Genomic DNA, 71298 nt, shown 5'->3' with positions numbered 1-71298 from the left:
AGAGAATGTTTGTTTGTATGTGCATTGTATTTGAAAGACTGCCTAGCTGCTGATACTAGTTTGTAGCAATTCCTGACATACTGTGGTACTTGCCAAGCTAAACTGACCTTTTTTTGGGAGAGGGAGGCATTTTCTCTGGTTTTTGGTTTGGTTTTTTTTACAGTGTCTTTTATCTTTTTGTTATACCTCTTTCATCTAAAAAATCAAGGAATTTCATAAAGTTTCTATTACTCTAATAGAGGCACATATTTAGAAGGACTCCTACAGGTATGCTCTACAATTACTAAACAAACAAACAAAAAAATTTTTTACTACAGAAAACTCCATAAAAAATCAGGTGTTGAAGTTTTACAAATTGTGTTTGTCAAGTACACTGTTTTAAGAGATTGGTTTGTGTTTTTCATGAGGTTGGAGAACTGTTGACATTGAAGGTGTACCAAACTTGTGGTTGTAAAAACACTGCAAAGCTCATCTTTGCATAGTCTGAGAATCTTCTGAACAGTCATTGCATTTGAACCAGGCTCTTAATGTTTGGCAAAATCACATTCCCAGTCTTTTAGATATTAGTGTCCAATATTCTGAAATAGTTAAATGATGCAATCTCTTGAGAATACAGCAACTTTTTTCCATTCTTCCAGGTGCCATTTCCTCTGAAGAAATAATTAAATATGCCCATAGGATCAGTGCTAGCAATGCTGTTTGTGCCCCTCTGACTTGGGTACCAGGTAACTATCGTGTTTATGACAATAGATTTCTTTTTTGTAATAAATCATGGTTAATAGCTATTCTTATAATGTTTTTATATGGTGAAAACCACTGGGGTTTATTAGAGTAATATTGTTTTCAGCAGTTATATCTAATATTTTCAACAAAAATGGATATCCACTTCACATGTATTCAAAAGGCTATGGAACTATGTATTTCCATTAACTGACTGGCATCCTCTGCTCTCCTTTGCCTTTTTCCCCTGAATGTTGGCCCGGATTGTAAGTTAAAACCAAGTATTCTGAAGGCTTTTAAGCATGCCTGGTTGTGTTCCCTTTTGCCCCTTACAGGATTCTTTTCAGAGGATGTTGGTAATCCATGGAGTCAGAAGCAGGACTTTCATTCAGGACTATTTCAGTTTTGGGTACTACTCCCTTGTTGTCCAAAATGAAAATGAGTTTGATCCAGTTCCTGTCCTTGCCATTTAGGTATACAGTACCAGGGAGAGCAAAGATATCTTCTAAACGTGGTAGGGTTTTTTGGTTATAGTTGGTTTGGGTTGTTTGTTTTCTTTTTAAATGTGCATTTTCTGCCAAGTTTGAATGAACAAAGAAAGTCTAAGTGAAAGCCAGGCTTGGATTTTAATAAAACAGGTGTGATGCTTGTTGCTTACTAAGCAGAGTATGGGGGTTTTTGGTCATTAAACTTGGCACTGAAGAGAAAACTAATGTCTGCAAGACAATTGTTAAATATTTCAAAACATTTATTTTAAGGGGATCCACGTAGGCCATATCCTACAGATCTGGAAATGAGGAGTGGTCTCTTGGGTCAGATGAACAACCCATCCACCAATGGAGTTAATGGACACTTACCAGGGGATGCACTTGCAGCGGGCAGACTGCCAGGTAAGAGAAACTCAGTTTTGTTTTGCTTTTCTTTATTCCTTGTACAGTCACAGCAATTACACATTTCCCTTAGCAAAGGCAAATCAGAGTTCATTTATTTTAAATGGCTTTAAACTAAGTGATATTAAATCATATTAGAAAGAAGCATTTTCAGAGCAACATTTTCTTAGTAGTGATGACAAAGTATGGAATTGTGAAAGCTGTATTTGGAAGAAAAGAGGTTTATTTTTATCCCCTGCCTTTCTTTAAGTTTATGCTTAAAAGTTCTGGATTGAAAAGACATGGCAAGGGACAACTGACTGTAGGAATTGAGCTTGAATCCCTTAATTACTTAGTGAAATAGGCACTTCCATTGACTTCAGTGGGATTCATTCATTCATGCTAAAATAGAATTTAGCAGTAAATTACAGTAATTGAATCAAGAGTTCAGTTGGTCTGTACATGTTCAGTATTAATCTACAATGATTGCACTAAATTGTGGAAAATTTTTTAGTTTGGATTCATAGGAGATCAGAAACAGTTCCTACCTGTCTTTTAAGCCACTTTTTCAGGCATTATGGAAAGCTCGCTTTCAAAAATTATGCTGAATTTGTTAAAAAAACCCAAACTATTTCTCTAAACTTGGCTTTTGCGTTTCTGATCATCTGTGTAATCCTACTGTCACCTCTTAGGAAGTGACTTGAAATTCTGTATCCGCTTGATCTGTAAACCTCTGACCTTGGATAAAATGGGTTGGTGAGCTGAATAGGAGTAGTACCCTGACATCTGTCCATAGCAACCCACCAGGGAAATGCTGAGGATGGGTCCACGTGTCTTTTCTGTTCTTTTGAGCTCTGTATGAATATTTACTGTTTTGAAGTGGGGTGATGAGAGATCAAGAGCCATCTACATAAATTGGCCTCTCTGGCAGAGTAGACTTTTACAGTCAGAGAATGATTCCATCATTAAATGTTTTCCAGCTGTTACTGGAGGATTTCATCTGTCCAAAATTCAGAAAGGATTTTAAGATTTGTTTTGATTTCAAATTGAAGTTCTGGTTGAGCTGTCATGTTGAATTTTTTTGATATACAAAACTGATAGTTTGATTGGTTATGCCCGTTTTTTTCCAGATGTGCTTGCTCCTCAGTATCCTTGGCAGTCAAGTGATATGTCAATGAACATGCTACCTCCTAATCATAGTAATGACTTCATGTTGGAGCCTCCAGGACACAATAAAGAGAATGAAGATGATGTAGAAGTTATGTCAACAGACTCCTCAAGCAGCAGCAGTGACTCAGACTAGGTACAAGAGGGACAGTATCCCTAGTAGACCTTTCCTGTGGTGAAGGTAGGTTGGATGCTGTTTGTCACAAACTGCAATATCCTTTTGTTACGCCGGCAGCCTTTTGTAGGGACAAGATAACAGCTGGCTCAGAAATAGGGTGACTAATTTAAAACCACGGACTGTAGATTTTGTTTTTCCGTTACATATTCAAGTAAAATGACTGGGAGCTTTCTGCTGGGGAGAGATGTAAAATTTTCAGTGATTGTATGAATGTGTATGTTTGCAAGAGACACATGTGTATATATATATGTATTCACTATACATTAGATGACAAAAGTTCCTGGGAAAAAAGGTGTAAGGGGAATCCCCTTGTATGTTTGTTAGTAACTTTGATCTTTTGATGATAACCTTTTCTATGCCACAGAAATGAGACATGAAGTTTGTAATTTTAGTATCTGTTTTTTTGTTACTGCCTAAATCCATGTTCTTGATCATCTGTTTACCAAGAACAAAAATACGGCAATAAGGTGTAAAAAAAGTTTGTAATTATTGTATTATATAATGAATGATTTGTTATAAATAAACTCAGCTTTGATCTAACTTTAATTTTCCAAACTTGAATCTGAGTTACCTTGTAACATCAACATTTTATCCCAGCACGTGGTTGAATTCTGATTGAGTTTCAGAAGTTTGTACTCCATTTTTGCCTTTGCAAAATGCCCACTCAGTGTTAGAAGCAGCTGAGGAGGAGTCAGAAACAGAAAGCCTGTCCTTTTCAGGTGAACCCTATCAGGTACACATGCAGCTGGGCAGACCCTGAGGCAGCAGAGGGCCCATTCACAAGGCTGCACCAACACTTGGTTAAGCGTCCTGGGACCCTGGAGGCACACCACAGGTTCAGCTCTTTTCCGTTCAGAGTGCTCACAGATTTTTTTATTCTTGTCATCTGTAATTTTCTTTAGTTCTTTGAACCTGCTAATTTGTTTACTTGGTCAGTTGCATGTCCTGCCTCAACTACAGTGTTATTTTGTCTTTCCAAAGGCACTTCCTTTGGCTTTCCTTTCCTTGCTCTATTTTGCATTAGGAGTCATTTTGTCACAGCTGCTTTTCTCTTGGTAACCTTCTGATCAAATCAGAAAACTAATGGGAACTGTTACCCCTGGCAGTTACAGGTTTCTGACTGCAGCACAGATCACAGTTCTCTTCGCTTTTCCATTTTGTAGATTCCTTACAGGAAGTATCTGATGAATCAGGTACTTCCTCCTTTGCTCAGTCAGTCTTTGTAATGCTGCCACATATGACCAAAATATGTACAAATCCCATAGGAATGCAGAAAGGAGAAGGACTTCAGTCAGGTTCAATCACATAATATGGGGCAGTGTATTTTGTTTCGAGAGAAATGGGCAATTTGTTTTTGTCTCAGCTGTTCCTTTTGGGAGTATCTTCAGAGTTATTAAACTGTCACTTCTTTCACAATCTAAGACTATTCATATGCATCTATATTTTAACCTTTATTCAGTATCATATTTTCCTCTTAGATGTTTACCTTCAACGTCTTTCCTCTTTAATTCACATTAATCCCAATACACATGCCCTGTCTCAGTCATCCTAGTTAACCTTGCCTACACCGTTCATGGTTTTTTTTTCTTAAAACATGTGATCAGAATCATACACAATATTGCAAAATGGAGTTTCTTAATGCTTTGTATCATTGAATTAGCATTTTCTTTCTAAATGCCTCTCTCAACACATGACACACGCAGTTCACTAGTCTCTTTTATCTTTTAACTTACAAGGACATTCTTTTCTTGGAGTGAAATACAAAAATAGATACTTAAGTCATGCAAAGTGTAATGTTGCAACCTACCCAATACTCTTATATGGCTGTATCACGTAGTTCACTAACTGAAATACCGTGGAGAGGGTGATTGTTTCCAGACAGGAAAGGAAGGAACTGAAGCAAAGACCACTTCTGTTTCTGGGTTGTGTGTTACTCTATTAAAGGATTAAATGGGACCAATGTGTTACATCTAAGAAATAGGTAAGACAACAGCTCTGCCCACTGTTCACTTAGCATAAAAACAGACTCTGGATATAAGATGCATTCTAATCACTTTTTTTGCATCAGTGCTCCAAACTGTGTACAGTTCATGAGTATGTTTCTCAACTCTGGCTAAGAATAATGCCGTTTTAGGTGAATTTTGTCTGTTACAAGCAGTTTAGTGAACCACAAAGTTATAACTGAGTGTTGTTATTCAGTGGTTTAGATATGTACATAATATATTTTTCTGTTTAGCAAAAGTACCAAAAAGCAAAGTGAAGACTTAGTTGAAAGAACTGGGTCTTAGCAGCGAAAATCTACTAAACCAGATTTTGGGGGGTGGGGTGGAGATGGGAAATACAAATGCATGATACATACAGACGGTTATTTAAGTTGGGGATTGCTGACAGCTGGTTGCAGTAATGCATTGTAGTCACTTAATCAGTCCACTTAAAAAGGATACAGAAAGGCTGACATATGGAGATACTGTTTGTGTCCTCATTTCAGTAACTATTTGTGTATTTAAAAGAGATAGAATAAATATAACCATTAACAAAATAGGGTAAGAAAGTATTTATTGCATGACAAGGCATTTTACAGTGGCCACTGTTTTCTCATTAGGAGCTAGAGGCTTTCTAAAATTTAAAATTGTACTAAATAATTTAATTTTTTTTTTCCTCATTATTTTTTGTGACAGATGGGTAGGACATCTGTCAACTATTTGTACAGCTTCTTTGTTGACTGCTGGGTAGAATAATTTTCAGTGTACTTAAGGTTGCTTTCAGGAAGCAAATCTCTACTTCTGAATAGAAAAAATAAGCTTTTTACAAAGGTACAGTAGCAAAGGAATTTTCGGTGATATGTCCAGTTCCAAAACTGCTGTATAACATTATCTTCTTTCTTCACTTCAGAGAAAGGGTTTCTGTCGTAAGGAAAATTGCACATAGGTAATACTTCAAACTCTAGGCAGGAGGCTTTCCATCGGCAGTAGTGTCCTTATGCCTCGTATCACTGTGCCTGCTTCTCAGCAAAAAAGAGTCATCTCCATTTAAGAAAATGTACGTGCAAAGTAAGGAAGAGCTTTAAACCCTTCAAGCTTATTTAAGAACTGAAGATTCAACTCATAATTTCAGACAATTTTAATTTTCAATATTGTGCTTGTGTTTTATTAAAAAGAAATTAAAGATATCTCACAACATTTTTGTACAATGAGTATATCTAAAAGAAACAGACAAGAACTGTGTTAAAGAACCCTGACAAGAAAAAAAATGAGCCAATTAGCGATTTCTTGAAAAGGCGTATCCTAAAATTAATTGCTGATGTCCTAGTGACTACAGCTGGAAAATAACCAAATTTGGTTACAGATTCTAGAAAAATTAAAAATATAAATGCATTGGGTTTGTATGTATCTTTTGTATTTATCTTCACTACCAATTCAGTCATTTAATCACGTCAAACTGAAAATTCACAATTTTATCGAGTCCCAGTAGCCATACAGAATTACACCATCTGAGCTGTTTAATACTGACAACTCCCTTTAGCAAAAAAGTATCACTTTTGCCATTGAGCTACACCTATAAATGAGAGAATTTTGTTATTTATGTCAGCCTAGTAGGCACCATTATAAGAGTTTAGTAACATTAAGTCAGATCAACTGCAGAGATCTGTGACGTTTTTACAGATAAATTCAATGTATCTGAGGCCGCAAACAGAACTCTGTTACAAAAGCAAGTGACAAGAAGGATCAGGGAATGTCATTCCCTGCAATAAGCCATCATAACCTTCGTATTTATAATACCCTTGATTTTCAAGTATACACTGCTGTCTGCAGGAGAATGAGGCATTGTCTGTGAATTGTAACTTTTTTTCATGACAGTAACTTCATAACTAAAGCTAAGAGACAAGGCTGAGTTTTAAAAGTGGTCCAATAATTATAGGAAAGCAGCATGACATGCAAAGTAAGTTTACATATAAAGCAGGGCAGTGGTTTAAACAAGTAAAGTTTTCTTGGACCTGATGCTGCAACTGTTTCTAAGTGAGTAAGCTTCTCTGGCTAGTTCTAACTTCCAAAGGGCTGTTCATCTGTATAAAGATTAACCAGACAAAACACTCTGAGTTTGCTATAAAAGCAAATATTAATTGTTAACCACTACAGCTAGAAACAGCTCTGGAATGAGAGACCACTGTTGTGTGAAATATGGTAAAAGCACTGAAACATTTGGCATCTTTCTGGCTTTGGGAAGGGTAATATTTTCACATGGGCAGCGTGAGCACAATAAACCCTTTTTTTCTTTCACATCGAAAAAAGCAGCTCTGTCCTTTGGTGTGTTACATATGTACAATTTGGTTTTACCCTAGTTGGTGACTTCCTGTGTACCCCTTTAGATGATCAAGCTCTTCCGTAAAGGGATTGTAACCTTGCTCTCTTAAGCAGCGTAAGCCCCAGAATAGTTGATCTGCTGGAGGAAATTCATCCCATTTAACCCATTCCCAGCCTGCAGGGGGAAAAAAAAGAAGGAGAAAAAAAATCAGAGTATAGAATTAAGACAGGGGAGGTTTAGGCTGAATTTTGGGAAAAGGTTCTTCACCCAGAGAGTGGTCAGGCACTGGAACAGGCTCCCCAAGGAAGTGGTCACGGCACCAAGCCTGACAGAGTTCAAGGAGTGTTTGGACAAGGCTCTCAGGTACATGGTGGGACTGTTGGGGTTGTCCTGTGCGGGGCTAGGAGTTGGATTTTGATGATCGTTGTGGGTCGCTTCCAACTCAGGGTATTCTGTGATTCTGTGTTATAAAAATTCTTCCTCTGCAAGTCAGGATGGATCGTGCAGAAACTACCAACATAAAGCCAAGTTCTCAGTCGCATGCAGAGTCATTCTGCCCGAGCAACTTCTCTGTTGCCCAGAAAAGCTGTGGATGCCCCATCCCTGGAAGAGTTCAAGGCCAGGCTGGATGGAGCTGACCTAGATCTTCCACTAGCCACCTGATCTAATGGAAGGTGGCCCTGCCCGTGGCAGGGGGGTTGGAACTAGATGATCTTTAAGGTCCCTTCCCACCCAGTCCCTTCTGTTCCGTCCCATTCATTACTGACCCTCGTTCTTGTCGGGCTCCTGGTTGCGCGGCTCCGCGCCGGGCTCGGCCTCGCCCTTCATGAGCACGGTGACGTAGTGGTACCGCGCGGACGCGCACACCGAGTTCACGGCCGACGCGAACCGCACGTGGCGCAGCCGCAACGCCGCCTCCTCCAGCGTCTCCCGCGCCGCGCACTCCGCCAGGCTCTCCCTGTGGGACGGGACGGGACGGGAAGGGAAAGGAAGGCACGGCACGGCACGGCACACGAGGGCGGGGAGGGGAGGGCGCAGGGCTCCTACCCGAACTCCAGGTGGCCTCCGGGGAGTTGGTAGGTGCCGGCCCCCACGGCGCCTTTCCTCTTGCCCAGCAGGACGCAGTTGGGGTGCGCGGCGCTGGTGACCACCACCCCCACGCCGACCCCAGGCCGCCGGGGCTGCGCCACCTCCTCACCCATGGCAGCCCTGGGCGCCTGGGGACGCTCCTTCTCCCCGTGGGCGGGCGAGGGCGACTCCGCCAATCAGGCTTTGGGATCCCCGGTTTTGGGAGGCCCTTGCCCGGAGGGTGTGACGGGAGCGCGCAAGGTGCACGTGGTGGTGACGTCGCTGAGCTTCCCAGGCAGGCTGGGGAGGGAGCGATGCTTCTGTTTGTTGTATGGGGTTCTTTGGCCGCTGAACGCAGAGGGACTGGGGAGGCGCCGAGAACTGAAGGCGCGTTTGTGCAAATGAGGGGCAGCTGAAAACGAGGAAGATCCAACTCGGGTTCTTGGAGGTCGTGGAGCCAGTTGGTCTCTGACTACAGATTTGTTTAGATCTTAAAAAGCGGCCCTTCTTTGGTTAGGCCACAGTTTCCGCTGAAGTTATTTAAAAAGGAAGCTACAAACTTAGCTAAGCGGAGCTCCAGAGGCAGAATAACAGTTCCTGGCTGATAAAGAAGAAATAAGAGTTTCTGCTAGCAAATATTTACCTGATTTTTACATTTTTTAAAATTACAGAGATATGTACAAACTTTCATTTTCCTACACACAACTGTAAAATTTGTCAGATTTTCCCATTCCTCAGCCTATTGATCCCAATGGATACAAAGTTTCTTATTTGCAGACCTTTCAAATAGTACTGTTTTTTTTTCTTGTGTTTTGTAAGGTTTTAAAATACCTTTGTACAGATGTTTTTATTTACATGTGAAGGTCACAGGGCCAAATGGCTGAAGCTTAATCACTACTTTTTGTAGGATTAGTTTTCTGAGGTTTAATTGCCTGAACTGGCTCAGTACAGCATCAGATGAGTCCCAATGTGGGCATGAAGGAAATTGCAGAAGTGATTGGCTGGGCATGCTAGCTACCCTTTGGCAGTGGCTGGCTCTGCTGTTTAGCTGTGATGTCAGTCCACACTCCAAATTACTGACATTATTTACAAATTATGATGATAATAATAATAAGCAAATTGCTAAGCTAACAAACCTGACTTTTTGTAAGCCAAGCTCATTCACTTGTATCTGTCCCCCAGTACAGCTGGACTATCTTACTCTCCAGATGAAACATCAGTCAGTTATGTCACTTCTGTATTTACATTACATTTACATTTTTGTATTTACATCTTACAAAAGCCCTATTCCTCAGCCACGAAGCTCATTCTGGTCCAATACATTAAAACACCACAAGGGTGTTTATCTGAACAATAAAAACATTCTACTTTCTGCGTACACCATTTTCCCATACCTTTTACCAAACAGGATTTAGTAACAAGACTGAGGGTGACCCACTGTCATTCTACTGATACATTTTTAAATACAAAAAAATACAGTCATTATGCTTGTTTAGAATGTTAGCAGGATATAATTCAATGAAAATATTACAGAAAGATGATGATGAAGAATATAAAAAGTATATTTTTATAAACAACTAATTTTTGTCAGTAGGCTAAGATTTTTTCTTTCTTTTTAGTATCCTATTGATCACAAGAAGGATGTGATATATTACTCCTTTACAGGACTTTAAAATAGCTATTTTTTTGTTAAGGTTTTGAAATCTGCTTGTATACAGATGTTTAGATATAATTGTTTCAATTTTTCACCTTACATTTGTAAACATTATCATAAAGAATATTGTATGAAAATAAGCATTTTGTTGACTGAATCTGTTTTAACTGGTTTAACTCTAGGATTTATTTATGACATTGCTGCGCAGTCAGCTTTTGCAGATTATGAAGTAAATGTAGGCTGATGTTTCTATGTTTGACAGTGAACAGACATCCACTGAAGAAAGACATAAGAATAAGCAAGAATGAGAAAGTGGTAAGGTGCATCTTCTGCCATAAGAGTATGATGAAAAGCTTGCAAGGTTATGATTTATATGTTCTTGTAACTTGTTTATTAATATTTCATCTGACAAAATACTTCTGTGAGACAAACAGCTCAGTGTATTTAAACCCGCATATGTCCAGGTGGCTATTGAAAGGGAGGCACCTACTTTTCAGGCCCAATCCCTTGTTCCTTTTGCTAACACTGTTATTAGTTGCAGTTGCTGTGCAATGAACAGGATGAGTAAAACCAATCTGGATCTAGAAAACCTATTTTTTTTAATTAATTTGTTTTGTAGCATTCTGTGCGGGCACAGAGAGGGGACGGGACAGAGTTTGATCACATTAAACGTAGCACAAAGCCAAACCTGACTCAGCACTCTGGGAGACAGATTATTTTTTCAGCGGGATGTGTTCCCTGATGCGATTTACAGATCAGGTACATAAATGAGGGAGGCAGCAAGTAGGAGCAGCTGAGAAAAAGAATGGTGGGACTAAGCATGTCAGTGACAGGCCAGATTTATGTCAGATTAAAATGACTACACAGCCTAAGAGGCATTAAAATGACTACACAGCCTAGAATGACTACACAGCCATTCCCTAAGAAGAACACACATAGAGAAAGCAGGTCACTAAAGCACACAGTGTACAACAGCTTCTTATAAAGCAGCCACACAACCACAAAACATCCATCTTACTGAGAATTTCATGCACATGATTCCCTGGCTGTGGAACTTACTATATATTCACATTTGCTTAGCTGAAGTATAAACTGGAAGATGCAAGGATTATATTTAAATATTTTACATTGGAAAGCTGTCATTCAGAATCTGAGTGGAATGTGACAGCAATGCATGGCACCAAAGTCCTGCCAGCAACCTTGCTGAAACTTGAGCTCAGAGGATTTTCCTTCATTTGCATTCAAGCAGCTGGTTGTTATGCTAAACCTTGATACTGAAAATTTAACATTGTTAACTGTTTCCTCACTTGTATTTTAGCAGAAGTATTTCCACGACACCTCATCCTTCCACTAAATTGTTGTCTTTGGCAATAATTCATTCCTTGCTGTAATGTTACAGCTTTATAGACATTAGTGGAAATCAGGCAATGTATGATGCGTTGTTTTTATGCTAAAATGTAAATAAGTTCTGATCACAGGACCAATAGGACAAATTAGAGCTGTGCTATAGGTGTACTGTCTTCAATTGCTCATTAATGATTTCTTTCCTCTCCTTTGCTCATTTGTACAGAAATGACTGAGTCATCAGAATTAGTGTAGGTGGTGAAATAAATGTTTTATTTGTAGCTCTGCCACTAACATATTAAGCGACCTTAAGAAGGTCTGGAATATAATAGGCAGGAAACCATGATGGAGCTTTTGACTAGTATTCTACAGTGGCTCAGTGACTTCTCAAGGCAGAGATGGCTTCTGTGTATTTACTAACTCTCTTCTTGTTTCTCTTCTTTAAACCCATCAAGACGCCTCTTGATGTAAACTTCCATCATTTTCAGCATCCATGGCAAGGTGCTCCACAGCTTAACCACGTGGAGAATCACTTTTGCAAACAAAATCCTTTTGCTTTCATTGAACCTTTCACCTACCAGCCTCCCCTGGTGTTTCACAGTTCTTCTATTGGGAGAGATGGTGGGCTGGTTCTTAATGTTCATACTGTCCCCTGTAGAAAACTGCACCCATTCAGACCTGAGACTGCATACATTAAATGCCTGTTTGTTAGGAGAGGTGTCAGAGTCATTGGCAGAGGCTTTGGCTTTCTCTGATGTTCTTTTGCAAGACTCTCTGCCCTAATGTTTTTCAACTTAAATATCAACCAGTGGAGCTTACAAGGTCTGGGAAACAAATCAAATTGTACCATTGTCACTACGTAGATGTGGTAAATCCATAATAAAGCGAATTAATATCTATTTCTTAATGCCTGAGCCTTCTGGGATGCTTTATTTGGCCTCAAGCAGCTGTTTGTCTGTTAAAACATCTTGGCTCCTTCTATCTCATTTGCAATGTACCTTTTCCTTGCTTCTTTATAGTTTTAAATACAGCTTCAGAGAGGGCTTCTATCCTGTGTTAAAAAGCTTACTCTGACTTCAGCAAGAAATCTCACAATTTTAAACTTTGAATAGGAAGGAATCTACTTCTGGAGATTTAGCAAAACATCTGGATGTCTACCAGAATACTACTTTCCCTTTCCTTGCACAATCTCTGTGTTTGCAGTATAGGTATTGAATTAGACTGAGCCTGTACAAACCCGAGTTAGAAGAACTGGACTCGCTAGGAATTTGTCTGGTTGTAGTCAAGATTGTTATCTTTTCTTGTTTCTCTAAGAAGGTGAAGAAAAGGTCAATGTGTCATTTCTAAGAACTGTTGGTTTTAAGGTTTGAGTTGTACCAGTTCCCGATCACCTTGTGCTGACAGTCTGAACCATATGGTCGCACTGCTGATCAGACAGAAATCCATGCTTTCTTCAGTGCATCCATTAAAACCAGTTCTCACAGCTGGAAAGAAATTGGACAATACATCTCTCCATACAGCTGTGTATCAGACTAAAGACAATGGCATCAATCTTTCTAGAAGTCCTTAAGTGTTGTCAACCATGTAACATTTCTTTTTTTGATGTATAAGGTAAAAACCATCTTCATCTTAAAACTGGAAAGGTAAGTCACCCGTACGGAGAAGAAGATACAGTAGTAGTTGTACTCTGAATGTCTTACAGTCTTTGCTAAGGCAAGAATTAATTATAAGCCTAGAGATAGTTGACCAATTTTCTTGCAGTGGCAAGCAACTGAGTCAGGATATAAGTCTGGTTTCCTGACCTGCAGCCAGTATTTCTCTGAACAGTAGCTTTGAGCTTTTAAGCTTAAGGTCTAAAGTTTTGCTAAGCTTCGTTACATGGTCTTGTAAACTTTGTTGCGTACTCTTTCCAGGGTAGAGGTCATTTTGGGGACTCTCCTGGAATTATGAGTTTTCTTGAAGTTTATATGGGGAAATGGCATATGGGTACTGTCCTGTGATGGAACTGCAGGCAGGCCCAGTGACTAGAGAAGAGCCACTGTATGTACAGAGGAGAGAAAGAGCACCAAGTTTAAGTGCTTTGTTTTGCCTTGCCCTTGGCAGAAGGAAGTATTTTATCAGCTGTGGTGGAAAATTTTGGATGGTCTGTTAAAATTTTGCAGCTGCCTACAGGTTCAGTGACATATCCTCCTACCTTGCATGTTTGAACACAGTGGTGCAGAGCTAACCATTCTGCTGAGCTCACTGCAGTGCTAAGGGGTGACAACACTAGGACAGCAGAGGATCAGGAGCGAAATAACTGAACCATGCTAACTCCATCTTTTGCAATACTCACCCAAGGAGAAGTTATGATGGTGCATTTTCAGTTTCAGAACAAAAAGAGGCAACTTGTCCAGTTAATGGATAATTCCAGCTACAAAACTCAGGAGAATCATAGCTCCAGCATGGCTTTCCTTTAAATCAGATCTAGCTTTGATGTTCATAACATACAGAAATAACCGCGGTTTTCCTTATTATTGGTAGAGGACATTCTTGTTCCAATATCCTAGGCCACTACTTTTTTCCCAATTACCATTTTGTTTTAAAGGAAAAAGCTTCACCTCCTTGTGAATCACGGGTCTGGTCACTAGTTTCTGCAGAGATGCCTGCCCTCTGCTTCAATTCCTCAGTGACCAACTTAAGGCCACGAAGGTACAGACCATGAATCGCAGGAGGGAGTCGCAGCTTGGAGCTGTGTGAGGCATAAATGGGGTTTGTGGTGTAGGGTGGGGGAGAGGCCTGATATGGGGTGGGGGGAAATATCTAGGCTGCAAAATACCTAGAAATACTGGGACTGCAGTCATAGAAACATGGAGTGGTTTGGGTTGGAAGGGACCTTAAAAATCATCTAGTTCCAACCCTTCTACGATGGGCAGGGAAACCTTCCACTAGACCAGTTTGCTCAGAGCCCCATCCAACCTGGCCTTGAACACTTCCAGGGATGGGGCATCCACAGCTTCTCTGGACAGCCTGTGACAGTGCCTCACAATCCTCAGTAAAGAATTTCTTCCTAATGTCTAATCTAAACCTGCCCTCTATCAATTTAAAGCCATTTCCTCTTGTCCTATCAAATAATGGGTGCGTTTGAGTTGTTGCATGAAAATACCCTGAAACAGAAAAAAAAAATTCCTCAGAGTAAAAATATAGAAAAATGTTCCATTCTGAAGCTGAACCGGTAGGGTGGGGTGGCAGAAGGGGGCTGTGCCCCTCTCCTCCCCTTTGACACAGGCGGTGCCAGCAGAGGCCGACGCGGTAAAAACGTTGTTGGTGGATTACAACCCTTTTTAGGAACCTTGTCAGAAAAAAAGTAACCTTTATTAAAACCAGAACAGCTGAAAAACAAGTGGGCGAGGAGGACGCCACAGAGCCGCTCCTCCCCTCGCGGCGTCACCGCGGGAGAGGCGCCGCGCCAGGCGCTTCCTGCCCCGCCCCCGCCGGGAGCGGCGCGTGCGCGCTGCCAGGGGCACCTGAGGGCGAAGGGGCTCGGCCATGGCGGCCTCCATGATTTGCAGCCGGGCGTCGGCCGGGCTGAGGGGCAGCGGTCTTCGCGCCGCGCTGGGCTCCGCCGCGGGGAAGGTACAGCCGCCGCTCGGGAGATGGGGCAGGCAGGCAGGCGGGCGGAGCCGGGGCCGAGGCAGAGCCGGGTCGGGACGGCGGTCGCTCCCTGTGTAGCGCCGGCGGGAGGAGCGGCCGTCTCGTCCCACTCGCGCCGCCGTTCTGCCCTGCGGTGCTGGCAGGGCTGGCAGCCCTGTGCTTACCTTCGCCCCCCCGCAGGCGCTGTTCTTGCGTGTGGCAGCTCTTCCCGGCGTGCTTCCATTTCCGTTCCTTTTCAGTGTCCCCTTCCCCTGACTTGCTTTGGAAACCCAGTGTTTCCATCTCCGCCGTCACCTTGCCCGTAGGATAGGTCGGGCTGTGCCAGTTAAATTCTTGCAGCTCGCATCTCCGCCAGCCTCTGCTCTTGGTTCCTGTGAATGCCATTGCGGGGCGCGGGCTTGGTTTTGGCTGCGGCACCCCTGGCAGGCGGTGCAAACGAAAGAGCTCCGCGGGCTGCCGTGTGTGACACAGTGGGTGACACTCGGTGCCACCTTTTCCTCCTGCCACCCCGGGGGAGGGTCGCTGTGAGCGCCCCTCTCGTGTTACGCGCGGCCTCCCGGGGCCGGCGGTCAGTCGGCGACTGTCCCTTGGGTTCTGTGCCAAGGAAAGGGCCTCCTGCTTACAGGAGGAATCCTCTGGAGATTAAATAGGCCTTGCCGGTTCGCTAACTTGGAACGTCGTAGTAAAACTCTTGTGTGGTCTACTTGCAAAACAAAAAAAAAAACCTTAAAAATCCGGTCTGTTAGAAACTTTCTAATACAAGCTGATTTTTGCTTCGGTGCTTGTGCCAATGGTGCATGCTAAAAAAAAAATTTAAAATTAATGGAAAAGTTTGTAGTCTTTTTGCCGTGAATCTTTTGGTGCTGATCTCTGTTCATGGGTTAGCTGAATTCAGTGGGCTTGCTGTTTTGTGTGTGTAAAAAATGAAGGTCTTGTTCCTGTATAGTGAAATACGGAAAAAGCAGCAAACATTTTTCACTTTTGTTGCTACTAATTTACATGTTACAATATGCTTCTGAAATTCCTCAAGGTTCTTTTTCTTACTGGTGTTTTCCTTAAAGTACTTAAATGTTAACTGAACACTCAAGGGTGTTTTAACACTACCAGTCCTTGTCAGTGCTAGCAGCTTCACCAGCTCTTTCCCACTGCCCAATAAAACCTCCAAAACCAAATAGCTGACTAGACATGAATGACTAATGTGGAATGGTAGGATTAAATGTGCAGGTGTTTGCATTAGGACACTGAACTGTACTTGTTTAATATGTAGACTTTTTTTAACCTAAACAAAGAGGGCAGTTTTTCACAACAGTCATGTTCTTTGTTGTTTTTGTTTTCTTTTTTTAATTCTTTTCCTTCAGGCACTCGCTGGAGGTCCAGGAATACTCAACAATCATGGATTTCAGGTGCAACAGCAGCAACAGAGGAGGCTATCGCTCCATGAGTACCTGAGCATGGGACTGTTGAAGGAGGCTGGCATTTCTGTTCCACATGGAGTAGTTGCCAAGACACCAGACGAAGCTTACAAAATAGCAAAAGAAATAGGTATATTATTAAAGAGAACTTTTAAAAAATAGGCATGGGATTGATACAAGGTGTAACTACTTTTTCTCTTTCATGGTAAGGCATTCGTTGGAGTTCTGAATATACCTTCTCTTTAAGAGAACCCTTCCTGTGAAGCAACCTTCCTCTTAAGAAGGAATAGGTCAGGTATAAATTGTATTAGCCTAGACTAATATAATTACCTAACCTTCTTTGAGATGAGTAATAGACTCTGCAAATCCTGGATTTCTTTCTGCTTTCAAGCAAGCTTAAAGGAAATCTTGTGTGAAGAGCTTCAGTGGTGGTGACAAGATGTCATAGAGAGCAGAAGATGCAAAACATACCTACCTTTAGGCTGCAGAAGAAGAGTAAAAACCTATCCTTTGAGAGCGTGCTTTTTTGGCAGAATGCACCTACTTCATATGGGGGGGAGCACTTCGATGGCTTGTAGTTATACACTTATGTCCTGGATTTTTGGTGGAAAAAGTATCCAGTCTCATTTACCTGGTGCTTAAATACCTTATTTAGGCTGAGCTTTAATTTGGACTTGACTCTGCCTATTAATTTGCCACTTTACCTATTATGTGTACTAGTAACATTTTTTTGTTTAATTTGAATGTAATATAGAATCTATTGTGTGAGGCATTAATAGAGGGGGGGGGTTTTTTGGTTAGTTGATTTGCTTGTTTGGGTTATTTTTTAGTTTAAAATTTGGGGTTTTTTTCCCTCAGAAAGGTATAGTAGACTTCTCACATAGTTTTAATGAAGAATGTTGCTTGTTGTATTTTACTCCCCTATGTACATGCCCAACTCTCTTTTCACCTTCAGATAGATATATTTGTAGTGATTCCTGAGGTTGTAGGTTTTGTTAGATTCATTTCAGTTTCATGTGTAGATTTAATTTAAGAAATGAAATCTGAAAAAGAAGATAATTTTTCTTCTAGAGCAAGTTATGCTGCTTTGTAATATAGAAAGGAATTGAAAAGCTGATTTTCCTTCAGATCTGATGTCCCAGAAATTCAAGTATGGTCTGCCTGCTTTCTTTATCTTGTTTCTGTTAGAGTAAATGATACAAAATTATAATCATTTTATTACTATGAAAGGAAGATGCTAAAGTAGTTTTGAGAATGGTATAAAATTCAGATTCTTGCCTTCTGTCAAGAGTGAGCTTGTAACATGATCAGAACTTCACAGATCAGGCATACCCCTTTGCTCTGCTTTAATATTTGCACAGATCTTGCTGGTGGCAAATGAGACAGACCACCTTTGTCTATGACTCTTTAATCAACAGCCCAGAAACTCATAGGTCAGGTTTCCTTTGTTTTGTTCCTTGTTTGGAGTGGGATCCTGTAGCAAAGTAGGTACGTCCAGCTGCTGGTTTATAGCTCTGTGTCATCCATGTGATGTCATAGGTATTCCTCTTATCTGGAGTATGTGACTCTGTGCAATTTCTTGCGGATCAGAAAAATGAAGTTGTGCAGTGTGTGAGTTAGCATCCTTCAGTAAAGGAATTCGGGGCTTCTGGTTGACAGCCAAATACTTCGTTGAAGTTAGTGTGTGTTCAACACTGTGGCTGAGAGGAGGAAAGGAAGACTTCCCAAAAGGGAGAACACACTGAAGGATCTTGAATTTTTGAGGCATTGCTCAAACATAAACTTATTCTGAATGGTGACAGATTATCTTTTGCTCCAGTGTTTTGGTTTTCTTTGTTATTGTTGCCATTTACCCACCAGTTTTCATTTAGTATGTACTTAAAAAAACCCAACAAAATCCAAACCAAACAAACCAAATCTCTATCAGAATGAAAAAAATTCACTTTTTTTGTCCACCTGCTCATTGTTTATTTTTGTTGTGTAAGAGTAGTTACCAGTAGATATGAAATTATTTTTTGTTTCTTTTTGTGTTAAAACTGTTTTTTCTAATGCGTGCCTAGACTGTTACAAAGGTAGTTGGTGATACTCTTTGCTCTGTTTCCCTAGTGCTGAACCACATGCTCCTGATAAATTTACATAGAGCAGATTTCTGACTAAAGGTTGAGTTTGGGATTGGATTTCTTTTGCAAATACTTCACTTAGAAATGGGTAACTTTTTACCCAATGTATGACAAATACAAACTTCCCATTGACAGTGATTATCATCGTTAGCTGTGGCTGTAGCTAAATCAGTGTTACGTGAACATCTCGCTTAAATTTTGAAAAAATGAGCTGAGTTCTGTTCCTGAGTGCTAATAAGAGGCTGCAGCACGTCTTGATAATTGCCTCCAAGCTTATGGTTTGCTCTCAGCCATGTGTGCATTCCAGCTAGCACTGTGAGCAGTTCCGATTTAGAAGCTGATATGTGTTTGTTATCAAGAACATGACTAATGAACCTAAAGACTATTTTTTGAAGAACGTATGCTTTATCAGTGTGATAGCAGATAACAAACAGCAGTGTTATACATTTCAAATAGTGTGTTCTGCTGAGCTAAGACAGCACCTATGAAAGTGTATTTATTGCTGTAACTGAGATTTTGGTGCTTCCTGACACCTTCCTCCGGTAACAGGTGTGTGGAAGGGAAGTGACATATTGTATGCCTGTAGCAAAGCCTGCTTTTCTTTTATTTCTGTTCATGATGATTTGAGAAGTAAGACTTTTTAAGTCATTAATATCTTGAAGAAGCTTTTGTGTTCCAGTAGTTTTGTCGAATTTTCAGATAGTGAATCCCACAGCTTTATGTTAATGGCAGTGTCAAATTTTAGAAAAAGAAAAATGTGTACAGAATAAGGAGGTGTTAAAAACTGAGTGCATAACATTTCACTTTTCTACTTCAAAGTTTTTGAAAGGAGACTGAAAGCAATGGAGTCTGCTGCTTTTGCTATTGCAGTTTAAGAGATCTAGTGCAGCTCCATATCTGTGTGGTTTATAAAGAATGTTCTATTTTTGGTATGCTTTCTACAGAACGACTCAAATAATTGGCTTGGCTGTATTCCTGCTGAAAGTTCCATGATTAATAGATGGTTTTTTTCAGATCTCTTAAGGTCTTTTCAGTGTTATTGAAACCTCTTAAGGTCTTTTAGATATTATTTATTTTTCTGTCTATGGCTTAATTATACAACCTGTATCTGTTTAAAAAAAACCCAACAAAATAGCGATGTGTAAACCTGGGTAAATTTATAAATAGAAATTTTTCTCTCAGGCTTGATTTAGTCAGAAATCAAACTGTAGTACAATGTGTGAAATAATTTTTTTAGGTAAAGTGCTTTTTCTTTATTAGCTCTTCAAAAGAAAGATATTCCAGGCACCGTGGCACAAAAGCTAGAGTGTTTTCTTCCCTAGTGTGTGCCACACCTTCCTTTGTAGTCTGTGGTTAAGTTGTTGGGTTTCTTATATGTTCTATGTCATACTGAAAGCTCGTGTCTAGATTTTGTTCCTGGTATTTTTTTGGTTGTTTTGCCATTATCAGTTTTCCCCATTGGTCAGTTACCTGCTTGACTCTACAGACAACCTAAAAGACATTAGATAGTAGAGTCTGAAACTCCAGAGTGTTTATTCAGATGCTGTAGGACATGGGTGATGATCTAAGGTGGCAAATTTGTGCAGAAATCCCCCAGGTGTTAAAAAAATCGTGCAGTTATGTTTCTACTTACCTGGTCAAAATCTCTAGATAACCAGCAGTAGCAGGCAGTAGTCTAGAAACCAAACATATACCTAAATTCTGGCAAATGTTACCTTTTTGGCATCTGAAACTTACATTTTGCTTTAGCTTTTGCTTTCTTCTGTAGTGCTTTACTCCTTTGAAGTTAAAATACCAAAACATGTTGTTGATGATAATTCACTAATTAAAATAAACTTGTCTAACCAGCAGATTAAGATTTTGACCTCTGTATTTTAATTGCTTGACTTAGACTGTTGCCAAAACCAAACCTGTCTTGTGAGCTGATGACAAACTTGATGCAGGGGAATAATGTCAGGAAGTATTTGAGTAGAAACTATTTTGTAATAGCAAAACATCTGTTTGCTCTCCTGACTGGTATGGTCCTTTCAGTGAAAGTATGAAGATTCCTGGCACATAATTATTTCAATAATCATACATCTGATTTGTCTGCAGTGAGTCTTTGAACACTCAAAAGTTTCAAATGCTGAAACAAATTTGATTTTTAAGTTAGAATTCTAAATAACTGTACTTACTAGCAAAATGCAGACTGTATATCTGAAGAGATTCTCTGCCTCTGTTGACAGAGTTAGGGTCAGCATATTATTTGGATTGATGCTTCTGTTTTTAGTTACAAACCTGTCTTTTTGCTTCCTAATGCCAGTAAATAAACTATATTGTTTAAACTTAGAGCTGTTATTGTATCTGTACGATAAAAAACGTAGTTTGTGTTATAACTGGAGAGTTACTTTTCTGGTACAAGAACTTTGAAATACTAGCTGAGGCAAAAGTTATGTGTCTCTGTCTCTCTCCCAGGATAAGTTTGCAGTTGAATGGTAGTTGAGAACTTGGTTGACACTTGTGTTACTAACCTGTCACTGCCTTCTATTGTTGTCTCTCTTGTCAGAGTAGATTAGGCTTGCATAGCTATCATGAAGGTGTCTGTAATATGTGGAATGCAGTACTGCTGCTACAGTTAGTGTTGGGCAGAGAAGTGCCTATTAATGGGATTTGACAAAAGTCACAATGGAAACTTGTAAAGCAGAATGTTTTCGTACAGTTTGTCCTGAACACATTAGTGCTAAGTCAGCGTTCTGTTGATTTCAGACACCTGTCCTCATTGGTATCTACTCTTAATTTTCTAAACATTTCCTGATTTTTTTTTCAGGCTGTGCTACTTACATGTGTGTTTAGTGCTGACTGCCATTAACATGGAAACATGATGCTTAACAAATGCTTGTTCTGAGATTTGTGCCTTGGCCTGTAGCTTGCTTACTTGGGACATTGTCTGTACTGATGTTCTAGGGCCCTGTGTTAAGGCCTTATGGTTTGTTACTGCTGCTGAAAGCTGAAGTCCTGCTCACTGAAGTGTCCCTGTGCATGCTCATGGCACCCAGCGCATAAGTCTGCAAAAGTCCTGTCTGCTGTATGAGCTTTTACCTTCAGGGAATGGCTTTTCTCAAGGCATGATCACACAAATGCTTATGCTGGCACAAGAAAAGACGAGTGAAAAGCTGAAGACAGAAGGCAGTATAGGACTTCTGTGGGATTGTGTTTGCTGACATAAACTGTCCTGGCTTTGTATGTGGGTACCTGCTCTAGGGCAGAAACTGCTATGTTTTATTGAAACAAAAGCCTAGCAGTATTTCAAAGCCATACAAGCAAAACACAAGGGCACAGCTGTTGATACTGAGTAGAAAATGATAGTAGCTGCTGGTTTCCAATTTTTTTCCTTGCATTACCATGTATCAGCAGTTCTCTGTGTCAGACTGTGACAGTGCTGCAGCTCTAACACTGCACATGGGGTGTATGAGCAAACATTTCTGTCCTCTAGTTTTAGGATAATTTTATATAGGAGCTGTGGGAAAAAATGTTTATTGAACAATAAACTTCCTGCATGATGGCTTAAGTTATGGTTTCCTTGGGACATATTATCTTAAATTTTGTTTCAGGTACATTTGTGCAGCTTAATTGCTTGTAAACATAGCTGGTTAAATAAACCTTGAAGTATTATGTGTTTATGCAATTAAGCAGTTTGCTTGGAGTGCTGTAGGAAAACAATTTACAAATCATTAATATCCTGCTCATTTAATGACACAGTTGTTGCATAAGGGATAATCCAATGATGTTACGGCCAAATTGATTGTGAAAAGTTAAAGGTTGTTTTTCTCACACTTTTTTTCAGATGTTGACAAAGTTTAATAATGCATAATAATGACATTTTAAAGAAACATCTTACAGAATCAGAGCAGTGATGCATTTAGCCCAATACTCTACCTAAGGACAAAAGAACATAGTATTTAAGGCAGTTGTTAGCCTGCCTATTTTTGCTGTCCATTTCCCCTCATTTCCCTTCAGCATTCATATTTGTTGTCTTAGAAATATCAGAGGGAACATCTCTACCCAGTTCCTTTTGGCTCTTCTGTTCTTCTTTCCCGTCTCCTGGCAGGCTTCATTATCTTTTGTGTAAAGAAGGGTCTTTTTCTCTTGCACCATTTTAAAATTGACTTCCCTTGGTAGGTGGCTTTTGTTTTTGGCTGGTGTAGAGCAGCAACTGGAATGAATGATGTACATGTAGTTCACAGAATCACAGAATATGCCAAGTTGGAAGGGACCCACAAGGATTATTGAGTCCAGCTCCTAGCCCTGCAGAGAACCATCCCCAAGAGTCACACCACAGTTGTGTGTTCTTGTTCTATCCTGCACAGGTATGGCTGAAGACTGTAGTTGTATTCTTGCTTTCTTCTCCTTTGATAGATTTAAAGTGCTAGGCTCCTTTAGTTTCTTCTTTTGAGGGTATCTCTTAATTTCAGTGATCATCCTAGTAGCCAGAAAAAACTTCTATGCCCAGCGCTAAGTGTGATATTCCAGCTGAGATCTTGCCAGAGCATTAGTTGGGATCTAGTTTTCACTTGTTCAGATTCTGGTCTTTATTGCTAGGAGGAATGACCACCACAAAGAGGTGCCTGTGGGTGAACTTTTGGCTTTCCTGAAAACTTCTCTGTAGTAGCAGCTTTTTAGCTTCTGGACTTGTGTAGGAAATGAAAAGTAGAGCGCAGAAATAGGACCCTCTCTTCTGAACTTATTAGTGGACTGTAAGTTAAATCTTTTAGTCTTGATTGATAAATATATTGCTTCTGAAACATTGTCAGATCTTCCATGGAAACCTCAAAATAGTAAAATAACGCTGTGAATATATTAGATCTTAAATATTTGAGGCACTTCAGATCCTTGTGGAGGAGCCCTGGTAGGTCCTCTGTGAGCAAGGGAACAAATGTGAGGTGGTGGGTTTTGTTAATCTCTTCACAGATAAAAAAGTGTTTTCCTCTCTTTTATACTAACACTGAAAAGTCGTGCTCCTTCTACGTAAAAGGTAAATTGTTTTCAGATGGATGGAACTTTAATCTCGCATGTTGGAGTACATGGCTTCATTTATCCATGAAGCTGCTACTTACAGTCTTATTTATACATGACACTTAGTGTTTCCTAAAGCAGGCTTGGTACTTAGAGTAGTTGCGTAAAATTAAGTCTTGTGTGCCTTCTATCAAGTATGTTATCTTACTCGATTGCCAATGCTTGGTAGCTATAAAAAAAATAGTTATCTTCAGGAACTGAATTAAATGTTAGAATCATAGACTGTAATAAGTTGACATATACTTGTGTGTTCATAACCTTCATGCTTCTTGCGGAAAAAAAAGGGCTTTAAATCAGTTGTGAATTCAGAGATCTGTTGATAGGTAGGCAGTCAAGAAGTAAAATCAACCAGTAGCTAGTTGGGAGTAGTAACTTGGGTATTCCCTTTGTTTATAGCCTCCGTAGCTCGTGATATTATGCAAGTTTAATTTTACCTGCCCAAGCAGGATGCAAGTCAAAATAGAAATCAACACAACTTCTTTGTCTGCCATGATCTTCCTCAGTATGTGTAGTGGCTAGTTTTGCCTGAGTACTGTAATTATTCTTAAGCTTTTCCATGGTTCCCTTTTCACATCCAAGAGAACAGCAAGTTCTTTCTTTGCTCAGAAAGACCAGAGTGGCTCAACTAATGGTGGCATGAGAAGAGATGGGATGTGCTGAACAAATGTGAATGGGCCAGCTCTTAACATCTTGCTGTCTAGTTGCTCTCTGTACTCTAAGTGAACTTGAATAGTAACTCAGGACTTAGTTTTTCTTCCTTTATCACCTTAAATGACTTTATGAACTCTTTTTTTTGCCTTTAATCTTTCAGAATATCCCAGTTCCATTTTAATTATATTCTCATACTTTACTTTTTAAACCCAAATGCACAGTCTCCCCTACCTGGAAGAATATTTTGTATGGGATTTTTAAACAGTTAAAGCCAACTAAAGGGCTTACTCTGCCTGTTCTTGGAAAAACAATGGATTTGTTTAGGCCTCTGCATTCTGCAAAGCACTCAAACTCATCAGTGCTCTGCTGAAAGCTGTAGACCTGCAATCTGACTTGAATAAGTGCTATAGTTACACATCATTGCCGGGAAGATAGTGGTTACAGATACAGGGTATTTGTACTTGATTGAGGAAAATCTTGGATTACAGTGTGTCAGGTATTCAGTTTCATCTTGTTAATAGTCTGAGATGCTAACAATTTCTTACTAGGTGCTTAATCACTTGTGATTCAAACACATGAAGATGTATCAGAACAGTCAAAGTACCAACACTTTTGAATACTAATTCACCAAGGTTTGTTCACAGAGCAGCCTAAAGCTGCAATGTGTGGATTATTTGAGACTTCTTGAATAATCTGTGTGAGCTACAATACAGTCTTCAGTTTACATGGTTGTATTTTGAATGGTGGGAGTGGAGAAGGCGGGATAAAATTAAAGCAGCCTTTATTATTCTACTTGGGGCAATTTGTTTTAGTAGTTCCAGATGACAAATTTTTGGGTTTTCTTTTGTTCTAGGTACAAAGGATCTTGTGGTAAAAGCACAGGTTTTAGCTGGTGGTAGAGGAAAAGGAACATTTGAAGGTGGCCTCAAAGGAGGAGTGAAAATAGTTTTTTCGTAAGTTGTTTTTAAATTATCCAACCAAGCAGAAAAACTTAACAGTTTCACATTATGAATTGAACCTATTGCTTTCTTTAAAACAAATATTTTAATTCTTAACCTTAAAATAACAAAAATTAGTTAAGATTTTTTTTAATGCTACTTCTGTTTTTTCAGCAGTTTCTGTGTCACATTCTGAGCTTCTTTTATTCTAGTCCAGAAGAAGCGAAAGATATCTCCTCCAAAATGATTGGAAAGAAGTTGTTTACCAAGCAGACAGGAGAAAAGGGCAGGATATGCAATCAAGTATTTATCTGTGAGCGGAGATATCCCAGGAGAGAATACTATTTTGCAATAACAATGGAAAGGTCTTTTCAAGTGAGTAATATGAGAAATAGAAGTAAGCTAGTTAACTTGTTTTAACTGAATTTTTAAAAAATCAACAAAACTGTTTATTGTACTGTTTATTCATTTGCTTGCTTTTGAAAATCAAAACTGCATATGAGCTAAATTGTTTTCTAATATCTCTGACTATATGATTGCCTTGGTTTTTAAGTGCTTTAAAGAAGTTTAAATGCTACAATTTAAATTTACTGGATAATAAATAAGCATTGGTAGTCCCAGCTGAAGTTCCGAGTCACATGGCTGAAGAGGAGATGGGTGGAACGAGTGGGTTATTTTCATTTTGGTTTTAGTTTGCACTTACTACTGGATGCCCATATTAGCTATATTTTTCAAGTAAGTTCTATATGTGTGCATGTACATGTACACATGTTTAAGACTGTCAGGAACAAGATAAGTAAAAGTGTTGTGGAAGAGCAAATGGTCCTGTATAAATCAAACATCCTTTTTCTCTAATGTGGGAAGGTTCTAGATGTGTATGGGTGTGTCCCTCGATTTTGAGTGTGCTGCTAGCTTTCTTATGCCAGTGCTCTTCAGGAATTGATAAGAAGATTTGGGCCTAGAGGTCTGTCTTCAGAGCTTTCAGGAAAATGAATACCACAGTCTTTTCTGCTTGTATGAACTCTTTGTGGGGGTATGTGGTTTTTTAGGCTACAATTCAAACTGCGTTACTGAAATGAGTCAGTGTTTTCTGACAGACAAGTGTTCTGTTGTGGAGCATAGAGCATGAATTGGTAAATAATTTTAATGAAGCTGGGGTAAAACAGGCCTTGGAACTTTATTTTCTGAAGCTCAACAAAAACTGGGTTTTTGTTCAGATGCATCTATTCAGATGCTTAAGTGTTTGCAGAGGCACTGATTTTGGTAATTGGAGTATTTCTGGTGTGAGTATGAAATAATATTCTGTGGAGGAATTAGAAAGCTAGTTGTATTCTAATTTATTTTTTTTGTAACAGTATTAGGAATTAAATATTGTATTTGCTTCTTTCTCTTCCTCTGTAGTGTTCTTTTTGATAGGAAAATATCCATTGTGTTCGATTGCAGTACAATTATGTGACCTAGACACCTACATTCTGATATTTGCTGTAATGGAGCGGGGAAGATCGAAATGTTGCTGTACGAACCCCAGATTTGCCACAGGGTGGCGCTAAAATGCTGTAAATGAACAGATTCAGAATCTTAAAATCGTGTAAGCAATAAGCAAGGATCCTTGTGGAAATAAAATTTCCTGTAACCGATTTAAGGAAATTAGATAAAGAAGGGAAACATGTTTTCCTGACTTGTTCTTGCTCTTGTATAAAAAAATAAATCTTATTTGTGTATTTTGAGTGTACTGTGTGGGCTATTGCCTTGTGATAGGGATGTGCTTTGTTTTTACTGCTGACTTTATAAGTTATGTTTTTAGATGTGCTTGTAGTTGCTGTAACATGCATAGGATGCTCATGATGAGGAAATGCCTTTCAAAAGAAGGAAGTGTGAGGATTGAATAGTGCACAATGTTTATTCCTGATGTTGCAAACTTCTTCCTTTAAGGGGGGGGAAAAAGACTAAAATAGTCAGCTGAAACTGGAACTTGGTGACGTGGATATTATTTACCAACAGGGGTTTATGCTTTAGGCAAAAATGTTCACTTTGGTTGTTATTTTATGATGTGTTTGTGTTGAACCTTGTTACTAGATGCAGGATAATTTGCCAGCTATATGTTTCCATTTGGAAGGATGGTAATGGGAGGAAAGTGGTGTGGTTATTAAGCATGTTCTCTGAACTAGAGTCACATTTTCTATAATTAATTGTCAACAGTTATAAAGCTGTTTAGTGTTTAAGACCTCTGCTGATAAGTACACGTATGCTTTAGTATACCCCTGGTCATAATCCATGCATGGGTGCTGATAAGGGAAGGAAGGTAGGCTGAGGTGCTAAAGTGAGTATGTTTTAACTGTGAACCGGAGGAGAGATTTTTAGGTTTGACGATACCAAGTCCTTGATGCTTTTGTTGAGATTTAGACAGCTTAAAAAAACCCCAAACAACAAAACTCCTGCAAATGCTATCAATTCTGGTTTCTTAGGTTCTTTTATTATGGAATAATTCAGTGCTGTTTTGTCAGAACTCCATGACTTAACTTTCAGTGATGGCTATAGCTGCTGAACGGGTATGGTTTGCAGTAATTTATCACTAGGTTTTGCACGCTTACATTTGTCCTTGAAGTTGGAGAATGGCAGAATGAATAAATGAGTGCCTGGTGTTTGATCAGTGTTTGTATAGGGGTTAGTGGAGAACATGGAGATGAGAAAGCTGTTCTTTTTCTAGTGACAACCTAAAAGATAAAATTCATATGATTACTAAGTTCAATCTTTCTATCAAAATTTAAAACTAGTATGTCTGTGTTAATTGCTCTGTTGCTACAGTGGACACAAAGGACAGTTTTCCTTTTTAAAAGAAATTAGACCCAACATACACCTTAAAACTTGGAAAGTATTATTAAAAGGTTTTATATAGAAGTATTGAGTAGATAATAACACTCTCCTCAGAGCATACAAGTAAAATGCTCAAATAAAAAAAAATTTCTAACAAGGTTTTATTGCTGTGAGGTATCATATGGGAAGAGCAGAGTTTCAATTCTGTGATATAAAATTACTTATACTTTTTTTTTCCCCTCTCTGTTCTAGGGTCCTGTGCTGATAGGCAGTTCTCAGGGTGGTGTTAATATTGAAGATGTTGCTGCAGAGAATCCTGATGCGATAATTAAGGAACCCATTGATATAGTAGAAGGCATAAAAAAGGAGCAAGCTGTTAGGGTAAATGTTAATGTGGGAAAGTACACATTATCAAGGATGGGAGGGTTGCTTCTAAATTTTGTAAAGTGTGTATGCATTCAACCTACTGAGTTGTCATAAACCGTTTTTTGAAACAGATTTGAACTAGATATTTGAGTATTTTCAGGTTATAGTGTAAATCCAACTACTTGGCAGTGCTTTATCTAGCTTTTATATGGGTTTGTAAAGGCATGTGATAAATTTTTACTAGCTATGTTTTAGGATAAGTGCAGTGTTTTGTATTGAAAACAATCTTTTCGAACCTAAGAGTTACTCTTCTGTTTCCCCCAGGTAGACAGGACAGGTTCTACATCTGTAAATTCAATTGACACTGAAATAATAGCTAAACTGAGACACCTCTAACATGAATTAACTGGTAACCAATCTTTTACTTTCAGCTTGCCCAGAAAATGGGATTTCCTCCTAATCTGGTGGATGAAGCAGCTGAAAATATGATCAAATTATATAATCTTTTTCTGAAATATGATGCTACCATGATAGAAATAAATCCTATGGTGGAAGACGCATCGGGAGTTGGTAATGTTTCTTACTCATATTCTTCATGTACCACCTTGATGTTTTTGTAAATCTTGCCTGCTTTGCACTGCTAAAACTTTAGCTGTATACAGCAAGAGGATTTAGTGTTAACATGGTATGGTGAAAAACAAATTTAATAAAGCATATAAATTTGCCTAATCTAAACATAGTAGATATCTGCTCTAAATTGCTAAGTAGGATCCTAAGTTTAAGTAGCTTCCTTTTTTAATTTTTCAAGGTTTGTTTTTTTTTTTTAAAGAATGCATCTTCCACTCTTGAGTGACTACCCAGGATAAGGCATTCATGGAAGTTAGGTCTTTTCAAAATTCATGAATTGAAACTTGACCCATCTCATGTATCCAAATTGGTACTGTAAAGGTAACCAGAATAGTAGCATCTTCTAGAAATCTCCTGCCTTTACTATTCAGGTATCAGAATGACTGAATGATTGAGTTTGATGTATTGAAAGACATTATTGATGTATTAAATAATATCCTGATGTTTATCATGGTTTTAGCATATGCAATTGCAGAATAGTTGTTCAATCACAGCCAATTCCCCTCTCAGTAAAAAATAAATCTGTAGAGAATTTGTACTTGAACTCGGGTTGTTACTTTTTTTTTCCTTTTTTTTGGTTGTTTGTTTGTTTTTGTTTGTTTGTTTGTGTTTTTGTTTGTTTGGTTTGGTTTTTTGTGGTAGTGTCCTGGTTTTTTTTTCTTCCTTTTAAATAATACTGCTTAAATTAATGGTATGGAGCAGTCTCTCCCATCTGTATCTTGTACCTTGTCATTTTTATATTATTTGTAGTGAGGGATAGAAGTCAAGGGATACATTTGTACAGACAGAAACTTAGTTCTGAGGTAAAGAATACTCTAGGTTTTCCACGTCACCTGCTATATCTATGTAAAACCTAGTTTTGTGTTTTCTCCCAACACCTTTTCTTTCAACTCAGACATTTTTTTCATTGTGTTTCTGTGTGCTTACATGCATGCACCCACACTATATATATTTAATCTAAAAGCAAAAAGTAAGAGGGATTAAAAAACCCTCAAACCAGAGATCTTCTGTAATGATTAATTATATGCTAATTAGTGAAGCATAATTTGCCCAGATTTATGAAACAGCTTGTTGTAAGCTTTTTTGTTTTTAGAGTGTCTCAAGAAATAGCTGTTCTCCTTTTTGTGCAGTTAAAGGTATTTAACTGACTGCGTGGGTAAACTGGAGAGAATCTTGTGTTTAGTTGCAGTGCTAAGTGTGTCTTTTCCGCAAAACTTTGTGCTTGGACTGTATGACCTAGCTGCCTAGTTTGGCTTAACATACTTTAACACATTCATGTACCAGTTGAACTGTTATTCTGATATTAAATGATGGTTAGTTGTGGGGTTTTTTTTTGCTTTCAGTGATGTGCATGGATGCAAAGATAAACTTTGACAGTAATTCAGCCTATCGTCAGAAGAAGATCTTTGATATGCAGGATTGGACACAGGAAGACCAAAGAGACAAGGATGCTGCAAAAGCAGATCTCAATTATATAGGATTGGATGGAAACATAGGCTGCTTAGGTATGTTCTATTTAATGAATGTTAAATGACCTAATGGATTTATAAACTGAAGTCCTAAATGTTATCTTTATTCTCATGTAGTCAATGGTGCTGGTTTAGCTATGGCCACAATGGATATAATTAAACTTCACGGCGGAACTCCAGCAAACTTCCTTGATGTTGGTGGTGGTGCTACAGTGCAGCAAGTGACAGAAGCCTTTAAGCTTATTACCTCTGATAAAAAGGTGAGGGAAGAGTTGGCGTATCAAGGTCTTACACAGTGGTAAACAGGCATTGGAAGACAATGCTTAGTGCATGCTCTCCAGAAAACATGTTTTTATAAGAATAGAATTAGAAAGGGAAAAAGATGGATATGTTAGTTGAATCTTTGTGCAGATGAAGGAGGCATGAAAACCTATTGCATTTTTTCCCTTTTTAAAAAATAGGTTCTTTGGCTGTGTACTGAGTAGACAGTTTTGTGTTTTCTGGTTGAAGTTAGAGTTGTATTTGAATCTTTCCAGAAATCTTGGAGTTGGAAACTCCCACAGCCCACTGTTCAAAAGAAAGCAGTGTTTGGATGGGTTTTCACTTTTTTTTTCTCTTGGATCCATTTTGCAGCTGGATCTGCTTCGTGCATAGAGCTGTAGAGATGAAAGTTTGCTGTGCTGTGCACAAACAAGTTTCTAAAGTATTGGTTATGTGTAATGTAAGATAAAATAACTTTGTAATGGGCTTGGAAGGGCATTAATGTTTCATCCTATTAAAAGTTCATCAAAAGTGTTTGCATGTTATTAAAATAATAAATCGATTGAAACTAGAGGAAGAGCTGTACTATCCCAGAAAAATAACGTGAGGACTGGATTGATGGTCTGCATAAGAGGTGCTTATCTCAGCGGGAACTTAGCAGTTTGGGACTTTTTAAAAAGAAAGAAAAATATTAAAAAAGGGGTAACAGAAAAAGATGGGAGTGACTTGCAGAACCTGGTAATGATATGCTACTTTTGTACCAGAATGTTGGGCACCACTTGCTCATCTTTGGAAGGGACCAGAAACAAATAGTGAGTGATTTAACAGAGGAGCTTAGTCTCTGCCTCATTGGAAAGTCTTTTATTACCAAATGCAGAGTCTGACACACTCTACAAGAGTGTTTAGAATCATTGAACCATTTAGATTGGAAAAGACCTTGAAAATTGAGTCCAACCAGAAGTCTGACACTACCCAGTTCTGCACTAAACCATGTCCCTAAGCACCATGTCCACAAGTCCTTTAAATAACTTCAGGGTTGGGGGCTCAACCACTTCCCTGGGTAGCTCATGCCAATGCTTAACAACACTTGAGGGAAAGAAATTTTTCCCAATATCCAATCTAAAACTCCCCTGGTGCAACTTGAAGCCATTTCCTCTTGTTTTACTGGTTGTTATTTGGGAGGAAAGACCAACCCCTACCTCACTACAGCCTTCTTTCAAGTAGTTGTAGAGAGCCATAAGGTCCCCCTGAACCTCCTTTTCTCTTGTCTAAACAACCCCAGCTCCCTCAGCCACTCCTCATACGACTTGTTCTTTCTTCACATTCTCGCAGTGAATTGAGGGAACAGTGAGGGACTCAGGCACAGAACATCTAAATTGCAGAGAGAAAAGAAGAAAACAAGGAAGAATCCGGGGGTTGGTGATTTGGGACCAGTTTTTGCAATGCCAGTTTTCTGCTGATGTATGGATAGAGGGTGTCCAAACAGACTTAATGCAACTTTTCTTTTCTGCCTTCTTTCAGCTGCTCACTCTTTTATCAAAAAACTATGACTATAACTGGTATTGCTGGTGCTGAAAGTCAAAGCAGTGCAGCCTGCTGGTGTCATGGACTGCACTCTGGCTGGCACTCAGGGTTCAGTTCAGGGCTGGTTTGGAACAGCCTTCTGGGATGTCAGTCTCAGTTGCTTCTGCCCATCAGTAGCAGGAGCAATAACGATGTAACAAGATGAACTAGTCTAATTGCAAGATAATGAGAACCAAGTTTCTGTATATTAACCAGTTGCACAGGAATGTTTTGTCTTGTTAAGTTTATTCTGTCCTCCAAGGCTGTTTATCCATTTTGGCTTCTGCTTTATTTCATTTTTCACCATTGACTGTGATCTTTTTACCCTTCTTTTCCACTGCTTGAGTAGGAAAAAGATTATCCCTTAGCTGCCAGCTTAGCCCTCCTGAATAAAATTTATTTCAGATAGCTTAACTCTATCAAAAAGCATGCTAGCTTTTTTGTGAACTGTATAAACACTGTCTTGTGTAAGAATTTTTTAAATTTTCTGTGTTCTTTAGCACAGCTTCTTCAGTATGTGGAGGTACTGGTGTGGGAGGTACCTCTGCTGGAGTACTGTTAGAAGCGGAAAGATAAGAAGTTGACAGATTTGATTTCCTGAAGCAACTATTCTGCTCTATGTTATGCTGTATGTTTTGCTGTACTTTATAGAAGTGTACTTTTGTTGCCAGTGTTCTCTAGAACAGAAATGTTCCGTGTCTTTTGCAGAGTCCCTTAATACATTTAAAGAGCTTGAATTTTTCTTAGGCTGAAAGGCTGAGTTCTGCTTTTATCTGATGTGCCTTTGGCCATTTTTAACAGGAATATTGTCATTGATTCTGTAGGTACTGGCTATTCTGGTAAATATTTTCGGTGGCATTATGCGATGTGATGTTATAGCACAAGGCATTGTTATGGCAGTAAAGGATTTGGAGCTAAAAATCCCTATTGTGGTACGGTTGCAAGGTGAGTGTGCTTCATATGTATTTGAATATATTTCTGTCCATATTGACAATTGTTATTGAGCTTGTATATTGTGTAGCAAGTTGCCTATAAGTTGAAGTCTATGGAAAAATAAGGCAAACCCTGAGTTCAGATGGTAAGGGTTGGCAAGTTAATAAAAAGAGATTTCCTGCTTTGAAACTACTAAAGGTGTCTTCTAAATTTATTCACTAACTTTTGGAAGAGGCTCCCTAGTAGTAGTACTCTCCTGTTCAATGAGTGGCATTTTATCTGTTTCTTAAGGTACACGAGTTGATGATGCCAAAGCTTTAATAACAGCTAGCGGCCTCAAAATCCTCGCGTGTGACGACTTGGATGAAGCTGCAAAAATGGTAAGATAGCTGGTTATGAATATTCTTTTCAGAACATAGCATCTGTTGCAGAGTATTGAAAAGTTGAAACTCCATTCAATCAACTTAAGGTAGCTTAAGATGATAAATCACAGTGCCACTTATTATTATCAGAGCCTGAAGCAAGTGTTTAACAACTTGGTAAGTGCATAGTTTGTCAGGGAAACAACTATGCAGGCAGAAGCTATTAAACCCCACAAACGAAAAGCAGACCAGTGATCAGGTCAGTTGCTCCCCTTGGTATGGGAATGGCTAAGAGCTTAGCTTTATTAATTCTGAGAAAATATGTAAATTGAGGTGGATGAAAAAATGCAATGTAGCACTTCCTTTGATACACCACTGTATTTCAGTGTGCATGATTAAAACTGTAGTTGATCATCTTGTTGCCTCATAAGATAATTAGAAAGTCAGACATGCAGACACATTGTTTGTGATTTTTTTTTTTTGGGTGTATTTACCTTGCTTTGTTTTTGCAAATCACACTAGGAATGTGTAGCAACAGTAAAGATGAAAATTTTTGATCTGCAGAAAGTTAGAAGGCATCTGATGGATTTTATATCATGGGGAAACACATTTCTTTCTTTTTTTCTGCAGAACTACTTACTCAGTTATAACAATTCATTCTAAGCAGGAAGTAATTCAGAGAGATTTAGAGTTGTTATGCAAGAGAAGATGAGACTCCATAAGGTATCAAAATAAGATCCAGAAATGCTTGCAATAAGAACTCAGAGAAGAAATAGTTCAAGATATATAGACTCTCTTGTGAGCAGATACCCAACGGCTCCCAGGATAGTAGGGTGGCACATAAAATTTAAAACTTTTAGCATGTTATCAAGATATTTGGTTGTAAATGAGAAACAAACATTATTAACTCAGATTTTTTCTAGAAGACCTGACTATCTTTCATTTAAAAGTGGTTAAGAAGTACTGAACTAGGTAATAATCCTACACCCACCTCCCCCTTTAAGATCTTACTGATGATTCTCTGGCATTACTGTGTTTAAAAAGATTGATCCAGCTCAGTCAAGTTAGGATTGTTTTGAAATTAAGTCATTATTTTCTGTTTTTCAGGTGGTGAAGCTGTCTGAAATAGTAACCTTAGCAAAGCAAGCTCAGGTGGATGTTAAATTTCAGTTGCCAATTTGATCTGAGAAATGTCATGCCAGTGTCTAACATGTTCTCTGAAATACTGTGTTCTGTGGGATATTTTTAATTTTTCTTTTTGTGGAGGTATGGATTGACAGGCGCACAAACTTAAGTATCTGGTCTTTAATGTTAACATTCAGAATGGTCAGAATTCTTGTAAAAGCGTGTATTGCTGATACTTAGTCTCTCTTCATTGTTATTCTCAAGCCTCCAGCTTTTGCTGCAGAATGTCACTTGCAATATACTTCTGCATTGTCCAAAGTAAAGCTTCTGGTTGAAAAATAATTATTCTGAATAAATTTTGAAGTTACTTTACTTGTAAATTTGTATTAGACTTGGCTAAAAGTAAATATGACTGGATTATCTAGTTGTCCATGTGGAGAAATGTATTGAAACGGTATTTTATGTTGGAGACAGTTGTACTTAGCAGTACAATGGACATGAGCAAATCAATCATTATTTATGAACAGATGCATTTGAACTTGATCAGAAATATTTTTAGAAGTCCTTCACTGAAGTAACTGGTAACTCTTCTGGACAACGTGTTAAATCACTACAAAATATACTGTAGCACTTAGATTTTCACAATTTCCAGTCTTCGCAAAAAAGCATTGTGTAGTTTTATATATGAACAAGCATTTACCAAACTTCAAGGAGACAGGATACATAGATAATTAAAATGTCTCTTGTACATTGCTAATAAAATTGTACATTAATAAAATATCTCCCAAAACTTTTACTGACTTTTTTCTTTATTTGTTACCATTTTGAAAAATTGCATATACTTATGGATTAAACCATAATTTAAGATAGCAAACTAAAAGCTTTTTAGGAGTACAGTTACAGTGGCATATATGTTAATTTTTTTCCTCCTTGAAATGCACTGTGTGATTAAAACCATGTGAACTTCTGTTGAAAAGCTTGGACAGATATCATGCATATAACGTTCTACTAAAGAGTCTGTAACTGATCTCTGCACAGATAAATATGCAGGAAAGTGTTGCTTTTTGGGGAAATATTACTTCTGACAAATCTAATATTAAACATTAATTTTTGTCACCTTACTTACACCACCAATGCTGTTGATTTTGTCATTACATTGAACTTGGAACTTGGATGATGATCTGTTTACTCAGTACTCATTTTTTGTTTGTGTTTTGTACTGCTTTTGTTTAAAATGTTAGTTTCTTGGCTAATGATAGTGTAGTTTTATCTGGAAATAATGAACCCTTTCTATGGTGAGATTTCAGAATGGGAAATCATATAGTCATGAACTAAGGGCTTGGAAGGATTGTATAAAATGTAGGGAAACTCACAGGCATATCAGGAAACATGAATAAAACATTTTTGAGGTAGGTGGGGAAATATATGAAGAAAATTTATACTAGGATAGTGTATTTCAGTAATTTTTTGGCAGGACTAAAAAAAATCAGCGGAAATTGAATTCCCTCTGAATTTAAACTGGGTTATTTTTGATCCTAGTTGGTCTTTTACAACTGAGTACTGTATGCTGTTGACCCATCATGCTAAATTGGGCTTCTGAGTATGCTAAGAATTGCTTCTCTTCAATGGCCTTGAATTGATTTGTGGACATAACTAGTTTGAATACATTTGTTAAGCACTGAATAATTTAGAGGAGATAATTAATTTTTAGTATGTGGGTTTACTTCTAGCTTTATTTTCATTTACTTTTAAATCCGTGCGAACTGATAATATTCCAGGTAAGGAACATTCATAAGAAGGTAATTTTTTTTTTAAAAAAATCATACCTAAACACACAAGCCAAAAGTGACTTGATGTTGTGAAAAAAATGGCAAATGAAAATGGTCTTTTTGTACAAACCTGGTGTGGAGTGTGGGCAAAAATAGATCTGGCTGTCGATCCAGAATTGCTTACACCTTTTTTAAACTGTTAAATGTAGTTGAGTTGGGGAGAGGGAGCCAAGTCCATCTTTGAGAGGAATGTAAAATACTGACATTCTCACTAAAGTCTTTACACATAACAGACATGACAGAAAACAGCGTTTTGCCATTCGGGGAATTCTGAAGCCCACAGTATTCCTTGAACAACAGATGAAGAATAGGTGTGGCATAGGAAGGCAGCTGCATACAATTTGCTGACCAGAGTGTTCAGAAAGTAACAAATCACTCTCATGGCTAAAAGAATCTGTAGAGTGGAAAATAGTAGTGTTACTTCAGCAATGCTTTTGGCTTTGTAATCCAAGTATTTCCTAACAGGAAAAGAATGGAAAATTTCCCTTTGGAATTGGCTGGGTGTAAGGTGTTGAATATGATATCACAGACAGGATGGGAGACATGGGAGGAGTGTGAACAGTAATATGAAGGACTGTGACCAGGATGGTGTATATAGATGTGAGTCATGCCCCTTTCCAAAGACAGGGGTCTGGAAATATTATTTCTTGTTATTTCACTTGATGAAGAAACAGAACTAGCGATTGAGTGATTTATGTTAAGTATCTTAAAGTAAATAGGCACATGGAGATTGCTTTAATTAACAAGGTACAAGAGTGCTATGGAACCTTTTAATTATGTGTATGTTTTAATAATTCTTCAAAGTGTTTTGCCTAAATCAAAGGATGTTGCAACCAAGGAATATAAATCCATTTGGTTGATAATTTAAAGGCCCAAAGCTCATGTAAGAACTATCTAAATCTATTTAAAGCCTTGTAGACAACCTCGTTACCCATACTGTATTGTAATATTAATAATCAAAATATGTGTAAGAATGGAGTCTTGCTGAAATTAGTCTGTACAGCCAAAAGCAAAATTTCTAACAAAGTAAACAAAACATGAAAAATGCATAAACAACCTCTGTGCAGGACAACCTCTTACAGATGAGAGCTTCAAAGGAGCAGGATTTTTAATGACAGGAATTTGTGTTGGATGACTTACTGCCTTTTGATGCATTTGTTATTAAAGCAGGGTTTTGGAACTGTTTTTAGCATACCATAAAAGCAAATGCTTCTTTTTTAGAGTAGTGTAAATAACTGCTTCCAGTCTTGAAATTCAGATATTTGCTGGTCTCGTTTTCCTTATCAACCTCAAGTGTTAGACTCAGGACACCTTGTGGCCAGCGTGCTTGAGGACAGCTCTGGTGAAAGTTAAGGGTGAAAATTGTTCCGTAAATATTCAAAAATATTAAGTATCATATTTTATGTGTTATCTGCTCCACCAATTTCTGTTTAATATATTAAACCACTTTCTACTGAGATACTTCGGTGAAATAGCTGACCTTCATGGAAAACCAGACTATAGGATTCTACCTAGTATTAATATAGATACTGTTGGGGGATGTAATCAAATTTGGTTAAAACACTTTTTATGCTAGCATTCCTATGTTGAACAGTTTGAAAGAAGTAAAAAATGAAACTCTAAAGGAGTCAGGAATAAAGCTGTGTTTCAAATTACTTATGGGTCTAGTGCATTTAATGTGAGGAAGGCCTGTATAGTAACACCTTGAAGAACTCCCTGCAGCAAGGAGAAAAACTCCAGTTTCGTGAAAGGGAAACTGCTAAACTTCTTACCTTATGCAGATGAAAGTAGTCCCAGATTTAATGGAGGCTTAATTGCAAGCTAAGAGTGTACTGTTGTAAAACAAACATTTAAATTTGAATATCAAGCTGTTACCAACAAAAGAGAAAGTTGATGTAGGATGTGCATGAGGCAACAGGTCACCTGTGAACTGTGGGGGGGCTGTAGGCAGAAGGTAGTGAATTGCTGCTATTTTGTAGCGGGGAACCTGTGCCTCAGTGTACCAAGGCTTGCTTCTAAATGATTATGCCAGTCTGCCTGATGAACCTCTTAATCACTGCAGGTGCGTCTTTAATATCTGCTATATCCCAGTCACAGGAGGCTTCAGTATAAGAAAACTTCTGTACTGGATGGTGTCTCCAGAAAGATGTGTCATAAGGTTTTCTTCTCATGAGGTCAGATAGGGAGGAGAAAAAAGTGCAGCTCAATCTCCCTAGTGAACGGAGAGTGGGAAAGTAGGAGGCATCAACTTTCTGTTCTTCCCAAAAAGTTGCCTGGAAGTCAGGTGAAGTACCACGTACCTGAGGAAGAAATAGGAGAAGAGTTTATTACTAGATCTAATATCCTGTTTCAGCCAGTCTGGATAGACATCAGCAGCCTTGGTACCTACTGGCTGCAAAACATTTAATATGAACTGTAAATATCACTGAAATTCAGTTACTGCTGTTCTACATGACAGGGACTGTAAATGTAAATGTTCACCTAGTAGGGGATGCCTGGCAAAGGTACTAGATCTGGGTAAATAACAATGATGCCTCACAAATACTCTCTCCCAGTCAGGAGTGATTTGGGGTTTGGAGTATTTTTAGTCAGAGGTAGACACAACTGAGGCAAAACTACTCAAAACTGTCAGTGGCTGCACCCTGCAGTTCCTAGTCTGCAGGTGTGCTTTAGAACATCAGGTGCAGTTGTCTTCATTTAAGGTGAGTAGCTGAAATACTCTGCAAGCCAAATTACATTTCTTAAAGACAATTGGGATAATTAGTTTTCTAAGATGGTATATTATAAATAAGCATTCCTTAAAATGTAATGAAATTTTTCTTCAAGGTGCAAGAAACCTAATGAAGGGCCTATACTCATAGTTCTACTGCTTGATTTGTGATTTTTTTTTTTTTTACCCTGTTCCATTTAACTGGGCCAACTTACTTCCATAAGCAGGAAATGCTGAGGCAGTCAGTTGTTTTATCCCATGAGGAACAGGGAACAAAGAAGTAAAGTTACTTAGTTGTGGTGGCTGATACGGGTAAAATTGGTAAACAATTTTACTCACAAAAATAAAATCTGAAAGACAGAACTTGCTGAGAATTGATTTTTGACAAAGTATTTATGTTTATTCGGTTTTACCTGGCTCCAAATTTCATGTGTTAAAATACAAGAAACTCTATAGATGTGTAAGAGATAGAGGGAATGGTGTGTGAGCAATAGACAAAGAGCCATGGGAATAGTTTATTCCTAAAAGAGAGTTGTGGTCGTCTGTGTCTGCAGGGCAGGTTATTTCTGGAATGGTGTCTTTGGTTTCACAGGCAGTAATTATCCCCTTGCTCTAGAGAAGCAGAAATTCGAAGTGCAGGAGGAGAGCCTGAAGTCCTGTGTATTAGATGCTCCAACATACTCAGTTTCCTTAAGGGAAATCTGCAAAGTGGAGGGGTTTTTTGTTTGATTTGTGTGGTTTGTTTCGGTTTGATTTCCCCTTCTCACTTTCTTTTGAACTTGTATTATGCTCTGGACTAAAATGATCTTGTTTGGTCTCCACCTGCACCAGAGTTCGAAAACACTGTGAGGGGCCTTATCTGTACTCCTGTTTCCTACAGTTTCTGTCTCCCGCTGTAGCTTCTGCTGCTGCTTGAAATCTTTGCCAGTCTGTCCTTTCCTTTGCAATGATGGCTGATTTCTGCAACGTGTCGAGGGAAATGAGAAGGGACCTGAATGAGTATAGCAAATAACTGAAACTACTATTTTTATTTTTTCTATTGTTTTTGTATTTCACCCAGATTCTGATAGTCAGAGCGTGCCAGTAATTTTATAGTTATATGTATGTCTTGTATATATACATGCACGTGTCTGTGCATATGTATGTTTAAACATATTGAAAGTGAGATTAATATATATCATAAACTCAGTTTATGAGTTTGCTGCAGTACAATGTACAGTTTATATTATTAGTAAGTGTTCTTATTATTTGTGGTCCATTTCAACAGAAAAGATTTATTGACTGGGGGAAGGAGACAGTATTGCCTGTTGTTTTGGGCATTACCTATGAGAGAGACGTGATGTATCATTGTTGCACTGCATCTCTCTGCTACTACTAACTTTGTTATGTAATTAAATGCTGCTCGCAGAAGGTGTGGGTAGGCAGAGCTGTCAGTAGCTTCAGGAGCATTTGGGAATTTCAGGCTGTAGGGAGAATGCGTTCACTGGAAAATAACATCATACATGAAGGACAACACCAGGATGTGGGGGGACTCAGTCTTATGATCTACCAATAAGGAAACTCTTTCATCTTCTTTTTCCACACTTTTGACCTTTCCTGCACTAGACTGCATCAGATCTTTTCACTAAAAGGAGCTATACCAGGTGTGTTATGTGAGATGATCTGGTGGCTTGGCTGGGTCTACCCACCCATGGCTTGGCAAGTGGAGAGCATTCCTGGTCCTTGCAAAGTTGGCTGATGATGGAAGGCCCACAGCTGCTTTCTGGCTGGCAAACTCCAGGAGCAATTTTCAGTATTCAGTAGTTGCTCTCTGAACTAATAATCTTAACTTCTTCAGGGAAATAGCAAGTATGCTTTTAATGTTTTCCTTATATTCCCTTTAATTTACCATGATCCCAAAGGTAAGCTGCAGTGTTGTCCTTGCAATAGAAGCAAAAACAACAAAAAAAGAAGCAGCAGCAAAATCTAGTGAAACTTGAAGCTGTGGGATACCGAATAGTGCCCTCACTGCTGTCACAAGACTAATGTACCCTTTGCCCTCCTGGTCTCCCTGGCATGACCTCAACCTATCAGTGCCATGACAGGTTTATTGCAGTTTGTAGCAGCCCCATGACCGGTGTCTGCAGTGATCAGATGATTACCTCTGACACCTGCCATCTCCTTTCCTCCAAGAGCAATTGCAGCCATGACCTCTAAAAAAAAAAATCACCTGGAGCAAATCCATTTCAAAGAAAACTGACTTAAAGCAGCTCCTGTTCTTGGTGTTCTTGGCAGGTAACTAACGCCAGTACAGCACAACTCTTATGTCAGACACACTCCCTGACAGCTTGATAACTACTATTCTTCAAAAAAGGAAAACAAGAAAAACTTCTCTACTCCCACCCCCCTCCCATATTATTATTTTCTGGTGTTAGTTTCTTGCATCTAGGGAAGCTTAGCTGCATGTTCTGGGTGTTTAAAGCAGACTACTCTCCTTTGCTTGTCCTTTGACTTTTCCACTGTTTTTTTGGCAGTTTGCCTCTATGCATCTTCTGTGTTGCTTTGCTTTGCTGATTGATTGTTTTTCTCCAGAGCTGTCTGTCAAGCAGTGCTTTCATACATCAAGTCTATTACAAGTAATGCCATAACCCCACTTTTTTAACTAATGCATCTTTCAATGGTTAGAGAATCCTTGCATATCCTTAGGTGGTACCTAATGCATTGTTGCTTTATGCAAAGGAATTTTTTAAACTAAAATCCCTGTTATCAAGATGTACTGGGCTAGGATAGAGCTAACTTTCTTCAGAGCAGCCCATATAATGCTGTGCCTTGGATTTGTGGTTGATAACATAAGGATGTTTTGTCAGTTGCTGGGCAGCGATTGCACAGTGTGGAGACTCTCTCTGTTTCTTACTCTGCATTGCCCAGTGACTAGGGGAATTAACAAAAGGTGGGGTGGGGATACAGCCAGGACAGCTGACCTCAACTGACCAAAGGGATATCTTATGTCGTATGACATATGCTTAAGCAAAAACAACACTAGAGATTTTGCCTTCCAAGCTGACTGTCGCTCCTTGACTGTCTGGGCATTGGTCTGCTTGTGAGTGAGTGCCTTTGCATCACTTATTAAGCTGTCTCTATGTTGACTCATAAAGTCTTCTTGCTTTTGGTTTTCCTGCTCTTTCTCCCATCCCACTGGGGAGGGGGACTGGGCAAGCAGCTGTGTGAATGCTTATGTAGTTGTGGAGAGATCCTACTTGAAATGTGTTCCTAGTTTGGTGTGATTTGGCGGTGGGTTTTTTTTGGTTGGTTGGTTGGTTGGTTTGATTTGGTTTTGTGTTTGGGTTTTTTTTTTTTTTTAATTGTTATGTTATCACAGTCGTTGCTGATGTGATCCTCAGGTCAAGAGAAAGATGCCTGTTTCCCACCTAGATTTTTGTAAAGTGGCTAAGATGCTAGACACAAGTGCTGCCTATTTGTTTTGAAGTCACAGGCTGAGTATTTCAAGGGAAAATGACCGCTTAACTCCCCTGACCTCAGACTTGGCATAGACAGGGCCGCTGAGATCTGAATTGCTTATTTTCATATCAATTGACTCACACTTGAACATGACCTGCCCATCTCAATTTGTGCCTGAGTTTTGCAAACTTAGATAGTATGGTGTCAGGAGTGTTTTCTCTCTTCTTTTTCATATGCTTGCCGTCACCATCAGATACTAATTTCTTTCATATCTTTGTGATGGTAAAAAGAAAATAATGCATTAAAAGTTGAGGAGAGCAGGCTTGGAACTACAGCTGGATGACCCTTGGGATTAACAGCACTGTATTTGGGTTGCATTGTCCAAATGTTTTACTAAAGTTATTTCCTGCTTACCTTATTCTGCTGTCCTTCACTGTGGGAAAGCCGTGACTGTGCCTGAGGGCAGCTGGCTCTGCCCTAGGACCTGCCTCTGCCCTCAGCTCTCTCTGGCCATGTACCCTTCCAGACAGCACTGCTGCTGGGCTCAGGTTTCCCTTGTTCAAGCAGTGTGCCTGGCGTGCAGAGCGTGGATGTGCTGCATGCAATCAAGAGCATTGGCATGGGGAACATGATATTTTCTATCAGCTACCAGGCCAAAAACTGGGAGGTTTGCTCCCCCTTTTATACCATCTGTGTTGCACTGCTCTGTGGTATCCATTTGCCGTCTCATTGACTTGCACACTTCACACAGGCTAACATGGCTTCCTACATGTCTACCCATTCACATTGCTTGGAAAAGTGCAAGTTGGTTGAATGTATCCTACTGTTACTAGTCCCTGCCTGTAATTATATGACACCTGTATTGTCAGTGTTAGCACAGCTTCTCGTACCAGATTTGTAGTTTTCTTCATTTAATGATTCTCACTAATTGGCATGGACACTGAGAGTTAAATTAGCCCAAACTTGCTGGAGCAGTGTGATGTTGTGTTTAACATTCAGAAGTACCTTATAATCTCATCCATTAGATTAATACACAGCCAAACCTTTATTTGAGGCTCTTATCTATTTTCAGAGTTCATTTTCCTCTACTTTCACCAGCTCTTCATGTCCTCTTTTAGTTTGGACAAGTCAGTATGTGGCCATTCTAAAGATTTTTACCCATTTCAAGAGGGCAGGGGTATGCAGGACTTCATGGTGGCTGGTTAGTAGGAAGTTGTCCAAGTCCTGGAGCTTTCTGGTGGCTTCAGGCCATACCTCCTGATCCAAGCATGAACTAACACCAAGTGTATGGCAATAGGTCTTTGGAATAAGTAAAGCTGTCTTCCTTTTCAGCTGGATGAAGCCTAGAAACCTACCAGAGTATTTGGCAGTAGAAACCAGGCTGCAGAGAACAGTTTTGGCAGTGCCAGCCTGTATCTTGTGGAAGGTCTGTGCTATGGAACCACTTCTGTCTGCAGCACCAGGCTGCTGGGAGGGCAGCCATCCTGCAAGCCCTATGTGCTAGGATCCCACACTTCCTGCAGGCCAGGGTAAAGTGCATAAGCAGCGTTATGGAGTTAAAAGTTCGTCCCAAAGGAATCGAATAGGCTGCTATGCTGGTTTTGGCTGGGATAAAGCTAATTTTCTTAACAGTACCTCATGTGGAGCTACGGTTTGGATTTTTGACTGAAACAGTGTTGATAACACACTAATGTTTTCATTACTGCTGAGCAGTGCTGACATGGAGTCAGAGCCTTTTCTGCTCTCGCTCCACCTCCCCAGTGAGGGACCTGGGAGTGCACAAGGAGCTAGGAGGGGACACAAGCCGTGACAGCTGATCCCAGCTGGCCAGTGGGATATCCCAGGATTATGCTCAGCATATAAAGCTGGGGGAAGAAGAAGGAAAGGGGGCATGTTTGAAGTGATGGTATTTGTCTTCCCAAGTCATCATTATGTGTGATGGTGCCCTGCTTTCCTGGACATGGCTGAACACCTGCCTGCTGATGGGAAGTGGTTAATGGATTCCTTGGGTTATTTTTCTTGCATGCACATCTCTTGCTTTACCTATTAAACTGTCTTCATCTCAACCCATGAGTTTTCTCACTTTTGGGTCTTCTGATTCTCTCGTCTCTGATTCTGACATGGGGGAATTGAGGGAGCAGCTGCATGGTGCTTAGTTGACAGCTGGGGTGAAACTATGACAGCTGTGAAGAGAGATTCTCTGACCCCAAGACAAGAGTTGAGATGACATGATGCTGAGTAACTCAAAACACAAAGCTACTCCAATGAATTTTTAATGTTAGCAGATATAAATGTTCAAGCTGACTAAGGCCAGAAGCAGTAAATTTTGATACTTGCCTACTTTGCATCTTTTTGTCTTGTTCAAATATCTGAAATCTTGACTGAATTCAAGACTGAGCTTCTGATCACTTTCCAAAGTCAGATTTTTGTCAGCAACTACCTTTTCTTGATATTATACATTTGTCTGATCCATAGAAACGTTCCCATGCACATACTGAGCAAACGGACTATCTTTGGGAGTGATAGTGAAAATGACCCAAATGCCCTGAGTTCACACGGCAACTAGGAATAAATTGAAAAAGCAGAGACATATCTTATCCCCTTATTTGGGGTATTTGAACAGCATGCAACTATGCCTGCTCCAGGAAAACTCCCCTACAGCACACCTAAAACCCCTGTGGCCGCATACACACCAGTCAATGAAATAAGCATAGGACCTCCCTCTGGCTCTGAATTGGACTGAAATGAGATTACCTGCTTTTATACTTCTTACTCTCCAAAGTTTGCTGATGACACAAAACTGGGAGGAGCATTTGATAACTGAGGTGGTTGTGCTGCCATCCAGAAGGATCTCTAAGGGCTGGAGAAATGGGCTGATAGGAACCTCTGGAAGTTCAGCGATGCAAAAGGTGATGTCCTGTACCTGTGGAGAAACAGCCCCATTCTCCAGTGCACACTGGTGGAAGACTGACCGGAAAGCTATGCAGAAAAGCCTCTGGGCCTCCTGTTGGACAAGAAACTGGCCATGTACTAGCAATGTGCCCTTGCAACAAAGACCAACAGCCTCCTGGGCTACAATAGAGAGTGTCACCAGCAGGTTGAGGGAGCTGATCCTTCCCCTCTCTTCAGCACTAGTGAGGCATGTCTGGAGTGCTGAATCTAGTGCTGGGCTCTCCAGTACAGGAGAGACATGGACATAGTGGAACAAGACCAGTGCGGGGCCACAAAGATGATGAAGGGACTGGAGTACCTCTCATTTAAGGAGAGGTTGAGAGAGCTGGGGCATCATCCTGGAGAAGAGAAAGCTTGAGGGTTCTTATCCGTGTGGATGAGTGCCTGATGGGAGGAGTGAAGAAGATAGAGCCAGGCTCTTCTAATTAGTGTTTAGGTAAAAGGCAAGAGACAATGGGCACAATCTGAAACATAGCAAATTTTGTTTGAAAAGAAGACTTTTTTTACTGTGAAAGTGGTCAAGCGCTGGCACAGGTTGCCCAGAGAGGTTCAGCCTTGGAGATATTAAAAACCTGCCAGGACACATCACTGAGAAGCCTCTGAGGTTGTTTGGTGAAAAGAATCTTTGTGATAGTTATTGGCATCCTGGCAAACTGAGCTTGAAATGAAGAATACTTTTCCAATGAGACTAATGTGTTGTTTCCCCCCCCCCCCCGCCAGTATTAGCTTGCAATGAAACAGTTATTTAAAACATATTCTTAGTTGTGTTTTTTTTTTTTTTTGCCTACCTAGAGACCGATTCTCCTTCTGGAAAATTCCATATTTTTGTATGAGCATTTCCCCTGTTTTTATTACATGTAAACAGGAGGGAGGGAAAGGCTGAAGCTTGAATGGTAGTTGCTATCCTGAGCTATGTTTCTGATTCATATTCTCTCTGATGGCTTATAAGAAGCAGTTTGCATTGTAGAACAGACAGAAGGATTCCCAAGGAAAACGTCAGCTCTACTCTTCTGTCATGTGAGGGACTGAATGGGGCACTTGAGGGAGCTATTCACCTTCCTGTGGAAGTGGTGAGAAGAAGGAATATCCACCAGCCTCATGAAAAAGGAACTAAATGAAAAAAATAAATTTTAAAAGAAGTAACAGTCAGTTGTTTTAAGGAAAACCAGTGCTATTATAACTCTGCAAATAGAATAGTTTGAAATACATAAAGCAAAGTTGTGCTATGGGTAGATCTTTTCTGGAAGGAACTCTGCTTATGCTGGAATTAGTACTGGAGTGAGCCTAAACGTTATTGAGTTAAAACATATTCATTACAGATTTTGAAAGTCTGCTTTCAAGATGTGAGGGCTTTTTGCACAGAGCTGTAGCGCATATTGCTGCCTGTACCTGCGAGTTGCCATACTGGGAGGATCAAGAGACAAAAAGCTAATTTCAGTGGCAAGAGGCCAGTGCTTGGTTCTGTTGATAATCAGGGGGTAAATTTGAGCTTGATCAAGGGCAGGAGCAGCCTCATTTCAGGTTTTTCCAAAGGTGCCTTAGATTTCTTAAGTCAGGCCCCTGTTCTAAGTCTGCGCTTAAGAAGAACCTGTCTCTATTGATGATGTGAGAGACTGTCAGCATTAGACGTAATGCTTCTCTTTGATTTCAGCAACCACCAGCGTCTGGCAGCTTCCTTGGGTAGCTAGGCATCTTTGACAAACAGGCACCTTTGCTCCTTCTTGGTTTTACTGTGAACTCCATCTAGTTACTGAAGGAATGTTTGGTACTTACTGGAAGTAGGGAACACCAAATACCAGGAGCAGGGGTAAACGCTAAAGATCATCTAGCTGGGTAGAGATGTAATGTGATGCCTTTGGATGTCTGGGAGAGACCTCAGGAGCTTTGCATGAACACCCTCAAAGTGTTACTCTCTCTCTTTGCTGATGGAGATGGAATGAAATTCCCTAAAAGTGAAGCCAGGTTCTAGTTAAAGCAAATAAAAAATAGCCAGTTAATGGACCTAAACTAGAGAAATTTGTCATATGGATTTATAAAAATAAGTTTGTAAAACAACAGAAAACTAAATTTTGCTGTTTTATTCTAAGATGATATCTTCTTCATACTCTGTGTTACCAAGACTGATTAAATATGCTAGTATTTAAATCCTTCTTTGAGGTCTTCATGGAATCCCCTTTGGATTTAAATCTTCCCCACCTCCCTCTTTCAACTGCACTACTGACGGTGAAACCATCAGTTTCTGGTGGTTTAAGGTCATGCCTCCTCCATATGGGAAGTGCTCATACTCCTGTGTAGATCTCCTAGGTATCTTGATGACATCATGAACAAATAATTAACCCAGCAAGAGCTGAAAGGTTCTCTCCCTGAGAAGGTGAGATGGAAATAGCAAAGTGAAAAATATCTAAGCTCTCAACCTGGTATGTCCAATTAGTATACACGAGATGTCAGTCACACCTGATACAAGGAATTCATGTGAGTGGTTTATTACTAGTTTCTGGCTGAGAGCAGGCATGTTGTTGCTCATGGAAGCAGCAACCAGCTGGGTGTAAGTGATTTCTTGGCAGGCTGTCTCTGTCTCAGAGGGAATTATACCATGACAGAAGAGAACAGGGAGAGAATTGTGGTGGTTTTTCTCCTTCATGGTGAAACTCCAGTCTTGGTCCTCCTCTTGGGAAGACCTGGGAGACAGGGACCCACCATCTGACTGAAGATCAGGCATCTTTGCTCTGATGCTGGAAGGATAAAGGGTGGGAATCAAAACCCACCAAGGCAGATGTGCATGAGAATTCTGGAATTGCAATCCATTGGCCTGGAAAACCAGGGCAAAAAGGTTGGTTCTTCAAAGAGCCAAATGTGCTGTTTTCCAGACGAAAGTAATTTCCTGGCTGTCAGTGACAGCTCCTATTTAGGAAGATCCCGTTTTGTAGCTGTGAATGAAAAGAGCAGCTTGGCAGCTGGCCAGCAGAACAGTTTCTGAATTTACCACTGAAAACTTTGAAGAAATGGGCAAAGTTTGCTAGAAAGCAGGTCTGCAATACAGCAGGCTGTGTTTCTCCTTCTTGCAACAGAAAATCTGAGGAAAATTTGAAGGATCACAGAAATATATTTGGTGTACTTGCATTTACTGAACCATACAAAATCTAGTAGCTAGAATAGAGTACACAGAGTAACTCTGCATTTATCTTGGTCCTTTCTCTCATGAGTGCCAGCCCTTGGACCACCTTGGACCTCTTGTATGTAAGACATACACAAAGGGCTCTTGCCCTTTGTGTGTGTGTGAGGGTATACTGGTTCTAAACTGGTATACCTGGAGCCCTACCAAATAAATGTGTAGATAAAATGTAATTTCCTGAATGTCTCCTCCTGGAATACATCTCACTATCTGGAGAGCTAGTGAAAAAACTTCCCTACAGCAGACCTTTAATGCCTGGATGTAAGTACCCAAAGACACCAGTGCCAGCTGCAGGAGGATGCTTGAAGCCCTGTGGGTAAATCCTCTGGGGAATAAAAGCTGTCAGATCACAGCATTGCTCAGAGCTCAGGAGCCTCATCAGCAGGACGCTCATATCCAAGCTACAAGGAAGAGACCATTTTAATGATAATACTTGCTGCTAGATCATGCTTACTTTTGGAGAATCTCCTCTATGCTACCTGTTAACACCTGCCAGCTTTATGGAGTACATGATGAGTCAGCACCAAACTGAGCTCAGAAATTTAAATTTTCATTGGAAAATTAACCTTCATGTGACTCCAATGACATACATCTCAGTTGGTAACCCTCTTTAAGCATAGGCTCACAGGGCACTCCATATCCTGCCAATCTACCTTGTGCCCCAGCCTGTGGAAGAAATAAATTCTGTGGTGTGTGTCCCCCTGCCTTCCCATTTTGTCTAATTACTGGTGATTTTGGAAGACTCAGGTACCAAAGCTTGTATTCCACTCTCCTGCACAGTTGCCCATGCCTTACATTCCCAAGAATTCCAGCCATCCCCTCTTCACTCTCACTAATACTCAGTGCTTTCTGTAAAGCTTCTGTAATGCCCTTTGGCATTTCTAGCCTAAGATTCTGCAGTAGAAGGAAAAGTAAAATTTAGGGCAGCATTAAGTTAATTAAACTTACCATCAAATTAATCGCACAAGAAATACCGTGCAGACTACATTATTCATTGTCATGTTTTATTCAGTAAAATCTCCATTTTTAATATGTCTAGTATTACTGGAGGATTTTTACCCTGCTCTGCTAGAGTTAAGGGGCACAAAGGGTTTCTGGGGTTCTGTATATAAAGTCAATGTAATTTTTGTTCAATTGGTAAAAGATCCATAGTTAGTAAAAGAAATGAGAAGTCCTAGGTGTCTGGTTTCTTGGAAAGAAATAGTCAAATATGGGGGATCAAATTCCTGTATGTTCCAGTGAATTAATTTTAATTCATTACGTTTTCCTGTTATCTCACTTTCTAGCATTCCTACTATTCTCCCCCCTATCAGTTTTGTCCATCAACAAATTTCCAGTTCACCTCCTAAAAGTTTTTCTAAAGGTTGTGGTGCTGAAGCCTTATTACTCCATTATGGCACATCCCAGCATTATCTGTACGGCTCTGCTCCTGACCAAACTGCAGGAGGTCGTTATTTATGAATAATGCAGTGAAATACTACATAAGGTATGAGGTTAGGACTGCAAGACTGAGTGTTCTTTCGGGTTCTCTTCTTTAAGTGCAGCCAAGCAAAAACGAAATAACATGGTTCAAAGAGTTCTTCCATTCCAGGGGGGCTATGGATCATGGTCCAAAAGAACTAGTGCAATATGAAATTATGGGCACAATAACCCAAGGCATGCTTTGAAAAGAGGTGGTGGGAATGTAACTTCCCTTGGAGAAAGGAAGGAAATTAATGAAAACTGAAACCATGGGGTAGAGACAGTATTATTTAAAAAGGAGTGCATAAGGAAGGAATCATTAGGAAATGTGCAGCTATGCTGTAACACAGCACAAGAGAGAAAGGGAGCTCAAATAAGCATATTAGGTTTCCTTGCTTAATTGCTATGTTTATTGAAGATTATTGTTGACACAAAGATTATTGTTGTTTCTTTCCTCTTCTACCTCCTTCTACCACCTGCCCCATTCATGGTCAGCAGTCTTAACATTTACAATATTATTTTCCTGACATCTGGAAATTATGTCTAAAATTTGCATTTTTCAAAATTACAGCAAGAGTCCACTCACCCAAAAGAGTTTAAGGAATTCTCCTAGACCAGCTTCTTTATTTCCTTTTAAAGCAGTTTTTCTAGTTCTCAGCAACTTCATGCATTTTTATATTCTATACTGGTATCCCTGTACCATGAAGGTTGGTAGCCCTTGCCAACATGCTTCAAGCCAGAAGCCTTTAGAGCATCTTTAGCATCAAAAATAAACCCCTGTTCCTGTAGCTGTTTGAAGAAAGGTGTGAAAAGCGGACTGTCATGGTGTGATATTCGAGTGCTGCAGTGCCCAGAACAGAGCTGCTGTCTCCAGGAGGGGAATTCACACGGCTTGGTGGCACCTAACCAGTGAAGGAGGGAGAGCTGGGCGCCTCAAAGTGGATTAGCATCCTACATCAGTCTGTGGGGAAATGAGAAAGAACTGAAGATATTCCTGAAATAACTGTCTACCTGCTGTTGCTGTATTTATACCTGCTCTTTGATATATATAAGTTGGGGCCTTCTCTTCTCTTCAGAAGAGAAGATGTAAGAAAAGGTTGTATTAGTAAAGTTTATTTGCGTTCTTGCTCAGGAAATAAGAGACATGGTTTCTACTTTTTCTTTAACCTGAAAAGACTTGAAACTATGTTGCCCCTTTCTCATCTTTGCTAAAACTTTTAGACAACAATAACTGCAAAAACATCCACTTGAGGCTAGCCATTTACCCCATGGAAAGGCTGGCTCCAAAGGCTGCATTATGATAATGTTGCAACTATAAAGAGATTTTGGGAGGTGGAGACCTGTGACAGCAGGAGACAGAAGCTGCCTGCAGGAAATGTACTCTCTTCTGTGTTATCAATGAAGACCAGACCTTCCTCAACATCTACATCCATCAGGATGTTTAACCCAAAACCTGAGGCTCTAAGTTCTAAGGATGTAGAACAGGATGACTAAGCCACAGAATATGATACAGAGTACAGTGCTGGAATGAGGATTTGGCTCAGGAGCTGCTATGAACCTGAGCAGGAGCTGTTGCCTTGCATGACTGCAAGCTGGACACTTCCACAGAAGGAAGACACTGCTGACAGCTGCTTGGAAGCATTGATCCTGATGCAGGTACCCACTGGCGTCAGGGAGAAGCAGACGCTGGGAGATTCTCCCAAATTTGCAGCTCCTGTGCCCTTTTCTGGTTGGTCAGGCTTGCAAGGATCCCACCTACAGGGCGATTCTTGTCGTCCTGAGGTACTGAGCTCCCTCTAAACAAAGAGCATCCTGTGGCAGGAATATGTCACTGAAAAGCAGCAACCTGGCTGTGGGTGATCAAAGGAAGTGGTGGTACAACACGCAGCTGTACACTGGCCTGCTTTCGCAGGCAGGGAATTTACCACTGGAAGGTGAGATGAGTGTAGTTAATGACTCACTTCTGCAGTGCCCATGGCTTCTCAGCATCTTGTGCTTGGAAGCATTTGCATGACCGTACCTTCAAAACAGAAACATGTTACACAATTGCAACTCATAAGGATTATAAACCCATGTTTAGTTTACAGCATGCTCTGTGGGCTCACTGACCCATTGCTCAGGGCTATTTTTCATTTATTGGTCATGTAGCATGATTTGATTTAAGCTTTGGATACCAGTCCTGCCAAAGAATGCAATCAGTGTGGAACAGCTAGAAAAGTCACATCACATGACTAGGAAGTGGGTCCTTTTTGTTTTGGACGAAGACCTATGGTGCAAGTGGCTCATGGAAGGACCTGAGCAATCGCAGCTTCTGTGTGTTCAGTCCTTTGTTAAGGGAGTGAGGGAGATCAGCACCTTCTGCATCCAGCCTGGAGATGAGCTCTTGCAACAGCAACTGCTTTGTCTTTTTTGTTGTTTTCAGAGTAGTGTCCTCAGGAGAAAATTCCAAATGGAGACAGCTCATAGCCATGAATTATACAATTCCCTGCTTTCATATTAGGACTCTACAGCAGCCATGGAAATTCAAGGCTGACAGTTCAAAGTAACTCTCCTGTGTCTTTCTTGTTGAGAACACGGGAAGATAGGCATTATTATGTGGGTTGTTGGACTGAATAAATAGATGCTTTTAGATGCAAAGTTCATACAATGGCATTTGAGGATGCTATTCAGTAGTTAATTCTGTGAATAATAAGGCAGCACTGAAAGCATTCAGAAGTCTACATAATAACTTGGGATTTGGGCTTTGAGAGAGACTTGCAGCAATAATCATACATGTCAGCACTGTTTCAGGGAGGCAGGAAGTGGAGGAGTACCAATTGATGAGCTTTGGTTTTGTTTTTGCACTGTTTACCCTGTTTGTTTGGGTTGTCAAACTGAAATTCAAGAATCAATCAGCAAACTATAATGGACGTATTTTCATTATGGCACAAGGACCCTCAAGTGTCCTCCACTCGTGTATTATTCACACAAATGGATGAACAAATAAGTGATCTACTACAGCACACAAATCCCAGGGTATCTGCACAACTTTAAAACTACATTAAGGTCCAGGCAAAGCCTCCACTCTCCTGCAGTTGCCAAGGCAAGAGTCAAATCTTGGATTATTGCAGAAATGTAATCACTTGCCCCATTTTTTTAAACTCAAACACTGGTAGATTGCTGGATACAGAGATGCCAAATGCCTGTGTGCTGAGAGGACTTTGAAGTGTCTTCAGGACGGACATTAAGATTCTCTCCATCTCTAAACAGTCTAGGAGACATCATCTCACTGTGAGAACTGAGCAGCCATCACTGCAAGAAGATGCTTATATCTCTCTTACATGCCAAATTTTGCATATAAAACCTTGAAGACAAAATCTCTGCAATGCTTTCTGAAAAGCCTAAAAGTTTGGGATTATAAACTACATTTTGTGAGAGACACTGGCTGGTGTGCAATGAGCAAAGCAGGGAGCATGCAGCAACAGCCCGAGGGCTTCCTTGGAGAGCTGAATCCTGACCCTGCCTCTGCCATAGATGCAACGCATGAATGTTTTTAGTTGAGCATTTCCCTGTTCACATGCTCCTTATTTTCTGGATAGCTGAACTGTGACTCAGAGCCTGTGTGCTGAGAGCTGAAACTTTGGTCAGGGAGATTTTTTTTTTCAAACTGTGCATTTAAAGTGCTATTTAATACCAACTGCTCAAAGGTCTAACTCTGGATCTCCCAATCAGAGGACTCAGAATTTGCAAACATCCCTTGGTGCTTGTTTTGTGGCTTTTCCTCCCAGCTGTGAAATGGGAAAATGCTCCCTTGAAGCAAGGGGCTTCGTGTAAAGAAATCAATATGATAATGATGGGTCCATACAAACATCTTGGTGATCAGAGGAGGGCTTAAAAACTCCACTGCGCATCAAGGAGTGAACCTAGGGCAACAGGAAGAGAATAACATGTTGACTTGCTGTTCATAAACTGAACACCTTCCAGCGTGTGCAGTGAGGGAAGTGAAAAAAGCCCCATAAACTTTCTTGATTAAATATTAACATGACAGATAAACAGGAGGGGTAAAATGCAGCCTGCACAAGGCTGTCTTTGCTGTGTTATCTGCCACAACTCTCCCAGGATGCTGCTGCATGTTCCATGGCTGTTCTCCCTCAGGGCAATAACAGGCGCTTGAGGAAGTGAAGTGTGTCCTGAAGTTAATGGCTTTATTTACTTTGTATTGACTTCATCTATGTTCTTATGGCTACAAACAGATGGTTGCATGATTCTATATGGGTCTTAGACTTTATTTTGACCATTCACATCTGAAGTCTTTTTTTTTTTAATAAAAACACTGTATATTTCTTCACCTTGGTGACTTTTGCTACTCTTTCCTTTTCCCAGTCACCATGACGGCACAAGACTAAATTCTTCTGGATTATTATTTCCTTTGTATTTTACAGCAAGACTTGAATCTCCAAATAAGGATATGAAAAGGAAAAGAGCTCATGGTTTCCATCTGCTGTAAACCTTCTCACTAAAGTTGCTGTCCTATAAAGCTACACCATGCTACAACTTGCTCTGAAACACTGCTTAAGAGAGGAGGAGGAAATGGACTGTTTTTACAGTATGTCTTCAAGGAAAAGGACAAACAAAAGACAGATATTGTCACAGCCAAATGTAAAGATTTGTCCCTCATTAAGGATGGGATGGAAGAGTGGACAAGGCCCTATGCACCAGCCCTTACAGACTTATTTTGAAATGATGCTCTGCAGTACACACTGACATAGTTTGACTATTTTAGAAATTACAAGTTTTCTTTCTATTTTTAATGCTTTTTAAAATGTTTACTAGAGTACCACAGTGAATACTACTAATAATAACAAAGGAACACTTTAAGAATAAGTTTCATTTTTTCCTAGGAAAGGAATAACCCAGCTCTAAGCCATCATGGTCCATGGATAAGCGGAGGAATAAGAACTTGAGTTATTCTTGACATCACCAGCAAATCGGGACATGTCTCTACCATTGCCTGAGCTGTCAGATACACATTGGTATCCCAGATACCATTCTGAAATCAACATCTTTTCAAAAAGATGCTGGAAAAAGATATCAGAATAGTTTCTTCATGGGGTGTCCACTTCACTTGCAACAGGTGAACTCTGATTGCTGCCAGACCAATTCAAAGGCAGATTGGACTGTCTGGGCAACCCACACTTAGAATGGAGTTTTCTGACTTAATTCTAATAACAAACCAGAAGAAGAACAGCAATCAAGGTAGCTAAGAAAATACAAGACCTAGGCTTTTTTCTGACTTTCTCTCTGTTGCCTGTGGTGACAAAGCATACAGGCTGATGCATCCATCACTACTTCTAAGTATGCATCCAAACAAGTTTGATGGTCTAAACTAGTATTCCTCAGACATTTTCCAAGCCAAACATGCTTTACACTGTAGCTGTATTCTTGAGATAACCCTGCTACACCCTTTAGTTTACACCCTTAACTTTAGCTGCTCAACTCCTTGAGGTGGAATAGGGAAGAAAATTAGGAAAATAAAAAGAAAATCAACATGCATATATTTTTATGTTATCTCAGAAGTTTTTCTTAAAATTTTTCTAATCTTCTATGATGCCCTTTTGACATATTTTTGTCAAGGAGACCTTCAGGATTGCAAATCAGTTCCTCACTTTGCAGACATGTGGTACCTCCACTACTTGATGGGCCCCAGCCTCAGATGACTGATCCTGAAACATGCTCATGTGTCCTTTCTGCATTCTCTGGCATAACAGAGCATGAAGCATCTGCATCCTGCAGCCCAGGCACAAAGAGAGATTTACTAAAATAAGGGAAATAATTATTTTTTTTTTAAAGCCATGCTGGCTGCTCTAAAAGATCTCTATAGAAATATTTCCAAGAAGAGACTACAACAGTTCACACATTGATGTTTTGATTGTTGCTAAGTAGGGCTTATTCTGTCTCGAGGACTTTTCACTGTGTCATGCTCTGCTAGTGAGGAGCTGCAAAAGAAGCTGGGAGGGAACATGGTCAGGACAGGTGACCTAAATAGACCAAAGGGATACTCCATATTGTAGAACATTATGCCCAGTATATAAACTGGGGGAGTTACCTGTAAGAGGGCTGATCACCGGGGTTGGACTGGGCATCACCATCACGTATGGTGAGCAATTGTATTGTGCATCACTTGTTTTGCTTCTGTCACTCTCTTTCCTTCTTCTTATCATTCCAATTTTTACTATAATTATTCTATTTTGTTTCAATTATTAAATTACACTTATCACAACCCATAAGGTTTACCTTTTCCTTCCGAGTCTCCTCTCCACTGAGGGAGGGCGTGGGGGGAGTGAGTGAGAGGCTGCATGATACTTAATTGCCAGATGGGGTTAAACCACACCAGCTGTGTTCAGTTATTTCCTTTTGAAAGCTTTCTCACCAAAAGTATTCACAGAGGTGTTCATCCTTCTTCAGATTGCTTGGAACCAAATCAGAAGCTACCTTGTTGTTTAATAATCCTTACTTTAATTTCTACCTCACTTAAAACACATATTTATTCTCCAGTGGATCAAATTTAAACAAGTAAAACAGAACTTGAAGTGGAAGAGCAGCATGAAGCCCACAGTAAAGCCATGGATTTTATGGAATCATCTTTTTTGTTCAGGAAGATGTATTGTGTTCAAATAAAGGCATATTGATTATTTTCTCTTCTATAAGCTAGTTGTTACTGAAATGAAATTCACTCTTTGGAGAGGTCAGCACTACAGATCACTAAGCAGTGCCAAATTAAGACAAAGCACCTGCCCTTCACAGGGAAATTTAGAGGTAGGTGTCAAGCAGTGTTAGAGTTTGAAGCACTGTCTAGGGCAGTCTTTCTTCTCTTCTGCCTCTCCCTTGACTATTTTGGCAGTCAGGGGACTCATGCAAGATGATCTTGGAAATATGTTTCAAGTTCTGAGAGCTCCATAGATTTTCCATAACCTGGCTTAATTATCTCATCCATTTCTGTCCAGTTCTCCATTTCCATTGGTAAGTCCTGTGCCTAGCAAGAGTTGCTGCTCTGAGCTTATTTGAGGTGAATTTCTTTCATCTTGTGTCTCATATCTATGAGAGCTGAGCAGAGGTATCACTAGGAAGTATGAACAGGATCATAGACGATGCTTACCTCATGTGGATGTAGGATTCCTGGCTCCATTACACAAGGTGCTGTGTAAAATCAAAGGAGGACAAAGCAGTTTTCTTAGTTTATGAAACAAAACCCGATGAGCAGTTCATGAAGCAGTCTAGCTTTGTGCACATATTGCCTTTGTGGCAATTACATTCCTCTGAACAGGTGTCTTCCTCTCCTCTCCCCCTGGGTAACTTCTGGATATTCTGGATATGTAACTATTCAGTATCTCATGGTATATAGGGCAAGGGAGGCAGGAATAGCCTTTTTGGGCAGGCTGATTTTGCAGAGACACTCTTCTCTCTGTTTGCTGAACAGAGATTATAGCAAAGTACTCTTGCAAAGGGATTGGGGAAGTCCCAAAGGTCAAGCAATATTCTAATTTGAGTATCTCCAGTGATATTACCTCTGCCTGATGGCAGTGCTGGATAAGACAGACATGTGTAGGCATAATCCTCTTCCTCTGAAGACCTTTGAAGACACCTGACTCTGATACATGCTTTTTTTTTTTTTTTCTGTTCTCTAGTTTGGGAGCTCTGGCATTTATTTTGGGTGGCTAGTTCAAGCACCTACAACCTGGATGTGAAATGGATTGCTTCACTCCTTTTGTATTTATAGCCAAGGGCAGTAGGAATTAACAAGCTGAGTCATATCCTGGCAATTTGAACTCTGCTTCTACCTGGCAAGCTGTCTCGTTGTTATTTTGAAGCAGGTCAGACCCTCCTGGAAGCATTTATATGGCACCAATCATTATGCAATTCTTCAAATCAAGGCTCACAGGAAGTACTGTGATATTTCAAATACACGTGGGAGATTTCGATTCATGTCAAATATAAAGTATACAACTATTTAAACAAGCTGATAGTTTGTCAGCAGGAACCCTCGTGGTGGCTGCAGGGGTGCCCCTTCCGGAACCCGTGTGGCGTGGGGCTGCCCCCGGTGGGGGAAAGGAGAGAGGGAACTCTCCAGCATGGCTTTGCGCCCTTGTGAGAGAGGAGAGGGGAAGCCTCGGAGCACACAGAGGTTTGCTGGTCCGGTTTGGGGGAGGGGAAGGGTGCTGGGCAGGCCATGGGGGTCCTCAGACTGGAGGGTGGGTGGGCGGGGCAGCTCTGCATGAAGTGTCGCAGGTAAGTGGTGTGTGGGAAGATATGTGGTAACATGGTGGGGGGAGGATAAGGTCAGGGTGGATAATGGTTTCCTCTGGGGGGTTGGGGGTCTCAGCCAGGCTAGGGCCTTGAGAGGTACTGAAGCCCCGGGTGGGTACAGGGGTTGGAACAGTTTTGTTTGTTTGTTTTTGGCTCACCTGTGGCTACTGCCCAGGTTTGGTATGTCCTGGATATATTCGTTACATCCTGAAAGGGTGGTCAGGACAAAGGGTTGTTACTGGGTATTTCCTTGGGATTGAATATAGATAGCTGGCAGAAAAGTAGGAAGTGTAAGACTTGCCCTAATTGTTTTAATAGGAATGAAGCCTGTGTACCCCTATGTGGTTGTGAGCTATGCTGGTGATGGCACATGTCTTCAGTAGGGTCGCCCATGCCAGACAGGTCAAAACTGTAGGGCCAGATACAATATATCCTTGGGCAGGATGAGCTCGTTAGTCTTCTGGCAGTCATCCTAGGAGAAGGACAACTCTAATCCCAAACCGGAGCAAATGGATCTCACTTAGCCCTGTAAGGCCATCCATCTAAGAGAAGGACACTCTAATCAAACCTGCATCCTGAGGACCTCGCTGCCACCGTCCAAGCTTGCTCGGCCCTGGCAGATGAACCTTAGGATTAAAGAATGGGCCCAGTTCTGCGCATACTTTGTCTTACCTAAAAAAAATCCATTGCACAGGCTTGAAGGCCTTATCCACATTCGCAAAGCCCTGTAGCGACAGGCGAGGGTCAAAACGGCAGGTGAAAGATGCACTGGAAGCCACAGACCCAACCCTGCATGCAGGCGGTTCAGGATATTGGTCATTTGAGACTGACTGGAGATGACAGTCTCGTGGGGCAGCACCCTGAACGACCAAGCAGCCTTTTCAAGGACAGTACTGCTTGCTCCACTTGGAGAGGGGCCTAGAAAAGGTGGCCTAAACAAAACTCATCTCCCCCTTCACCTGGTTGGTTTACCGCAGCCAATGGGCATCTTCTACTAATGCGGTCACACAAAGATCAAAAGACAAAGGCACACACCTGCCTCCAAAGGTGTAACCAAACTGACTCTAGCATGCTGGAACATCAGAACCATGCTTGATTCTGTGAATAGTGGACGTACTGAGCGTCATTCTGCCCTAATTGCCCACGAACTCTCACATCTCAACATCGACATTGCTGCTCTCAGTGAAGTCCGTCTCCACGAGGAAGGCAGCCTTAGAGAACACGATGCCGGTTACACACTCTTTTGGTCAGGTAAACCCAGAACTGAAAGGCATCTTTCAGGAGTCGGCTTCATGATCAAAAACTCTATTGTTCCTAAACTCGAAAATCTGCCAACAGGTCATTCTGACTGCATTATTTCCCTATGCCTTCCACTACACAACAAGCAACATGTTGTCCTCTTCATTATATATGCCCCAACTCTCCAAGCTGACCCTGCCGAAAAAGATAAATTTTACACCGACCTGCGCCGCCTTACCCAAAAAGTTCCTGCAGATGATAAGACCATTATCCTTGGTGATTTCAATGCCAGAGTAGGAAAGAATTTTGAAGCCTGGAAAGGAGTATTAGGCAAGCATGGTGTTGGAAACTGCAACGATAATGGTCGACTTCTGCTAGAATTCTGTGCGGACCAACAGCTCACCATCACTAATACTATCTTTCAACAGAAAAATAGTCTGAAGACAACCTGGATACATCCTAGATCCAAACATTGGCATCTCATTGATTATGTCTTGGTGCGATGGAGAGATGTTCGTGATGTCTGTCACACCCATGTGATGCCCAGTGCAGAATGCCAAACAGACCACTGACTTGTGCGCTGCAAACTTATCTTCAATCTTAAGTTCAAACTTAAAAGGGATGGTATCCCAAGGAGGAGACTCCAAGTTAACAATCTCCAATCAGCCACAGTGAGAGACAGATTCCAGGCAAATCTTCAAACTAGGCTCAAAAATCATTCTATAGATTCTATAGATCCCTTTCCTGAAGCACTTTGGCGCCATATTAAAAACAGCATCCTGCAATCCTCTGAAGAATCCTTAGGGTTCTCCTTCAAGAAGAACAAGGACTGGTTTGATGAAAACAATCAAGAGATCCAGGAATCGTTGAGGAAGAAGAGAACTGCTCATCAAGCACACCTTGCACTGCCTTCCTGTCACGTAAGAAAAGCAGCCTTTCGTCTTGCATGTAGCAAGCTCCAACAGAAACTCCATGACATCCAGAACAAGTGGTAGATCAATCTAGCTGAAAAAACTCAATTATGCACAGATATGGGTGATCACAGAGGATTTTATGAGGCTCTGAAAACAGCATATGGGCCTACATACCAGGTCCAAANCATGAAGTGTCGCAGGTAAGCGGTGTGTGGGAAGATATGTGGTAACATGGTGGGGGGAGGATAAGGTCAGGGTGGATAATGGTTTCCTCTGGGGGTTGGGGGTCTCAGCCAGGCTAGGGCCTTGAGAGGTACTCGAGCCCCGGGTGGGTACGGGGGCTGGAACAGTTTTGTTTGTTTCTTTTTGGCTCACCTGTGGCTACTGCCCAGGTTTGGTATGTTCTGGATATATTCATTACATCCTGAAAGGGTGGTCAGGACAAAGGGTTGTTACTGGGTATTTCCTTGGGATTGAATATAGATAGCTGGCAGAAAAGTAGAAAGTGTAAGACTTGCCCTAATTGTTTTAATACGAATGAAGCCTGTGTACCCGTATGTGGTTGTGAGCTATGCTGGTGATGGCACATGCCTTCAGTAGGGTCGCCCACGCCAGACAGGTCAAAACTGTAGGGCCAGATACAATATATCCTTGGGCAGGATGAGCTCGTTAGTCTTCTGGCAGTCATCCTTTGAGAAGGACAACTCTAATCCCAAACCGGAGCAAATGGAGCTCGCTTAGCCCTGTAAGGCCATCCATCTAAGAGAAGGACACTCTAATCAAACCTGCATCCTGAGGACCTCACTGCCACCGTCCAAGCTCACTCGGCCCTGGCAGATGAACCTTAGGATTAAAGAATGGGCCCAGTTCCGCTCATACTGCGTCTCACCTAAAAAAAATCCATTGCACAGGCTCGAAGGCTTTACCCACATTCGCAAAGCCCTGTAGCGACAGGCGAGGGTCGAAACGGCAGGTGAAAGATGCACTGGAAGCCACAGACCCAACCCTGAATGCAGGCGGTTCAGGATATTGGTCATTTGAGACTGACCGGAGATGACAGTCTCTTGGGGCAGCACCCTGACCGACCAAGCAGCCTTTTCAAGGACAGCACTGCTTGCTCCACTCGGAGAGGGGCCTAGAAAAGGTGGCCTAACCAAAGCTCATCTCCCCCTTCACCTGGTTGGTTAACCGCGGCCAACGGGCATCTTCTACTAATGCGGTCACACAAAGATCAAAAGACAAAGGCACACACCTGCCTCCAAAGGTGTTCCATGCTGGAACATCAGAACCATGCTTGGTTCTGTGAATAGTGGACGTGCTGAGCGTCATTCTGCCCTAATTGCCCACGAACTCTCACGTCTCAACATCGACATTGCTGCTCTCAGTGAAGTCCGTCTCCACGAGGAAGGCAGCCTTAGAGAACACGATGCCGGTTACACACTCTTTTGGTCAGGTAAACCCAGAACTGAAAGGCATCTTTCAGGAGTCGGCTTCATGATCAAAAACTCTATTGTTCCTAAACTCGAAAATCTGCCAACAGGTCATTCTGACTGCATTATTTCCCTATGCCTTCCACTACACAACAAGCAACATGTTGTCCTCTTCATTATATATGCCCCAACTCTCCAAGCTGACCCTGCCGAAAAAGATAAATTTTACACCGACCTGCGCCGCCTTACCCAAAAAGTTCCTGCAGATGATAAGACCATTATCCTTGGTGATTTCAATGCCAGAGTAGGAAAGAATTTTGAAGCCTGGAAAGGAGTATTAGGCAAGCATGGTGTTGGAAACTGCAACGATAATGGTCGACTTCTGCTAGAATTCTGTGCGGACCAACAGCTCACCGTCACTAATACTATCTTTCAACAGAAAAATAGTCTGAAGACAACCTGGATACATCCTAGATCTAAACATTGGCATCTCATTGATTATGTCTTGGTGCGATGGAGAGATGTTCGTGATGTCTGTCACACCCGTGTGATGCCCAGTGCAGAATGCCAAACAGACCACTGACTTGTGCGCTGCAAACTTAACTTCAATCTTAAGTTCAAACCTAAAAGGGGTGGTATCCCAAGGAGGAGACTCCAAGTTAACAATCTCCAATCAGCCACAGTGAGAGATAGATTCCAGGCAAATCTTCAAACTAGGCTCAAAAATCATTCTATAGATTCTATAGATCCCTCTCCTGAAGCACTTTGGCACCATATTAAAAACAGCATCCTGCAATCCTCTGAAGAATCCTTAGGGTTCTCCTTCAAGAAGAACAAGGACTGGTTTGATGAAAACAATCAAGAGATCCAGGAATCGTTGAAGAAGAAGAGAACTGCTCATCAAGCACACCTTGCACTGCCTTCCTGTCACGTAAGAAAAGCAGCCTTTTGTCTTGCATGCAGCGAACTCCAACAGAAACTCCATGACATCCAGAACAAGTGGTGGATCAATCCAGCTGAAAAAACTCAATTATGCACAGATATGGGTGATCACAGAGGATTTTATGAGGCTCTGAAAACAGCATATGGGCCTACATACCAGGTCCAAAGCCCTCTACTCAGCGCAGATGGTCAAACGCTTCTGACGGATAAAACCTCCATTCTGAATCGATGGTCTGAACACTTTCAGGCTCTTTTCAGTACTAGCCGTGTAGTTCAAGACTCAGCAATTCAGTCCATCTCACAACAACCGGTGAAGAATGAATTGGATGTTGCCCCTACTTTGGGAGAAACTCTTAAGACCATACAGCAGGTGAAAATCAGCAAGGCAGCTGGGGTTGATGGAATTCCACCTGAAATCTGGAAACATGGGGGCCAAGCACTCCATGCTAAATTTCACGAGTTTGTGGTGTGCTGTCGGGAACTAGGTGAACTACCATCAGACCTTCGTGATGCAGTCATCATCACTTTGTATAAGAAGAAAGGAGTTAAATCAGACTGTTCAAATTACTGTGGTATTACTCTGCTCTCCATTGCTGGCAAAATGCTGGCAAGAATACTCTTGAACAGACTAATACCCACTATAGCAGAAGGAATTCTACCTGAAAGCCAATGGGGTTTCAGAGCCAACAGGAGTACCACAGCCACGGTATTTGTTCTCAGACAACTGCAAGAGAAGTGTAGGGAACAGAACAAAGGTCTCTGTGTAACCTTTGTTGATCTCACCAAGGCTTTCGATACTGTGAGCAGAAAAGGTCTATGGCAGATTTTGGAACGTTTAGGATGTCCCCTCAAGTTCCTTAAAATGATCATCTCACTTGATGAGGATCAGCGCGGCAAAGTGCAATGCACTTTCTGAGCCCTTTCTAATAACCAATGGTGTGAAACAAGGCTGCGTTCTTGCACCAACTCTATTCACAATCTTTTTCAGCACAATGCTCCAAAGGGCCACGGCAGACCTCGATGATCAGGACGGTATCTACATTCGATATTGTACTGATGGAAGCCTATTCAACCTAAGGTGACTGAAGGCCCACACTAAGAACTTAAATCATCTTGTCCGGGAGCTGCTTTATGCTGATGATGCCACCCTTGTTACCCACACAGAAGCAGCTCTGCAGTGTTTAACATCCTGCTTTGCAGACGCTGCTGAGCTCTTTGGGCTGGAAGTCAGCTTAAAGAAGACACAAGTTCTCTATCAACCTGAACTTCAGGAAGACTTCCATCATCCCCATATCACCATTGGCCAATCAGAGCTCAAATCAGTCCAGCAGTTTAATTACCTAGGCAACCTCATCTCCTTGGATGGTAAGATTGATGGAGAGATCAGGTTAGCAAAGGCATATAGTGCTTTTGGAAAACTCCATAAAAGAGTATGGCGTAATAAACACTTGAAGAAAAGTACCAAGACCAGTGTTTACAGAGCCATTGTGCTGTCTACTCTCTTATATGGATCCAAATCATGGGTCATCTACCGCCACCACCTGCGTCTCCTAGAACGCTTCCATCAACTCTGCCTCCATACAGTCCTAAACCTCCACTGGTCAGATTATGTGACCAATGCATCTGTTCTAGAACAAGCAGCAGTCACAAGTATTGAGGCTATGTTGCTGAGAACACAGCTGTGCTGGGCAGGGCACGTCTCAAGGATGAAGGACCACCGCCTCCCTAAGATCCTGCTTTATGGTGAACTTGCCACTGACTGCCACAAGAGAGGAGCCCCGAAGAAAAGATACAAGGACTCCCTGAAACAACATCTCAGCCTTGGCCATATTGATCATCATAACTGGTCTACTCTGGCCTCAAATCGGGAGGCCTGGAGACACACCATCTATAATGCTGCTGCTTCCTTTGAGAAAACACACAGGATCACTCTCGAGGAGAAAAGACAACACAGAAAGAATCGTGCCTTGCAGAATATACCACCTAAGGAGTCTTTCTGCTGTGTCTTTTGCAATCAAACATGTCTATCTCGTATTGGCCTCATTAGCCACCAGCGTGCCTGTAACAAATGTGGATAGAGCCTTTCCCAAATCTTCGTTTGTGAAGCCTAACCGTGATGATGAGTTTGTCAGTCTAATATGTGACTAATCTTTGTAAACCATATATTACACAACTCTGTGCTTTGATTTAATTTCCATGCCTCATTAAGAATTTCAGGCTTTAATCCTAATAAGAACTGTTTGCTATTCTTTGAAATTATGTAAGAAAATATTCAGCTTTTGATGAGGAATTAGGAAAGAAAATAAACCATTTTCCTGTTTTCCTAGTTTGAATAGATATTTAATTAAAGTGACATGCCTTGGGCAAAACCTAATTAATACATCATCTCTCTACTACTAAAATTAATGGAATACTTATGACTCCTCAGCTGCAGAAGGGACTGAAAATTTCTTTTCTGTCTTCTTATTCATTTTTCTTCTGACCATCCATCATTATTTTCTCACTGGAAGAGGGAAGCTTTTTTTTCCTGATCATTTATTTTTGATGTGTGCTGATGGATAATTTCCTGCTAGCTCTTCCAACTTTTCCCTTTTGATCATTTCCATTATGACTTGTAGCCTGAGCAAATGCCATGGTGAGGCTTTTCAGTGAAGGTAGCAAAAGCCCAGTTCAGCCAATGCTTCCTCAAACAGCTTTTCTTGTTGAAGGCTCAACTATGATCAATATGTGGGACATGCTGCCTCCTACCCTCTTCCAAGATGGGATTAGGGAGTTTCCTGAGGAGTGCAGAGCACAAAGCTGCTGGGAACTGCAGGATCCCTCCGTAAGTTCACAGACGTTGCCGGGAGAGATGTTATGCCCTCTCCCTGGGCTGTGCTTGTTATAAGCTGAGAGGGCAGGAAGAAATGTCTGTCCATCTGGCAAACACGGTGGCTATCGCATTGTGAGGCAAATGAACATGGACATCTTTACCCCACTAACCACAAGCTCTCATCTCTTTCCTCTGTTGCACTGGAATCAGTAGCACCTGGCAAGTAATTAAGACAAGAGGTCACACCACTCTGTGAAGTGATGGAGTAACTATTAACAACAGCATATAGGACACAGTGATATTATGAATAGACTCTTCTTCCTGTGGGATAGACCTAGTCTGGAGTTCCCCTTCCTTGCATGCCTTCTTGAAAGCAACAATTTTGAGAGCTTCACCATCAACATGCCTGTGTCTGTCTTCTCCACCTTCTTCCTGTTCCTTCTAGTTTGTGTCCATTGTTCCCACTGATATGAACAGCCTTACAGCCTTTCTTCCCTTATTTCTGTGTGGGTTGAGCTCATCTATTTACAACAGTGAGGGCGCTTTCCAGTCGCTGCTTCTTTGATGTGACCTGCCTACTCTCAGGATGCCTGTGTGTATCAAAACCCACTTATTTCTTGATATGAGAGGTGGTGTTGTCCACAGCACTGCTGGTCTGTCCCTCGGATGCTTTGATTCACCTTCTCCTCCCTGAAGTGGTCTGTAAATTTCTCAAGGAGAAGATCTTTCCCATCTGATTTAATTTTATAGGCTGTAGAGAAAGAGAAGTTGATGGTATTGGCACAAGTCCTACCAGAATGAAGCTATTCCCACAGAGTGGCTAGATGTTGGTGATGAACAGTTGAACTGGATTCATTGTATTCTGGTACTCTGTGAGGATCCTGCATAAATGCATGCCTGTAATGCCATGGCAGAAATTCTCTGAGTGTGATGGACTGGGTAGGAAGATGAGAAAGGTGGGACATGAATGACAGAAAAATGGAGAATCTACTTGTCTTGAACTACGAAGAGGTCATGCTTGAGGCTAAATGACAGTGAATGCATAGGACACCAGCCCCTGCTGCTGTGAACAAAATTTGCTTACCTCTCATCTTGCATCTCTGCCTATAGCTCCTGTTCATTTACCACGTGTGTGCTTTGTAAAAGGGGAATGTGTATTCTCTAGTGCACATTACCAAAGACCATTGTTCACAAGGAAGAGGGGCATTCAGGCTGAGACCCTCAGCTTTCACAGCAAAAGGAAGGAGGAGGGGAGGAGAGAGGCAAGTCTGAGAACAGAAGAAATTGGAGAGTCATCTGGTAACAGAAATCAGTGAGTGTCAGAAAGGAAAGGAGGGAAGGGGGAGGAGGGAGACAAGGAAAAAGGACTTAGAATCAAAAATAAAATCAGCAAGTAGGGATGTAAGAGATATTAAACATAAACATGCTGAGGGCTACTGTAGCTTTTCTTATCACATTTTTATTTCATGCTGATAACAATTCTTTGTGGTGAATTTGTTAGATCATTTCCAGACAATAGCTCCTAATCTGTTGCAGGAGATTTTATGAAAGCTTGTGCTATTTCTGCCCCTCTAGGGACTGCAGTTCACTTCAGTGAAGATTTGAATTGTCCTTTAAAGAACCTCATGCTTTTTCATTAGCCTGCTAATTAAGAAGACTTAAGCTTGCTGGAATGAGTTTGCACCTTGCACTGTCATTAAGGAAGGAAAGTAAGGTTGAAATTGGTAAATCCTGTGACTTAGGATTTAGGACGTTTTGTAACATTTGTTGATCTCACCAAGGCTTTCGATACTGTGAGCAGAAAAGGTCTAAACATCCGCTGGTCAGATTATGTGACTAATACATCTGTTCTAGAACAAGCAGCAGTCATAAGTATTGAGGCCATGTTACTGAGAACACAGATGTGTTGGGCAGGACACGTCTCCAGGATGAAGGACCACCGCCTCCCTAAGATCCTGCTTTATGGTGAACTTTATGGCCATGATGATGATGATGATGATGATGAACTGGACAAAGCATCGCTGACAGGTTGCTCTACGAGCATCAGGTTGGGTGTTTCAAGCAGTTTTATTCACTGGATACTGTAAAGTGTCATTACGTTCTCCTCCAGGAAGTCTTGTAATTTGCAATTGAATTTAGCTTTGCTGCCCCATAGAGAAATTGGCTCACTTTGTGGCATGTGGGACTTTGGGAAGTTTAATGTGGCTTCACATTTCCTTCCTGGCTCCCACGGCAGTCAAAGAAGGGCACTCTTGTGCTCTGGCTTCTGTGGCATTCCAACTTTTTTTGTGTGATATTTTATATATATGTCACATTTCTTAGTTCCTGGATCCCAGAATGGGTGTGAAGCATTCAGCATATGGAGAAGCAGAATTATTAGTACAGTGGAAGTGAGAAAGAGGTTTGTTACTCTTTGAAGCTTGTGGGATTAGGCAATGAGTGAAGGGAATACTGATCAACTCCAGGGCTGGGTTTCTGCAATCCAGAAGTCTGTAGACATATGGATGAAGTTGCAGGCATGGCAATTGTCTTTGTTGCTGCTCTCATCCTTTTTCCAGGATCACAGATGCACTATCCTAACTGTGAGGTACTTCACACCCATGGTAATACATAGATCTGGCTTCTAGAAGTGCTAATGAAGAGCCTAAGTATTTCTTCCTACAGGTGTGACCAGGCAGCAAACTAGAAACGACCTGAGAAAAGGCAGCAGCAGTGAGATGGAGAAGAGGTGGTAAGTGCAATGTGAGAAATGTGAGTGGGAGCATGTGGAGAGCTAGAATAGGGAGAGAAGGAAAATTGTGTCTTCAGCATCCCATGGAGGAGGTATTTTCCTAGCCCCGCAAGCTGCATGCAGACAGGCAAGGTAGGAATTCGGCATCCCACAAGCAGAGCTGTATGGCACTGTACTGCAGCACTAAGCTCCTTGTGGGTATAGCATTGTGAGTCTGCTTCAACATAGCCCTCAGGTTTATTTATCAGCCTTTGTTGGGAGCAGTAGGACACTGAATAAGACCTTTTTCCAAAGACAATATTCTAGTTGCATTCAAATGCATAAACATGAATTCCACAGTGAAACAAAACAAATAAAGGTAAAGTTGTCTGAATCTTGATGATCTTGTTCCCTGCTTCTGAGTTTTGTTTGTGTTGCAAAGACAGCTGTGGTGCTAGGACTGAATTCTGTGAAATTAGCTGGTTCCCAGTCCCAGGTATCTAGGCATGGGAATGTATTTCCACTAGCAATCCAAAAAAAAAAAAAAAAGGATTTCTAGAAAAGGCTTTCTATGGGTCTCTGGCACTCAAAGCACACACATCCTTGCTTAGGACTTCCAACCAGGAAAGGATTTCTCAGTTTTCATGGCAATTGCAGAGGGATCGATTCCTTTTTGCCTTGCTGCCTTGTATTGTAGGAAACAAGCCATCTGACTTTATATTTTCTATCAGAGATATTTGAATTTATTCTTAATATTGTGTCAATAACAAATTGTTATATTTCATGATTACAGGATAGAACGAATGAAAAGTGTAGCAGGCTTCAGCCATGTAGGCTTCGAGCTCTGTGTTGCTGAAGGCTCCAGCAGTTCAGAAGTCCTGCATTCATGCATGGGGTGAAGTCATCTGACAGACTTCACATAGGAGAGAACCTGTTCCATCCCTAATTGCTCAGTGCTCACAGGAATTTTTTGATCATCAAGCTGTGGCTTTCAGTACTATCAGAGAAATGAGCACTAGGATAACAGCTGAGGGATTGTTACACATCCATACAAAAAGGATGTGTAACATCTTTCAAGCTTTCAAGATCCTTTTGGAATACAAATCATTCAGTATCTTTTCTGTTCAGATTGTCACCAGTCAGAGTTTAGCAGGAATACCACAGGTTATGCTATGAAAAGGAATGGGCACCAATGCTTCCTTGTGCTTATAGGTGTGCAAAGACAGCCCCTTCTTTCCTCTGCCTGACTTCCAGCTTGTCTGGAAAATCAGTGTTATTAAAATAGAAAAGATCACTTATGAAGGCATGAGACAAACATAACTGAAGGCACTTCCATCAGTGTTTAAGGTATTTGGTTTAAATTCTACCCCTGTACACTCATAAACAGTGCTGGAGCATTGGCTCAGTCAGTGCTCTGATGGGAAAATAAATACCTGGCACCAGTGCCCAGAAACACCAGGAAAAAAAATCTAACTATCCCAAACAGACAGTGCCAGAGGTGGGGGGCTGTAACAGCAGTGGTCCTCTGTTTATGGTGTTATATTATTTCATAGATGACCTAATCTTATTTGTTTATGGCAGTGATGCCACTGGTCATCCAGGTTTCAGCTTTTTCCTAACCCTATATCTTAGCTGCCTGTGGAAATGACTACGATAAGTAACTGGTTATTTTGGAAGCATTTCTGCTGCACCACAACAGATTAATATTCTGGAGAAACAAATCACAGTGTGGAACATCTCCTCTGCAAATTGATATTTAGTGGAATTATTATGTTTTGTAGCCACACACAGCAATCCCTCCACTCATTGTTATGAGAGACGCTGTGTTCAAGACTGAGCCACAACAGAGTGGGCTGTGTTTCCATGGGCTGAAATGTCTAGACGAGGACCTTATTCTGCTTTTGCACAGTTGAGAAGAAAGAGGAGAGTGATAAAAAGACTTCTTACTTTCAAACATAAGCTGCACAAATACTTACTTCTAGGTTTGCCCACCTCTGGTGTGGTAGTTTCACACCTTTCCAGAGAAACTTGAACTGACATAGCACCTGGATAGAAGTTACACACCTGAGCGCCTGCCATTTTTTTCTGTTTTAACCTTCAGGGTCTGATCCCAAGAACGACATTTCCCAGATGGGGAGCTGTGTAGGGCTGGAACAAGCATTGTGGCTGTACACAGCCTCTGAGCATGGGGCGTGTTCCCATGTGTCTCACCACGTTCAGGTTATTTGCAGCCTGATGCTGGTTTTCATTCCTGATACTTTACTTTTTTTAAAGAAAAATGCCTTTTGCTGGTGACTCCTTGTTCCTTAGATTGTGTCTGTATTCCTGTAGAACTCCCAACAGGGAAGTACTTTCCTGGCTAAGTGTGGTGAATGTTAGTAATTACTTTCTTTCAACTTACTACAGTTCTCAGGATTAAGATTAATAAAACACTGACTCTCAACAAAGAAGCTTAAATAAAGAATGGGTGCTTCAAGTTCAGCCTGCTATATTGATCAGATACTGTCATTTATTTCCACCTGTTCACTGAAATAGTTTGAGGCTGTTGCATAGCATAGGCAGCTAATGGCAACTGTACTTGACATGAAGTGGTTTTGACTCAAATGCCATTGAGAATAAATTTAAAGTATTGTTATCTAGATATCACAGAAGGGACTAAAATCTAGAGCATAAACCCTAAAGTAATACAGACAGATAGCTGCTGGACACAGAGCAAGGAAGGAAGTCTGCCTCTCTATTTAAGTACACTGGACTGGTGTTTAGTCTAGCCTCATGCCA

General features: G+C 40.7%; 3 protein-coding genes across 4 annotated transcripts in view; 2 read left to right on the top strand and 1 right to left on the bottom strand.

Moving 5' to 3' along the window:
- The window catches only part of MED4 (mediator complex subunit 4), a 7130-nt gene extending 3650 nt beyond the window's left edge, over window positions 1-3480 (top strand). The window contains exons 5-7 of the mRNA XM_017815092.1: window positions 639-725; window positions 1479-1610; window positions 2720-3480. Coding sequence (XP_017670581.1) covers window positions 639-725; window positions 1479-1610; window positions 2720-2892 — 392 coding nt within the window. The 3' untranslated portion in view covers window positions 2893-3480. The remainder of the gene's footprint in view (window positions 1-638; window positions 726-1478; window positions 1611-2719) is intronic.
- Window positions 3481-6052: 2572 nt separating this feature from the next.
- NUDT15 (nudix hydrolase 15) lies at window positions 6053-8966 on the bottom strand. 2 transcript variants are annotated; one of them, XM_017815093.1, is made up of 3 exons: window positions 8284-8569; window positions 8004-8194; window positions 6053-7410 (listed from the first exon to the last, which is right to left on the bottom strand). In XM_017815093.1, the coding sequence occupies exons 1-3, from the start codon at window positions 8436-8438 to the stop codon at window positions 7265-7267; spliced, it is 492 nt and encodes a 163-aa protein (XP_017670582.1). In that variant the 5' UTR covers window positions 8439-8569; the 3' UTR covers window positions 6053-7264. The 2 variants fall into 2 exon arrangements, with proteins under 2 accessions (XP_017670582.1, XP_017670583.1); XM_017815094.1 differs by lacking the exon at window positions 6053-7410 and adding an exon at window positions 7534-7746 and having other exon boundaries at window positions 8284-8966.
- Window positions 8967-14791: 5825 nt separating this feature from the next.
- Window positions 14792-35422, top strand: SUCLA2 (succinate-CoA ligase ADP-forming beta subunit). Its single transcript, XM_017815066.1, has 11 exons — window positions 14792-14917; window positions 16294-16477; window positions 25024-25123; window positions 25321-25483; window positions 28175-28303; window positions 28720-28858; window positions 30259-30420; window positions 30502-30644; window positions 33033-33153; window positions 33433-33521; window positions 34611-35422. Exons 1-11 carry the CDS (start codon window positions 14831-14833, stop codon window positions 34683-34685), a joined length of 1392 nt encoding a protein of 463 aa, XP_017670555.1. The 5' UTR covers window positions 14792-14830; the 3' UTR covers window positions 34686-35422.
- Window positions 35423-71298: the final 35876 nt, after the last annotated feature.

Source organism: Lepidothrix coronata, unplaced genomic scaffold (assembly GCF_001604755.1).
Source record: "Lepidothrix coronata isolate B3197 unplaced genomic scaffold, Lepidothrix_coronata-1.0 Scaffold48, whole genome shotgun sequence".
NCBI classification, from domain to species: Eukaryota; Metazoa; Chordata; class Aves; order Passeriformes; family Pipridae; genus Lepidothrix; species Lepidothrix coronata.
This window is presented reverse-complemented; position numbering and strand designations above follow the sequence as displayed.

What these genes read in the sequence shown, in the direction of transcription:
- NUDT15 (XM_017815093.1), bottom strand. Translation starts at nt 8,438, where the DNA reads ATGGGTGAGGAGGTGGCGCAGCCCCGGCGGCCTGGGGTCGGCGTGGGG. An exon ending in GGAGGCCACCTGGAGTTCGG is followed by an intron (nt 8,195 to 8,283) that starts GTAGGAGCCCTG and finishes CCCGTCCCACAG; the next exon opens with GGAGAGCCTGGCGGAGTGCG. An exon ending in GGAGCCCGACAAGAACGAGG is followed by an intron (nt 7,411 to 8,003) that starts GTCAGTAATGAA and finishes TTCCCCCTGCAG; the next exon opens with GCTGGGAATGGGTTAAATGG.
- SUCLA2 (XM_017815066.1), top strand. Translation starts at nt 14,831, where the DNA reads ATGGCGGCCTCCATGATTTGCAGCCGGGCGTCGGCCGGGCTGAGGGGC. An exon ending in CAAAATAGCAAAAGAAATAG is followed by an intron (nt 16,478 to 25,023) that starts GTATATTATTAA and finishes CTTTTGTTCTAG; the next exon opens with GTACAAAGGATCTTGTGGTA. An exon ending in GGAAGACGCATCGGGAGTTG is followed by an intron (nt 28,859 to 30,258) that starts GTAATGTTTCTT and finishes TTTTGCTTTCAG; the next exon opens with TGATGTGCATGGATGCAAAG.